The sequence below is a fragment of the Podarcis raffonei genome, chromosome 1 (assembly GCF_027172205.1).
Source record: "Podarcis raffonei isolate rPodRaf1 chromosome 1, rPodRaf1.pri, whole genome shotgun sequence".
NCBI lineage: Eukaryota > Metazoa > Chordata > Lepidosauria > Squamata > Lacertidae > Podarcis > Podarcis raffonei.
The window spans coordinates 34,403,433-34,475,521 of NC_070602.1; the positions used below are offsets into that span (position 1 = coordinate 34,403,433).

Consider the following 72,089-nt stretch of genomic DNA (forward strand, 5'->3'; position numbering starts at 1 on the left):
CCTCTGGAACGAATTAAGTACTTAACCTGAGGTACCACTGTATTTGGAATTCCCCTTACACAGATAAATAGCATGAAGCCCGCAGGTTCCAGTACATGGGAGAAATGGAGTCCCTCCAGCCTGACACGGAATGCGAATTACTGTGCGTTTCTTCATACATCTTAAGAGAATGCAGCCTTCCGCGAGCAATGTGGCAAACTGCCCTCACTGCAGGCCCCTAGGGCAAATACGTATTTGCATTCTCAGACTGTTCTGAAAGTACAATAGAAGACGCTTTGATCTTTCGTGCAAGTTAGGACAGCTGCGGAATAGATGCAAACTCCTCTCGGTTTTCCCAGTTCTCCACCTCGCATCAAGGAAACTGGGAACGGCAGAGGTGAATGTTAAAATAAGCCATGCCAAACGCATTCTAGGGCAGAACCTGTAATCAAGAGCGTATTGGAAGGACTATTGTTCTCAAATGTTCGCTGAGAACAAGTCAAACAGGTCAGGTTATAGTCGTCAAGAATGATCGCAGGAGAAATATGTTCCACATTTTAACGCAAGTGATTAAGGTCTGAACTTCTTGACGAATGGGAGCAGTTCAGTTTAACGAAAGGGGAATTTTAACTAAAGCCAAACAACTTCTCCATCCTGGTCTGGCTGCCCAGACATAGAGGCCTGGCTGAGACATACAAAACCATGGATAGGGATATGCTCTGGGCTCATGTCCAGTCTCCTCTCCTCATGGATGCTACTTCAGTTAGCAAATTCCTTATTTCAATCAAATCGCAGTGAGCTGTTACCAAGCCCCCAATCTACCTTTCATGCTCACCTGCCAAACTAGGATTGCAAGTTACTTTAGAGAGATCGAGGCCTGTTCGCTTTTTTCCAGCTTTCTAAGATGTTGTTTGAGGAGCTGAGGAAGTATTTCAAATTAAATTAAATCTATTTTAATGAATACATCATACCCTACAATATTTCTCTGATGAAAATAGGGACATCCTATTTAACAACAACAACACTTTTATTATTTATACCCCGCCAATCTGACTGGGTTGCCGTAGCCATTCTGGGCAGCTTCCAGCATATATAAAAACATAACAAAACATTAAACATTAAATAACTTCCCTATAGAGAGCTGCCTTCAGATGTCTTCTAAAGGTTGTATAGTTGGCTGGTGGGGTCACATAACTCCATACCCTCCAATATTTCTCTGATGAAAATCGGGAGGTTCTACCATACCCTCCAACATTTATTTGATTAAAATAGGGACGTCTTAAGGAAAAATGGGACATTCCGGGATCAGATCAGAAACTGGGACAGCTTCTGTAAATCCAGGACTGTCCCTGGAAAATAGGGACACTTGGAAGGCCTGATACTTTAAAAAGTGCAAAGTGCATCTAATTTAGACTAAGTCTTGTGACATATGCACCCGCTTCTGAGCGCTGAAAAGTTCCAAGTACATCATTACAGAGCTTTCTTTCCTTTTAGATGAGGAAGCGCTGAAGATCTGGGATGACTGTAACATTTATTTGCAAATAAATAAGCAGAGCATATGCAGAAAAATATTCTCCTGTGAGCAAACAGCATAGTCATTAATCCTGCAGCACGCTTTCAAAGGGAGCAGCTGCATCCCCCCCAATGAGAAAGGCACTCCTCAAGTGCTTCAGCTCTAGGAAAGCCACAGCTTTAAATTTCTAATTGAAAACTTGCTATTTTTCACACATGCACAGACACACACACCGGAAAGGTACACACTTCCCCAATGTGCTTAGATGCCTGCTTTAGGAATTATGTGATCATATTTGGAGCAGAAGTTGCCTTTTTGGAGCATCAGCTGCAAACCTGACCAGCACACTGGTTTCTCTAACTTTATTTATGAATATTTATGAATTTATTACATTTATTTATGAAGAAATGTAAAAGCATGGGGCAGGGGGCTCACTTATTAGATCGCTCCACTGTGAGAGTTGTCCATTTATTCCTAACTCCGGCTTCCTGCCCTTTAACAAGTTATTGATCCATAGGAGGACCTATAATCTTATCCCGTGATTGCTGAGTTTACTCCGGAGCCTTTTTGAGGGACTTTGTTGAGGAAGCTTTCTTCATTTTTTAGAAGACAGAGTATAAAGAAATAGAAACTGGTCCTTATTGTAACTTGTCAACAAGAAGTTATCAAGGTCAAGTTTTGTCTCTTGATAACTTGCATACTGTAAAACTGCAGCTATGAACTGCACATTTTAAAAATTATTTGAGCTAAATTAGTTGTCATTTGAATCAGGCTTATTTCTAACTCAGTAATATCCCAAGGGAGGGCCCTCTCTTGGTCCTGCCACCTTCCCTGGCACACTTGGTGGGGACACAATAAAGGGTCTTCTCAGTGGCTGCTCCCTGACTCTGAAATTCCCTCCCTGGAGAAGCTCAACTGACTCCCTCCTTGTTGTCCTTCCACCAACAGGTGAAGCCTTTCTTGTTCCAACAGGCTTTTGAGAACTGACTGCTTTTAATTAAAGGGCTGGTGACATGCTGTTTTTATTGTAATTATTTGTATTTTTAAAAACAAGTTTTATATATGTATACAGTTTTAATTCTATCAGTGTTTAATTGTTTTTCAATGATTGCTTTTTCTATTTTATTTATTAAAAAAAAATCTGTAAGCTGCCTTGGCTCCTGCCAGGAGAAAAGGTGAAGTATAAATAAATACAGTGGTACCTTGGTTTATGAACTTAATCCGTTCCGGAAGCCCGTTCTTAAACCAAAACCGTTATTAAACCGAGGCGCGCTTTTTCCACCTCGTGAGGACTCCCACTGCCAGGGGCCTTCCACCGTTCAGATTCCGTTCTTAGACCGAGGTAAAGTTCTTAAACCAAGACACTATTTCCTGTTTTGCGAAGTTTGTAAACCAATTTTTTCTTAAACCGAGGTACCACTGTATATAATAATTCTAACATCACTAAGGGATCAATCCTATGCACAAGAAGTTGGCATAAAGCAAGATGGTGTAAATTAAGCCTGAAGAAAGGAATACCAGATTCAAACCCCATTTAGCATCAGACCTGCCGCTGCTCTGCCTGAGCCTGACAGAGGAAAAACAAACATTTAAAACAGTATTTTATGCTAGGTTGCCTGGCCACATGGCAAGCTGAACAGGGTTATCTCGCCTAATTCCCCCCTCTGTGGCCATGCCTCCCTTGGCCCCAGAATAATAATAATAATAATAATAATAATAATAATAATAATAATAATAATAAAAAATTTTATTTATATCCCGCCCTCCCCAGCCGAAGCCGGGCTCAGGGCGGCTAACAACAATCAAATAATCAAACAATCAAATAAACCAACATTCTAAAAATATTTCATTATAAAAATTAATTAAAATCAAGTTGATGGCAACCATTAAGCAAAACTCTGTGCAGGTTGCCAGAGGAGGGAGTCAGGCTACGCCCTGACCAAAGGCCTGGTGGAACAACTCTGTCTTGCAGGCCCTGCGGAAAGATGTCAGGTCCCGCAGGGCCCTAGTCTCTTGTGACAGAGCGTTCCACCAGATTGGAGCCGCAGCCGAGAAGGCCCTGGCTCTAGTTGAGGCCAGCCTAACCTCTCTGAGGCCTGGGACCTTCAGGATGTTTTTATTTGCAGACCGTAGGTTTCTTTGTGGGGCATACCAGGAGAGGCGGTCCCATAGGTACGAATGTGCCTTTTGGGGGATTTACACCAGCATTGGCTCAGCCAGCTAAGCTGGTATGAGCAAGTTATGCTGGTGTGTCTTTGGCTGAGTTGGGGACTTAACGCTGGCTGAGCCGGAGATCTCTTGCATCCTAAGCTGCCCATTTTAGCGAATCTTGCCATTGGAGTGCCACCTAAATAAAAGATAATGATATCAAATCTACTGTATATTTTGGTAAGTTGTTTGCTCATTTGGGGTTATTGTAGCTAAATTTTGCATGATGTTTCTCAAGATCAAGTTGCAGGTTTTCAGCTATGTTTGAATACAACTGGACACCATTTTGAATCAAGAAGACAGACGGATCCTTTCAAAACAGTCCTGATCTCAACCAAATTTTGCATGATAGTTCTTGAGATCAAAGAGTGGGTTTTCATCTTAAGTGTAGATACAGCCAGATGCCAATATGAATCAATAATATTTGAACTTTTCAAAACTGCACTTTTTAAATTATTTTTTAGAATTCCCAAGCAATGTTGGGTATGAGGCTGCTAGTATTATAAAATATCCCTTTATAAAAAAAGAAAATTAAGTTAGTGCTTACTTGAATAAAGGCATAATCAAGTAAATTAGCATAAACTTTCATTTTCCTATAATATGTTTCCTCTTGATATTACTGCTAATTACTTAATGCCATTGTTCTAGAACCTACTGCCCCTTCAAAGGCTCGTTTTCAAACTTCTCCATTGATCCTAAAGTTGTCCCAATTCTTCGTCTGTAGAAGATTCCACTTCCAAGTTTCCTTTATGTTCTTGAAGAATGCAATAAAGAAAGAATTTCATCACTTACCAAAAAATCATGTTGACGGTGACAAATTAAATAAGGAATTAAGTATGTATGGTAATTTCAATAATCCACATTACTAGGAGTGGATTTTTCTGTTGGAACTGCTTTCGAGAGTGGCTCACATGAACCATGGAATTTATTTGAGAGAAGCCAGATTGTGAGTAGCATTGATGGGTGTGCGTGTATATAGATAAATAGATATTTGCAGATACTGCAGCCTACATGCTGAAAGGTGACATCATTTGGAAAGCCAGCAGCCTGTGAACCAAGTCAGAGACTCTTATGCTGTTTCCAAACTGTTTAAACATTAGGATAAGAACTTTGAGGTTTCTTGCTTTGTGAAAGTGTAATATTTGCCCAGCGTGAGTTGAAAGCTGTCTAAGCATGATAGCTACAATGAGTGCTTGCTGCTAACTTTTTACTTATGGTAATTTCCTAATAACCAATTGATTTCTGTTGCTAATGTGGCAATTTGTTAAAGCTCTCAAGACAAGAAAAGATTAAAAGAAGAGGAACGAGCCCATGTGGCTATCCGAAGATCACATTTATGAACAGTGGGGTGGCCAGCAGAAGAATTTTCTGAAGTGCAGAAATGACGCCTCGCTTTCAAGCCAAGGATTGTGGACATGCCACAGAGTACGAACAACTGTCTGAGGCCATCAGGGCTTTTCATTAAGCAGAATTGATGCAGCTTAATTTTTAAACCAGCACTTCTGTCATTCATGCACAGTGAGCTCCATTTACACCGTACGAGATTATTAAGGGCAGCTACTCATACTTAGCATCCATAAATTGGCATCCATTTTCAACACACAATTAAAACAAACAAACAACGAATGGCCTGATGCTAAGAAGAGTTGTCTGAGGCCTGGTCTACACACACCAGAATGAGGTGATTCCACGCTGTGGTGCTAGAAGGGACTGCTTCCCTCACTGAGGATGAGTGGGGAGAGGGTGAGGAGAGGAAATCACAGTTTTAATGTTTTCCTGTGTAAAAACTCCATGCAAGTAAAATAAATCCCTAGAAAATAAAAAAATAGCAGGCAAAGGACCAGAATAGAGGCAAGTAGATAAATAGGTACCACTCTGGTGGGAAGGTAAATGGTGTTTCCGTGCGCTGCTCTGGTTCGCCAGAAGCGGCTTAGTCATGCTGGCCACATGACCCGGAAGCTGTCTGTGGGCAAACGCCGGCTCCCTCAGCTTATAGAGTGAGATGAGCGCACAACCTTAGAGTTGTCCGTGACTGGACCTAACGATCAGGAGTACTTTTACTTTTACCTATATAGTTGTCTATTTGTAGAGAAGATGCATTCATTTTTTAACATTAGGGGCATTCAAAAGTGGTATTCTTGCATTGCAATATGATGTGGTACAGTCCTTTCCAGTGCTATTTTTCAACAAAAGAAGTGCTGGAACTCACCCTGAATGCCTCCCTTGTTCTCTTATAATGGCAATAGGGCCCATCTGAGAGGTGTCAGAACTGAGTTCTGGCGAGTTCTGGTTGAAGAAAAGCCCTAGTCCTTTCTATCATGTCAGCATTCTACCTCTACCACTTTCATTTGCTGCCTGAAGCAGTGGCTCCGAGATTGTCAGTGAGGCAATTGAGGAATTTGTTGGACCCACATTCTTGGCAGAGTTTGAGTTCCAATAGATATCAAATCCCCACTCAGCCATCATGCTCACTGGCTGATCTTGGGCTAGTCACTATCTTATCCTACTTCACAGGGCAGTTGTTGAGATAAAATAGGGTGGGGAAGAACTACATAGACCAGTCTGAACTTATTGAAAGAATGACATGTAATAAGTAAGTAAGCCATTGCTTCCCCCCCCCCCCGTGCCTCTTCAGCCCACCCACAGGCTGTTTATACTACCAGACTCTTACAAAAGGCAGTAACATAATCCATCCAACCACTGTGATAGTGTTGTGATAACAACCCATATCAGTTTCACTCTGCGGTTTTAGAGGATCTGCAACCAGCCAAAAAGAAAAGAAGAAACTCCTGTTGCCATAATGACCTCTTTCCTTTCAGTTCAGACTCCATTCTCTAAAGGGTTGAAGAAACCACAGTACTTCTTTCTTTCTTTTAGTACACTGAAGGAAGTATTTATGACACAACCTTTTTTTTCTTTTTTTCCTTTTCAGAACTCTGTGTGTGCAGAGGAGCACGTATTTGGGTGGCTGCACTGTGTCTTTAATTACTGTGATTAGACATGGTAACAGATCAATTGTGCATGCTGTGATTACGAGGCCAAACAGATCTCAACGTGCACAGAACCACTACGGAATGAAAAAGAGTGTGGCCCTAAAGCAAGTCACTAGCATGCAATATAAAAAGGAGAGCAAAGTCAAAGCATTACTTTGACACTGAGTGCTGAAACGCAGAGTTATCAATCCAGCAGCTCACCCTCTCCTTCCCAAGCTTTCTTTCTGGACTTTAGTAGGCTATTCTCCTTTACTTGCTTGCTTGCCCTTGTCTGCCCCTGGTTCTCATAAGGAGATCATAGACAGATGGCGAAGGACCTCAGAAGTCATGTAGCCTAGCTCATTGCAGGGTTGCATGATGAAGGCCTCTGTGCAGGCAGGCCAGCCAGACCAGACTCTTCTTACTAGTCTGCTATTTTGTGGGTAACACACCTGCATTATTACAGCCTGACCCATGTTTTCCAAATTAACAGAGTTGCTCATTATGCTGGGAGATCGGTGATTGATTGCCTGGCCTTTTCCTGACCTTTCCCAACAAACAAGCACATTCGGGACCAGACACAACATGCCATCACTAAGTAGGGCAATGCCTCTCGCTTAGGCAGCAGATCAGATCTGCCAACAAATCTCAATAGGGACTCAGTTGGAAGTGTGGGGAGCATTTTCATCAGTAACCCACCCGAACCATGAGTGCAATGGCTAAAGGGCGTGGATGGAGCAGGCTGATGGCCTGGTGAGAGGCTCCCTAGAGGGCATTTATGCACAGTGAATTCAAGGAGGGGTGGCAAACTGTTGTGGGCATGTACTGTATGCTCTTTATCTCCAGCTCCAAAAGAAGCTCCTCTCAGAAGTCATCACAGCTGAGGGGGTGCTGCTGGTGCTGGTCAGATGATCAGGGGAGTGGCAGGGATGTCTAGGAAGCTGATCAGACGCTATCGCTTGTCCTTTACAAGCGTTTTTGCAGGAAGGGCGCTTGCACAACACTGAGGGGGATGTCATTTGTGTGGAATCAGCAGCAGCCTCCCCGTAGCAGGCATTCTGAGGGCAAAGGCAGAGAGATGTCCTACGTGGGGAGGAAGTGGTTTCGACACATGTTCTCTGTCCTGAAAACAAATGCCTCAGAATGTGGGGAGCTTGTGTTGAAACCACGTCCGCCACATTTCAGAATATATGCTTGTGTCGTTCAACTGAGTGCCCTAGGAGCAGATTCAGCCATACCCAGATAGTATAAAAAAAACAAAAACAGTTTGAAAGGGAAGGCAGCTGTGTCCTATTTGCCAGTCTCAGCCAGGATGCAGCTTGAGCTGTCGTGTGCATGCTGCTGTTCACACTCTTGAAGCTGAAGTGCAAGCTGCTCCAGGAGGCTGAGACCGTGGGGGATCTCGTTATGAGAAAGCTGGAGAATGTCCGTAATTCAAAGTAAATTAACACATGATGAAAAGTAGTCATCATTTAGGCTTGCTTTTTAGATGGGTTTGTAAAAGCACTGTTCAAAAATCAGCAGGCAATTAATATAAAACAGACGGGATGCGTGAACGTACATGCAAAGACTCAAATAGTCCTATTTAGGCTAGGGTCTTTGGAGTTAAATAAACATGCAAAGGGGGTACTAGCTTTGCCTCTCCATCACTGCCACTACTGCCTGTGGATTGGAAGGCAACAGTCTGCAGCAGAGAACCTGCAGTACTCATGTAGCTCCCCCGAATGCAATGCAGAACTCTGAGTTTCCACCAAGATAATATGTTGCAGGTATGGTTCTACTCTATCAGTTCTTGGTCTCATTTTTAAGAGTTCCAAAGTTTGAAAAGACACCTATCTTTTAACAATGATACCTCAAAATTACAACAATCTGGCTTTAGCACCTGAAGTGGTCTTCCACTCCCATCACACCATCCGTGACACTTATAAATAGAGGCTTTTATTGGTGAAATATGTATGTATCTCACAGCAGAGTGGCTGCATGGCATGCCGTATATCTATCAGTAGGATTTAGTGTTCAGTTTCTGAAACACTAGAGCACAATACGGAAGGAGGTGGGGGGTGTTGAAGAAAAGCATATTTAAAAATAAACCTAGATCTTAACACAATCAAATGTGATTTATAGCAAGTCTCTGTTTCTCTCTTTTCAAATTTAAGCACCGGCGCTGGAAGCTGTTCTTTAAGTTGCCACTATAAATCAAGGAGGACAGGCAAAACCCTTCCAAGACAAGGGAATACACTTATTGAATTTCACTTGCTCAGATTTCAGATTGACACTATTTACATACAAGACGTGATTTATTCATTGCAGATTTCCCCCATTTAATGTGTTGTTACTTTTCAAGCCTGGAACATATCACTGTAAATAAGAGCACTTGTACACTCAGGTGTTAGGAGACAGGTCTGCTGCACGCAACCCTCGGGATAACAGAGCCCTGAAATGTGAGCAGGCCATAGAAGATACAGAATGTACTTGAGAGGAGTAACAGTGTCAAAGGAAATCATCCCTCCAAATACTCAAGTCATATGAGCAAGATCATACACTAAGAACTGTGCAGAAAGCAAATTCTACTGCTGCACCACAGCGGAAACTGTGAAGTTAGAGGCAGGTCCTAGGTGTGCCCCGAGGCCTCCACCTTACTAAAACTAAGCAGGTCTGGGTCTGGTCATTGCCTGAATGGGACCCCCCCCCCCCGAACCACATGTGTACGACCTTGTGTTTCAGGTTGGTAAAAAAAGGAGGGATATAAATGTAATGAAATAAAATATACTTTGCTGTGGACCACACTACAATGATCCTCCAATGTACCATGCTCTGCAGTTAACGGAGGTCCATTCTTAAGCTGAAACGGTTCTTATCCTGAGGCGCGCTTTTGCTAATGGGGCATGTGGTGCGCGATTTCCCTTCGCCTCCTGGGGCAAAGTTTGCAACCAGGAGCAGCTACTTCCAGGTTAGCAGAGCTTGTAACCTGAAGCGTTTGTAGCCAGAAGTATTCGTAACCAGAGGTACCACTGTACAAACACTGGTGTGAAATTTGTTCCATACTAGCTACTAGTTTGCTCCAAAGGAAAGCAGTAATATATGCTGCTTTTTTATTATTAAAGGTTGGTAAAAATTGGCGAGTTCTTGGCACTCCTTTTATTTTGTTCGTTTTGCTTTGGACTTGTACAGTGACTGGCATTCCATAGAATGGGATTAACCACACTGTACTAGACACAGTTGAATTCAAGGCTTGTATCAGAGGCAGATTTAGGGCAGGGAGAGTGGCTCCCTGCCCCCCCCCCCCCCGCCCCAGGCTCTGAACTGAGGAGTGTGCTGCAGTGCATTGCAACTGTACTGCACGTGCAGAAAGGAAGGCGCACTGAATTTTGGCCTCACACAAGGTGCTGCTGAAATTTGAAAGACCCAAGTCTGCCTGTGCTTGTATCCTAACACTATGGGGTTTGGGGTTTGCTTGTTTATTTGTTTGCTCTTGTACTGGGAGGTGTCAGGTTTGTTTCCAGTGCAACAGAATTGCTGTCAAGAGCAATTGTTGCTGCTGGTCTAAGCTTGAAAGCATAGCAGCGAACTCCTAGGGGCTGAGGTCCCTTTGCCCTCCTCCCTCATAAAATATTTGAGGCGGCTGCCCCCTCCCCCGTTGATGGGGTGTGTGCTGCATCTTGTGATTGATTGTGAAGAGCGGGGCTTACCTGAGCCCCCTCAATATTTATTCAAGTTGGCACTCCTGCTGGAAAGCCAAGAAAAGTCCAGGAATCTAATCAGGAGCACAGCTGATGCTACAAGGAAGAGAATGCCTGTGCATGTGCAGAATGCAGTTCCATCTACTAAACTAGAGACACGGTGAGCTCAGACCGTCCAAGTGTCCCTATTTTCCAGGCACAGTGCCGGATTTACAGAAGGTGTCCTGGTTTGATCCTGGACACCTTCTGTAAATTTCCCTGCATTTCCTGAGGACGCCCCTATTTTAATCGGGGAAATGTTGGCGGGTATGTCTTAGCCTGATAACAGTCGCTCACCTTTCTTTTGAGAACCAGTGAGCCAGCCACCTATTTGCACCTGCAGAGTCACAGAGAAGAACCTAACAACCACCAAACACTTCGTCCTTCTTAAGTCCTGCGCTTAAAGTGCACTTTTTGTCCTAACAAACACATGGGGAACGATTCGTTGCAGCAGCAGCGGTGACCCCATTATCTTGATTTCCAGAACGGGACAGGCCAGGACTGGAAAAGCGGAAAAAGTCAGCACCAAGCCCAGGTGAATGAATGGAGCCAGCAGCCGCGGCCAGCGCTTGCGAGCTTCCTTTGTGGCTCCCGCCCCTCGTTCCAAGCCGAAGAGAGGGCACGTAACAATCCCAGATCCCAGTCTCTCCCTGCACGTCCGGCACTGCCCGGGAGCTTTTTCGTGCGCTGCGTTGGATCCCGCGTGTTCCCAGCGCGTGTCCTCGAGGGACGGCTGGATGAGGCGGCGGCGGGAGAGAGAGAGGAAGCCAGGAGGGCGGGAAGGAGGGAGGCGCTGGGCGGGGGCGGAGGCGCCGCTCGCTCCCCGTGGTACGTGTGCACGCTCCCGAGCGGCATGTCCTCGCTTCTCGTATCCGGCGGCGTGTGGCGCGAGCATGGCATTTCCCGCGTGGAGCTCGGGCCCGGCCAGAAGCGGCATGCCGCCGCCGTGGTGAGGCGATGCCGCCCCGCCGGCCGGGAGCGGGACCTGGTCTTGCGCGCAAACCATGGCCTCCTCCGGCGGGGAAGCGGCCCAGCAGCAGCCCCCGGCGGCCGCCCAGCTCCGCGGAGACTCAGTAGAAAGCATGAGGAGAATTTTCATCCGCCACCCGCCCGGGAGCCGCCAGGAGGGGGGCGGAGAGGAGCAGCCTGCCGGGCCGGCCGCAGGCCCCCTCGGAGGCCTCCTGGGCCCCGCTGCGAGCCCGGCGGAGGCCCCGGGCGTCGAGGGCGCTTCGCCCCCCGCCGGCTCTCCGCCTGGCAGCAAAGCTCCTCTCCGGGAGCCCCGTAGAGATGCGCAGAGGCTAGTCTTGCGCTACGTGGTGCCTTGCATGAACGCCTATGGCTTGTGCATAGTCGACCACTTCCTGGGGCACAGGATGGCCGAGAAAATCTTCCAAGAGGTCCTGGCTTTGCACCTGAGTGACAAATTCCAGGACGGCGCCCTGGCGAGCCAGAAGGCGGGTGGCGGCCGAGCCATTCGCGGGGACAAGATTTTGTGGGTTGAGGGCAGTGAGCCGGGCTGTGAAAATATAGGCTACCTCCTGAAAAGAATGGATAAGCTCATCATGTACGCAGATGGCAAGCTGGGGCGCTACAAAATTAGAGGAAGACACAAGGTTAGTAGTTTGCAAGCCCCGACCGAAGTTCACTCCGGGCTCCTCCGGAGTTTCTGATCTCCCTCTCTGCCATTTCATGTACTCTTCCGAGTCTTAACCACGCAATTCCTGGCCGCTCTGCTACCAGCTGCAAACTCGGGCTTGGCATTTGGTCCATCCGCTCAGATCCTAACCCTAGTTCGATCGCTTTGTGAAACAACTATAAACCGTGTAGCGTTCACAGTCTGGCAGCCCACGTGGGATTTCCTATATCCACGAACTGGAGAGGTAGTAGCGGGTGATTGTGTATGGCGGGGGGTAACCTCACTACGCTTAAAGACACAGTTTAATTTTTATTTTTCTTTTGCTTTTCCCGCCTTCATCAAAAGTTCCCTAGAGTTATTAACCAGGATTTGTGAGCTACAGTTTCAAGGAGAACAAATTTTCTGAAACACTCGTGCGTGTATATACATATATATAACCCCGAACATCTTACTTTAACGGCTTTCTCTAACGTTTATACAGTACTGGTAATTTCTGAAACGATAGTTGTCTTGGCAGGCTAGGAGAGTGACATATTTTCCTAGCTTTTAGGAGAAGAGGAATGAGGTTTAGAATCCAGGTGGTGACAAGTCAGTGAGTGCTTTTTAAACACATCATCTGTAACGAGAGGCTTTTGAAAGCCGGGAACTGGTATTCCGCACGCATGATCTTGTTTGCAAAGCGAATTCCAGCTCTGCAATATGTTTTGTCAGCAGATGATCAGGTGTGAAAAGGGGGGAGGATGTCTTGTAGTGGGAGAGGGAGAGAAAGAAAAGAGGGAGATAAGCACTTGTAACCTCGCTCCCCATCCCTATAGCATTAAGTTGCCAAGAGAAACTCAACTGGCACTTAACGCCCTTATACCCCCCCTCCGTTTGTTTACATTGGCTTGTAGTATGTGACCGTAGTAGAAGCGTACATGCTGGGGGAGAATTCCTCAATGGCGGAGACCACACCCACTCCGAGTTGTAGGCGGCGCATGACGAACCATAAGCCGCGCCTCCTCCAGACACGCGGCTTTTCCTCTCCGCCCTCTCCCCCACGCCTTGATTCCAGCCGTGAACCCTACGCCGGTTGGACGCTTCCGGCGAAGCCCCGCCCCGCCTCCCTCCTGATGGGCTGCGGGTAGGCGCGGGGAGAGATTGTCCCCGGGACGGGGCTCCACCCACGTGGCGCTCGCCGCAGAAGTAGGAACACATTCTGCACGTAGCAGACGTATTAATCAGAGAGGGGCCATCTGCTGCCTCGGTGAAATAAATTGAAAGGAGTTTGCAGGACTCGGCACCAAAAAAAAAAAAAAAATTAGGGGGAGTGATCACACCAGCAATTGCGGGGTGTTCACACACTGGTCACCCGGCCTTAAAACTGGTAGAAAAGAGCTGCTTCAGCTTCCTTTTCCAGAAACTGCCTCTCTGCCAAGGCGCTGATCCACGCCCCCCCCGGGTTTGGGTGGAGGTCAGTCCGCGGAAGGCGTGCAGCCACCGTTCACTTCATTAGCAAGCCTTGTGTCGCCCAGGGGTTGGGAGAACCCGAGAAGGTGGCTGCTGACTGCGCTGAAGACAAAAGTACGACTTTAGTGAAACTTTTGGGCACGCCGGTTTCTCTGACTAGCCGGACCCTGATTTGCTCTGCTCGCTTCTCCCAAGAGTTAGGCATCGCTGCTGGCGCGTGTGGCGGATTCAGTGTGTTAGAATCGCTGATAGAAACCAGGTCTCCTGGCGCGCGCTCCGCCGCTTGGCTTGCGGCTCTTGACTTTCTGCTACAAGGGGCGAAATCTGTCGGGTTCATTAAAATGCCACTGGGACATATCATGAGATTAGACCTAGAGAGAATTGCCTTGGACTACATAGTGCCTTGTTTGCATGACATTGGTTTTTGCTACCTGGACAATTTTTTGGGCGACTTGGTAGGAGACTGTGTCCTGGAACGTGTGAAGCAGATGCATTATAACGGGGAGCTGCAGGATGGCCAGCTGGCCGGCAAGCGCAACGGCATCTCCAAAAGACACTTGAGGGGCGACCAGATAAAGTGGATCGCAGGCACTGAGGAGGGATGCGAGGCCATCAACTTTCTCTTGTCACTGATAGACAGACTGGTTATGTACTGTGGAAGTAGACTTGGCAAATACTATGTGAAAGAGAGGTCTAAGGTAAGAAATTAAAATGGGGGGAAATAGCTACTAACACTCCTGATGTAATGGGGACTTTTAATTTAGGAGCCATTCTTGAATGTTTGGATTGTAAGGGGGTTAATATTCTTATTTGCTTTCATACCGATGCTGGGCTTAATCTTTCCATCATAAACTTCAAAACACAGGTAAGCGATACCAGGGATGGTTTTTATGATCCTCCACCCCAAGTTAAAATCCTAAAAAAGTTTATTGTGAATAGGCTCCTTTGGAATCAACTGGATTTACTTACTGGTTTAAGAATTTTTCACTTTTTCAGTGCAGCATGTGAATGACTATAATTCACACTGGGGCAGCCAACTTGGTTTAAGTGAGATTATGACAGTGTAACTGGCCCTCTTGTCTCCTCCTAGAAGTGGAAATGCAGGGTGTTGCATTTGTGAGGAATTTGTTTTTTTAAATATTGCTAATAAGTATTGCAATATAGCATTGATTATACATCTGTAGAAGAGTTTCCTAGAACTACATTGGCAATTCAAAATGATTTTGAATGGTGCCAAAAGTTTGTATAAGTCCATTGCCTAATTAGATTATCCTTGCTTTCCTGTCACTTTCCACTAAGCTCCAGGTTGGTTTCTTGTGGTGGTCATATGCTGAGTGCTTGTCAGCACTCAGCTTGTCTTTAGAAAGGTAATAAAGTTAATCCCTAATTTATGCACATATGTACCAGCAGAGGACACTGCACAGCCGAGTAAATAAACAAAATCCACAGCAATTAATAAATTAATTTATGCTGAAAAGTGACCGAAGTGTGGGCCCATGCATAAACTCCTTTTGGTTTGCGTTGATCAAACTGATTGCACAGCTTCAACCTTCTGTTAGCAATCAGTTTCATACAACTTAAGCCTTTGCATGTCAGAAGTAAATCCTATTGAGCTCAGTGGAATTTCAACTCACTCCCTGGTTAGTGGAGTTAGGATTGCAGCTGTGGAATGCGAAACATATCTGGAAGTGACAACAAAAATCCTGATTAATGGCCATGAGAGGACGTTCTATAACAGTAGTTAGATTGGTTTCCTTCTTCCTTAGTTTCAGTCTTCATTGAAAGCACCAGATAAATTATTTCCTTGCTTTTGCTTCCTTCCCTACCACTCAAGAGGTAAAGAAGTAAAATAATGTCATGCATATGTTCAGTTGAACAAAAGCAGTTTTGGCAAAAGCCAGCACATTAGCTAGTTTTTGAAAAGTTATTCGGGACTTTCTTCCTCTCTTCTGTGTTGCTTATTATTCCAGCATCCTTCATGCTAATGAATGAATAGTTTTACCAGAACTCAACTTTAGGTAGTGACTAAGCTACAGAAGTATATCTGTAACTCTGCTATAGGCTTAATTATTTACGGTGCAATCCAGTGCTTGTCAGAAGTAAGTCTCATTGATTCAAATGAGGCATACTCCCAGGTAAGTGGGTATGGGATTAAAGTCTTTGGGTTGTGTGCAACTAACTTTGAATTAGAGTAGACCCAGTGATCCATTGCTTTTAACATCAATGGGTCTGCTCTGAGTCAAAGTTGACTACAACCCCATGATTCACAAATAGGACTTCAACAAAATATTGCAGTGTGGACTGGGTGTATTCAGAGTTCCAGACAACAATGGCCTTTTGCAAGACACTCCATTCCCTCTGGTTTTGTCTTCCCAGTCAGCCGGTGTAGCATGGCTACCGAGCATGCTCAGTGAGCTAGTTGGAGGTTTTCCCTCCTCTTACTTTTTTGGGGGGGATATTTTACATTTTTGTGTTTCAGCAAACCTTGGGACTCTGCTGAACGTCTTATGTTTTGATGCATTTTGGCTACAGTCTAATGAGTTTGCTATTAGCATATAGAATTCTTAGATTTGCTTATGTTTATCACAGAAGTAGAAGTTAAACTGAGTTAAAAGTGATCAACCATCACGCTGACTGCTAGTAAGTGTAGCCACAATCTGTGTACAGTTTTAGCTATCTACGTAAAGCTGTCTTAAGGTGGTGATTGTAAGCATGCTTACTAGGGAATAAATCCCGGCTGAATTAAATAGGACTTGTAAGCAAAGATGCTTAGAACCGTGGAGCACAGGAGATGGAACTTCATGGGGGAATGAACATGGAAGAGAAATCATAACACACATTGCAGCCATAGGAAGTTACATACTGTATTCATGTTAGAAGCTGATTTAAGCCTCAGTCTTGAAAATAATCTCTGGCCACAATGATTCACACACTTAGCCAAGTCCCATTGAACTCAGTTCGACCCCTTCTGAGAAGATGTGCATAGGATGGCACTGTAAGTTTATTTACTTTATTGTATTTATATTCCACCACCTTCTCCCAAGGAGCTGATGTTGACACACATGGTCCAATCCCTCCTCCTCTAATCCTTGCCAGATCCATGTGAGGTGGGTTAGGCTGAGAGGCAGTGACTGGCCCAAGGTCACCCAGTGAGCTTCATGGCCAAGTGGGAATTTGAACCCTGGACTCCCGGGTCTTAGCCTGACACTAACCAATATAACACACAGGCTCTCAGTATAAGATTGTTGCTTTAGGCTGTAAGCTGATAACATACTTGGTGTAAGTCCCATTGAACTCAAATGAGGAAGGGTTATAGCTGTACCTAGGGGTTGATGAAACCCCTCCAGGGTCACAGACCCCAGTGTGTGTGTGTGTGTGTGTGTGTGTGTGTGTATACATACAATATTCAACTATCTGGTGTTTGAATTCTACCACACTACCTGGAGTGCCACTCCCCAGCTCAGCACCTCCTTTTCCTGCAGAAGGAATCTGCCGGGATCTCCAGCATAAAAAGCTGCTGCAGCAGGAGGGACAGAATAATGCTAATATTATCTTCGTTTCCTTTCCGAAGTTTTCTCACGTCAACTTGGTTTATAAAGTCTGAACTGACTCTTCTGTATAGGGAGCAGTGCAAGCCTAGTCGTGCCTACTCTGAAGTACCGTATTTTTCGTCCCATAGGACGCACCGGCCCATAGGACACATCTAGTTTTTTGGGGGGGAAATAAAGGAAAACATTTTTCGTCCCATAGGACGCACCTAGTTTTTTTGGGGGGAAATAAAGGGGGGGATTTCCCTTTATTTCCCCTCCAAAACCAGGTTGGGGAATCCAAACCAGGTCGGGGAACAGCGGGATGGCGGTGCTGCGCCTCCCCGCTGTCCCCCGAGCTTGTGGGGCTGCCCGATGTCTGTCCGAAGCGCGGGGCACTGTGCTTCAGTGCTCCCCACGCTCCGTGCAACAGGCTGCGGATGTCTGCCCGAAGCATGGGGTGCTCTGCTTCAGCGCGCTCCGTGCAGGAGGCTGCGGATGTCTGCCCGAAGCACGGGGCGCTCTGCTTCAGCGCGCCCCGCGCTCCGGGCAGCAGGCTGATAGCTTCCTGAAGCCTGGAGAGCGAGAGGGGTCGGTGCGCCCCGACCCCTCTTGCTCTCCAAGCTTCAGCGAAAGCCTGCATTCGCCCCATAGGACACACACAAATTTCCCCTTCATTTTTGGAGGGGGAAAAGTGCGTCCTATAGGGCAAAAAATACGGTATGTCCCAAGGAATATAGGAAGTGGCCCATCTAGCTCACTATTATTTGACTAACAACAGCTCTCCAAGATTTCAGGCAGGAGTCTCCCCCACCACTACCTGAAGATGCTGACATATGCATTAGTTTTCAGTAAGGTTGATATCAACTTTCCCAGTTGCATTATGCGTCAGCATTTTGCATGTCACACAAAGTCTTAGTAGAAGTGAAGAGGAAATCCCAGTCTGGTTGAAGGGAAGTCCTCTTGGCTGCTTGAAATCTTGACAAATCAAAGTGAGGTGTTTATATAAAACTAGGGCTAGCAACTAATCCTTATGGTAAATGTCTGCTACTCCCAAGTATTCAGGCCAAAGAAATATTTGCATGCAGGCATCATTTCAGTCAGCAATTACATATGAAAGGCAGACAGTTTGAAACATTGTGCTGCTAAAAGTAAATACTACTGTAGTTCAGGGCTGCAGCCTAAAATGCGCAGTACCTCACAAGGTGGTAATTTCCACAAGCAGACTATCTAAAGTAGAATTTAACATGTGCGTGAATGTTTAATCTCCTGTTCTCACCAGTCACACAGTGGTCCTGCCTTCCAATGTGTGCTCCATGCTATCTATATCACAGTTAGGTTTTCCTTCACACCCCCTCCCCGGCACTACCATGCAATTTGTCATTGTTACTTTGAACTTTCAAAAACTCTGGACAATAATCGAAACAAGGCTTGGATACTCCTCCCTGTCTCACCCCTTTCCTTCTCATGCTCTCATTCTTTATTTATTTATTTATTTATTTATTTATTTAATTTCTATGCCACTCTTCATCCAGGGAACACTGGGCAGTTTACAATATAAAAACACAAAAACGCATAACATAGTAACAAAAAAAATAACACACACACGTTTAAAGGGTCATAGGTGGTTTAATTCAGGCATAGGCAAACTCGGCCCTCCAGATATTTTGGGGCTAAAACTCCCATCATCCCAAGCTAACAGGACTAGTCATCAGGGATGATGGGAACTGTAGTCTCAAAACATCTGGAGGGCCGAGTTTGCCTATGCCTGGTTTAATTATATGAAGAAGGGCTTCAGATGATGATTGCAGGGTCTGGGTCAGTTCATATCGGTTACTCTAACCATAGTTTGCCATGATATTCATATTGGAGAAATGATGGTTTATGTATTGTTTTATTTATCTATGACATTTAGAGTCTGATCTTTGCTGAATGGCCGCAGGGTGAAAATATATATCAAAAACACAATACAACAGTAGAAAATCCACAGCTACTGCAAAAGTCTTTGGTTGTCAGCAGAGTGTCAGTAGTATTGGTGTCGATGCTAAGCACCAAACTATGGTTTGAAGTCATGGTTTGAAGCAGGTTTGCAAACCATGGTTTGTTGGTTGATGCCATAGCTAAACATACTTGCCATATCTCAGTGGTGGAGCATCTGCTTTGCATGCAGAAGGTCCCAGGTTGTGTCTCTGGTTAAAGGTTTTCAGGTTGCAGGGCTGGGGAAGATCCCAAAGAGCTGCTGCTAGGCAAAGTATTGAGCTCAATGAGCCAGTGCTCTGAATCAGTACATGTCGCTTTTATGTGTTATGTGTCCATTATCCCATCATTACCATCAATTTACGTGGAGCTGCTTTGGAAAACCTGTTGGTTGATCCATAGTGGTTTATGTTCATGTCCACAAGTGTGTCTAAGGCTTGACCTGATAAGAAAACAGTCTTATTCAAGACTGTAGCTTACTCCTTATCATTGTTGAGTATTGGGAGCTTAGCTTTGGTGAGCTATATCTGTGCCTTTTCTAATTCTCAAGGCTTACTAACCCATTTTACAAACCTTTGCATTGCTCTTTTGGCATATTACAGCAGGAAAAACCTCACTACACCTGTGGTACTGCAACGGTCTTTGACACTATACTGTGCAGCTGTTGCAGTACCCCAGCACATGTGTGTGTAGGTCCAGAGGTTGTCTCCAGTGATGTTTCTCCATTGACAGAAGGTATTTGAATCCAGCAGAGGCTTCCCTCAGCTGTAGGTGGAGGATGGTGATTTTCTCTAATTCCCCTAAACATTGCCCCTGTTCCAAAACCATGGGATGCTTCAGAACAGCATGGGAGGTGGTGCTAGGGATTGTAGGAGAGCAGGGAATCTGCAAAAGTCACCTCCTTCTTCACTGGTGTGAGGGGCACCATTGAATGCATACCTTGGAAATAGGCACTTAAGCACTTGTTTATTGCAAGTTTTTTTTTGTACTGCCTTTCACTATAAACGTCCAAAGCAAAGGCAAGTCCTAGAGCTAAATGATCAGTGCATATTTCTGTGGACATAAAGATATTTTGTTCAAAATCCGAGGTCAAAGCTTTCTCTAAATGGAAAGCACTTCCACCAAAATGAGATAATGAGGATATAGAAAGGTAGAAAGTTTCCACCCCAGAGAATATTGAGCAGCAGTTTGTCTTCGTGCAAAACAGCCACAGATTTTTACTCAAAAACAGAGTGAGTTTGTTGGCACAGAGTGATGCCCTTGTGTAAGAGACAAAAAAGGGGGGGGGGCTGGCATGACTGAAAAGCAGGGTGTAAACTGTTGCCAAGACCATTGATTTAATCACTTTGTATGTATTGTGCTCATTTTTAGTCTAGTTATTTTTACCTTAGGACAGAATTGTTAAGTTGTTATTCATTGGACCTCTTCATGTGGCTTTACAATTTTTGTATACATTTTTAATCTGTTTATTTCTATCATTTCGTTTGTTGCTTGGGGATCAAACATATTAAATGAAGAGCAGGCTATGAATACTGTCCAGTAAATAAATAAAGGTGATTGTCTCAAACAAGCAATCCTTCAATTCATATCTGAAGGGGTACTGGATGCTTCAAATGCCCTGCCGAACATTTGAATGAATTCTCAAGCGACATCTGTGTTACAAAGGCCTGCTTTGTTGGCAGTGCAGATGGACTTGAGGTGAGCATGATGCACACATTAGATCTGTATTGGCATGTACCTGAAATGACTCTGGCATGTGAGAAACAACTAATTCAACATTAAGTCCTGAAAGATCCCATAGCCTCTTTGTGGTAGTCTACTTCTAGTACTGCTCTTAATATTGTCTTGAAATGGTTCCTCTGCTATCAAGGTACAGGAAAAGTAATGAATATGCATAGGGCTGCATCTGAGAAACCTGGCTGCCTAGCATCACGTGATGAAGCAGCACAGCCTCTGCCTCTTGCACAGCTAAGCTGGAAGGTCGGAGGGGAGGCAAAACCTTGCTCCATACTATACTGCAATAATTTTGTCTGCCTGCACTTTCAGCTGGTAGAGTAGGAAGGTCCACAGTGGAGAAGTGATGCTGGCCTCAATCCATGGAGGTGATTTAATTTAGTTAGAGGAGGATCTGCCCCATCACATTGTGGGTTTAGACTGCTGTTAGTTGCACTTGGGTCCCATTGAAATCAGTGAGACTTCACTTGCACATGACTAACTTTTCACGTTTGATGGTATTTAAGTGCAACTAAAGTGCACTTTAAAGACGCGAGTGGCGCTGTGGGTAAAACCTCAGCGCCTAGGACTTGCCGATTGCATGGTCGGTGGTTCGAATCCCCACGGCGGGGTGTGCTCCCGTCGTTCGGTCCCAGCGCCTGCCAACCTAGCAGTTCGAAAGCACCTCCGGGTGCAAGTAGATAAATAGGGACCGCTTACCAGTGGGAAGGTAAATGGCGTTCTGTGTGCTGTGCTGGCTCGCCAGATGCAGCTTGTCACGCTGGCCACGTGACCCGGAAGTGTCTGCGGACAGCGCTGGCTCCCGGCCTCCAGAGTGAGATGAGCGCACAACCCTAGAGTCTGGCAAGACTGGCCCGTACGGGCAGGGGTACCTTTACCTTTACTTAAAGTGCATCTAAAGCTATGGTTTTCCCAGTAGTGATGTATGGAAGTGATGTATGGAAGTGAAAGCTGGACCATAAAGAAGGCTGATCACCAAAGAATTAATGCTCTTGAATTATGGTGCTGGAGGAGACTCTTGAGAGTCCCATGGACTGCAATAAGATCAAACCTATCCATTCTTAAGGGGATCAGCCCTGAGTGCTCACTGGAAGGACAGATCCTGAAGCTGAAGCTCCAATACTTTGGCCACCTCATGAGAAGAGAAGACTCTCTGGAAAAGACCCTGATGTTGGGAAAGATTGAGGGCACAAGGAAAAGGGGATGACAGAGAACAAGATGGTTGGACAATGCTCTCGAAGCTACTAACATGAGTTTGACCAAACTGCAGGAGGCAGTTGAAGACAGGAGTAACTGGCATTCTCTGGTCCATGGGGTCACAAAGAGTTGGGCACGACTAAATGACTAAACAACAGCAAGTGCGACTAGCTTAGCCTGGTTCCAATACATAATGACTCTGTCTCACTGTTGCAGCTGTATTTATCTCAGTTAAGGAAGTCAGGAACTACTATTACTATACATGAAGTCACATAAAAAACATGAGTTCCAGAAGTGCAAACTTATTCCTGTTCTGGGCCTGAAGCATAAGAAGCAGCATGATTTATTACTGGGTTGTTGAAGAGTACCGCCTTTGGAACTATAATTGTTTATTATAGGTTACAAAGGATTTTGATGATACTTGCATAGCAGCATGCTTTGCAATTAGTTTACAATGGAACGTCTGATGAAGACTGCCATCCTGGAGAAATATGCATAATTTGTCTTTCTTTTTTTCTAATGAAATGCACATGTTCTGACATAATGGCTGGGCTCAAATCTGTTCTCCTGGCTAACTGTCAGCATGCCCAGTGTTCATCAGACTGAGTCGAGAGCCACTGGAATTGTAAATACAACAGACAAGTCATTTTATGATATCGGACAGAGGAATTCAGCTTTGGCAGAGATCCTGGAGCAGTTGCCATAGCTGTGTGTCAGAGCTTATCTTTAGATCTATGTTTATCAAGCAAGATTAGTTAGCCTGGTTGATTATATACGGGAATAGGGTTTTTGTCGTCGTCTTCTTCTCCTTCTTCTCCAAATATTTGAGGCATTAAAACTCTCTGCAGTTTGACACAGCTTTATTTTTCCTCACTCCAACTGCATTCTCAATTCTTTTATGCAACAGCACTCCTTTTATACAACTGTATTCCAAATACAGCTTTCCAAAGTAGGTCTTGGGTTTCCATAAGGTGATTTAGAAGGCAGGGCTGGGCTTACCATTAGGCTGGCCCTTCTCAGGGGCAGATGCTGAGGAGAGGTGCTGGAGGACTGGGTTGTGTGTGCCACAGGGCTTGCCTTTCCCCCATAGCTAGCCTGTTGCTTTCAGGTGTGGTGGAGGATGCTGTCCCATTGCCAATGTTGGAATAAGATTCTGCTGGTCCCATTGGTTTCTATACGTAGAATGTGGGAGGAAGGCATCTTTGGGAAGCAAAATGCCTTTAGCCAGTTTTGAAAGACTGTTTGATTTGGATACAGGAAACATATATACAAAATTTTGAACTGTTATGAAGTTGTGTTCAGCACAATGCCAGTATGCATGGTATTTAATGTACATTGCATACGCAGGTTTCCTGCTCCATAGGCTGGACAGATAAAAAGAAAATGGGAAGAGAAGGCAGGACAGTGAGAATAGCTCAGTTCGTAGAGCATGAGACTCTTAATCTCAGGGCTGTGGGTTTGAGCCCCACATTGGGCAAAAGATTCCTGCATTGCAGGGGGTTGTGCTAGATGACCCTCATGGTCACTTCAAATTCTACAATTCTATGATTCTAAGGGTAGCAGGAAAATATGTGCAAATCCACTTCGATGTACCCAGACTTGATTTCTGTGGGAGGCAAGGACTAAAAGGACTAAGCCACAGGTTTCACAGAAAAGACAAGTTTTGAAGAGAAAGAGTGAGGTTGAGTCTATACCAGGCTTCCTCAACCTCAGCCCTCCAGATGTTTTGAGACTACAATTCCCATCATCCCAGACCACTGGTCCTGCTAGCTAGGGATCATGGGAGTTGTAGGCCAGAAACATCTGGAGGGCCGAGGTTGAGGAAGCCTGTTCTATATTCATGACCTAGGAGTGAATTTCCATCATAAGAATGAGTCTTGAACAAATGTGCTCCTCTCAGCTTGGCCTTTCTCACAGGTTATTGTGGAAGATGTATTCAATTATAATTGTACAAGGATCTGTACATTTGCAATAGAAACGACGAATGGATATAATCCACATACGTAGTCTGTATATTAATTTTAAGGATAATTTGTTCTCTTTAGATTTTGTTCCATGGGCACAGAACTGCTTGGAGGGCACACAGTGAAGTTGTTGTTGATTATTGAATTTAGTTAGTATCCGAACAATCAGATTTGGTTAATGAAGAATGCTGTTCCAGAAACATTTGTGTGAACCATGATGGTACATGAGCCTGTCACCCACTTAATGTGAATGAATGAGGGCAGTGGTGTAGAAGAATTACATTGCCCAAATAAAACCATCTAATTTCAGGGTGTGGCCTCTCCAACTTGCTCCATTCCTACCAGAATGTTCCTTGAGGATAACTAAGTCACCAAGAGTCGGACATGACTAAACGACTTGAGGATAACTAAGTCACGAAGAGTCGGAAACGACGACAACAAGTCACCAATTGTCCCAGCATTCTTGGTGCCTACTCCCACCAAACCATGCATGGACCTTTTATTACCATTCCATCTTATTCTACTCAAGAACATATGCCCCCCCTCCGCTATGATCTAGGATATGGAACAGTTTAAACATACTCACTGCTCTTTCTTTCTGTTCCTATTGGGTCCAAGCTATAGGTTGCCTAGGTTGCTTCAGCTGAAGCATGAAGTCACTGGACTATTTCTATCTGCTTCACTGCTTTGTTTTAAAATCAGGTTGTTAATCAGGTCCCCTAATCGGTCACATTGTCATTGACGTTGCCAAGTCTTCTTTTCTGCTTCCTGTAAAAAAGGTATTGTGTAAATTGCTTAAACTGTATGTGACCTTTTCCTGTGAACTAAACAGAGAATATGCCTTTTGCTCTTAGTCATCATAGACTCCTGAATACTTGCAGGAACTGAATTTTCATATGTCCAGGAGAACTTCATTATGAAAATATAATGACAGTATGTTTCTAAATCCACAAGGAAATGCAATGCAAGGGGGTAGATTTGCAGGGCAGAATTTTCAGGGTGAGTGCATCTGCATTTCTTCCTTCACTCCCTTTCCCCAAGCCATTCCCTTAGCCACGGTCTTGGTAGTCTTGTTTCTAGTTTTGGAGCTCAGCTGGTGGGGGGCTAGTTCTTCCAAGATCTGTGTTTGATACACCACACAGCCCTTCCCAACAGTCATTGGCGGAAGGAGGTTGTGGACTCTCATTCACTGGAGGTTTTTAAGCAGAGGTTGGATGGCCATCTGTCATGGATGCTTTAGTTGAGATTCCTGCATTGCAGGGGGTTGGACTAGATGATGGTTTGGGTCCCTTCCAACTCTACAATTCTATGAAGGGCTATCAAGTATTTATTTTCATGCAAACTGTCCCAGGTATTCAGTCTTGTCAACTCCAGACAGACCCGGGAGAAGTTCATTGTCTGAAACCTTGGACAGTTTCCGAGTGTACAGAGTAGCACACTTACATGTTAGTAGAATATGATTGTCATGCACTTTTACCCTCAACCATGACATTGCTCCTATCTGTGTCACGCACTGTGTCTGCAAAGAAACCCTGATGTGTGTGAGCTGCTTCTCAGTTGAGGCTCCACACCACTGGGGCATCTTCACAACCAGGTGCTCTGATCATGTGGAGCCCCCTATTCCTAGGGAGCTCATATTTTGGTTTCTGGTTGTTGCAGGAAGCAGGGCTGATGTCAGGGGTGTGGCTAAAATGTGGCTCTGCTCCAAGTCAACATGCCATTGAAATCCACACAAGCAATGTGTGGATAGGTCTAATATTGCTCTAGGTGGACTAGTGGCCTGATTTGGTATAAGCCAACTCCCTATCCCTGTGTTCCAAAACCAGTATAATTTGCTTATATGTTTTAATGCAATTATTTTCACCTCCAGAAGTGTGTGTTTTTTAAAAAAATGAATAATGCATTAAAAATGTCCCTAATGAATGGAAAGGCACGGATGTTCATTACACTGATTGATGCAGGCAAGTGCGTCTGCTGAAAGGCAAACCTGTTTGTTTGCAGAAGGAATTCCAGGTGTCTAATTGAGTTAACAATTTACTTTGGTATCTTTATTTCCTTCTAGAATCAGCTGCTTCAGTAAATGTCATTCTTCAAAAGCTTATGGGCAAGAGGGAATGAAAACGCCGGTCTTGCTGGGGGCTCCAGTTTATGCATAGATCTTCCATCTTGGGTCAGACAGAAAATTAATCGTATGTTAGCAGGAAGTTAAATTAATGAATAGTTCTGCTATTATAGGTTCTGATTTTGCAGTCTGTGTTAAAAGTATGGATGCTGTTGGCAGCTTGAATGGAAAGCTGTGCCAACCCTGCTTGCATTGCTTTGCATTGGTGATCCTGTGCCTATTGCCTGTATTTTGCTTCCTAAGCTCTCTGTCCCTGATCAGCAACCCACAGCCACTTCTTGTTCTGGAACCCCTGCATAAAACAACCACTCCCTGTCTGAGACCCTGGAGAGCTACTGCCAGTCAGTGTCAGCAGTACAGTGGTACCTTGGTTCTCAAACTTAAACCGTTCCGGAATTCCTTTGCAAAACCAAAATGTTCCGAAACCAAGGCGCGCTTTCCCATAGAAAGTAATGCAAAATGGATTAATCCGTTCCAGACATTTAAAAACAACCCCTAAAACAGTAATTCAACATGAAATTTTCTATCTAACAAGACCATTGATCCATAAAATGAAAGCAATAATTAATGTACTGCAGTCACACAATAATCAATCAGTCAGTCATTGCCTGAACTGGGTTCCACACAGTCACAAAAACAAAAGAGACTCAAAAACGCAAAATAAATAGCAAAACCAGACAGACCTCATCGTAACACTCAAAACGGAAGTTTGGAACTCAAAACGGAAGCATAGCACTCAAAATGGAGCACATTCGGCTTCTGCAAAAAGTTCGCCAACCGGAACGCTTACTTCCAGGTTCCAAGTTGTTTGAGTACTAAGGCGCTTGAGAACCAAGGTACCACTGTACTGAACTAAATGGACTAATAGTCTGACTTAGCTTCCTATGACAACTTTTTTTTTTGGCAACAAAAATCTTTAGTTTCGTTAAATAAAATTAGATATTATACAAACTAGTAGTGAACATGCATGCATTGTAGTTTGCATAAGTGGATGTAGGCACACCCTTAGCTCACTGACTTTGATCCAGAGAAATGCGCTATTTGGTTCCCCATTACTTTTGCCTTTGTTTTTCAAACAGTGATATCTTATTGGCGGTGCTGCTGCTGCTGTTTGGAAAACAAAATCTGCACCCCCTTCCCATTTGGGCCAACTCCTCTTCTTGCTCTCACGGACGTGCTGGAACACAGGCATTATTTCGTAACAGGTTTCGTTGAAACTGCTGCGACTTCCTCCCATGTAAATGGGACTTAATTCCACTTAATATGTGCTGGATCAAGGTCTGGTGCAAGCACTCATTTGTAGCAACGAAAGCAATTTTTTGGCTATAAAAACCGATTACTGCCAGCTAATATTTTCATCAAAATAATCGCTTCGCTGATTGCAGTGTTTAGTTATGACTGTGTGCTTGGCGGCATTCGACTTAAGACTGCTTTATTGCCTGAGATACGTATAGGTAATGCTGCTAAATGTATTTGCAATAGCGCCCGGGATGTAGTATAGATGAAGGACTGCAATGTACGAAGCACTTCACAAAGAGATTGGGAGATAGATAGGCAAGCCGGCATGCTTTGTGCTCACGGTCTGATTCTGTGAGCATTTAAACAATTGTCAGACACTTAAGTATGAAGCAAGGCCTTGATGTGATAAGCTCTACCTCGCCTGGGGGGGAACTTCTGCTTGTTGAGACCTTGGCTGATAGCAGAGCTTCTTGAAAATTCCTGTAGGCCTTCAGGGGACTCTCCTGTGAAGTGTGGGCTTACGTGGCCCATGGAAACAAAAGATGAATGTCGTAAGTAGGAGCTTCATTCCTTCTTACCCACATAGTGTAGTCTAGTCCATTTTGAAGGTTCAGTTTGCTTGGGAGGATGAGGCATATTAGTGCTTTTGGTGCCATCGTGAAAACCCACCCCCAATGTACAGGCCAAGAAGCAATGGTTCAGAAGAAGCAACAATGAGCACAGAGTGTGCTGTTCTAAAGCAGACTTAGTGCAGGCTCCAGAGTTCAGTGAGCTATAATAACTGCTGGCAGTTTCTACCGTGCTTCTTGTACCAGCACCCAACCAGCACTATTTCAGAGCAATTGGCTTCTTTAAAAGAGGATTAGACAAAAGGATAAGGCTATTAATGGCTGCTAGACACAATGTTCAGCTTCCATTGTCAGAAGCAGGATGTTTCTTCTGAATGGTAGTTCCTGGGAATCACAAGTGCGGAGAGCACTGTTGCAGGCAGCATTCAAAATTCACCAGGTGCCAGGCACATTTTGCACTTGGCTGCTGGCCACTTGTGACCAAGTGAAGATGCCCAGACACCAAGGATGATGCCATATGGAGGTGCGTGCCTGGGGATCCTTGGATCTTGACTATTTTCACACACTAGCAACACCTCCTGTATAATTATATCTGCACACTCAGAATGAATTTCAGGAGCCCCAAAGTCTTATTGAAGAATACATACAACTTTCAAGCCATCAGGCTCAAAAATGGCAACGAGGCATTCCATTTTGGCAATTGTAACCCTGGTTGGCTGTTGTGAGAACAGGATACTGGAGTTAATGGGCCATTGGCCTGATTCAGCAGGCTCTTATGGTGTTTCTTCAGACTTATCTCCCTTTGCATCCCATATCACGGGTCAGTCAAGCTGGCCTTGGGCACTCATTTGAATTGCCACAGTTCCATTTTCTTCCGAACTCAAAGGGGAGAATGGGAGCCTTTTCCACTAGACTCACCTTATCATATTAGGAATGTGTGGGAGAGATGTTCTCTCCACCCAAAAGAAGAGCTGCTGGATCAGGCCACTGGCCCCTCTGGTCTAGCATCCTGTGGGAAGTCTTGCGGATGCTTTGCTTGACTGCTGCTTGTTCTAATGCGATATCTCTCTTTTTAACCTGAGGTATGGCCTGTTCTCAAGTGCACATGTAGCGTGAGCACATAAAACATAGTCGTCTTTGCTGTCAGATGGTGGCAGCATCTCTCCAGGGTCACTGTCCAAAGGACAAAATGTGTGTGTGTGTGTGTCCATTGGCAGGGGGAAACTATGTTCCTTCTTGGGTTGAGAGATTAATCCTCTTGCTTTCTTCGTGTAGCAGTTTCCAGCGTGATCGATGAACTAGGAAATAATCAGGATTCCTCCATGGTAGGTTATACATCTTAAGACATTTATTTCCCATTGATTACACAGGTAACACCAATGTGCCATTGATATAAATCTCATTGCATTAGCAACAGACTTGACCCCCTATCTAGTCTAGAGCTGGATTTTATAGCATGGCTTGAACACAATCACTTTTCAAGTGAGGTAGGAGAGGTTTATTATTAACAACAAGCAATATGCCCGTCATTATGACGTGTAAAAAGGTCTTGTTTAGTTCACAGAGGTGACTTTCACCCATTTGCATTGTTTTTTCCCTTTATAGGGGAGAAAGTAAAGGGGTTCCCTTGAGAATGATCCTAAGCCTGCTTCTAACTGCATAGCCACAAACATACCTTTATTCTAGGTTCTGTTTTGTGGACACTAGACTATAATAAGCCTCATGATAGAGACCAGTATCACACTCTAGAGACTAGACAGTAATGCTTGGGCTCTTGATAGTCCTCTGTTTAACCTAACCTACCTCACAGGGTTGGTGTAAGATAAAATGGATTGGGGGGAGAACCATGTATTCCTTCTTAAGTTCCTTGAAGGTGGGATATAAATGTAATTGATGACGATGATAGGTGGCTTGTATATCATTTTTGTTCTTTCTAACATTCATGGAGCTGCAGAAATGTGCAGTGTGTGTCATACAGAGATCAGATGTTATTTGGGTCCTTCCCATGTAAAGACATAACTGGTAAAGTAAATCCCATTGAAATCAGTATGACGTATTTTCAAAAGAGGCTTATGGTTGGACATTAAGAACATGGGTGGAAGAAAGGCACATAACGATGTCGGGGCTGGAATATATGAGGGCTGTGGAACCTGTGGTCTTTCAGGTAATTTTAGACTCCCCAAGTGTCATCAGCTCCAGCAAGGGATGGTGGGAGGCAGTCCAACAGTGCCTGGAAGGCTGCAGGTTCCCTATTTTTGACTGTTTGGAAGACTAGCAAGAATGAGAAGGCGGTGGCAGAAAGTACTAGATGGACCAATATACGACTCTCAAAAACCAGATGGGTTTTTGTGGAAGAAACTGAATTTTAAGGAAAGAAACTTTTGAGGAAAGTGAGTTAGAGTTGATTAATGCTTGTTTATGTAAACTCTCGTACTTTTTGTACCTAAGCTTAGAAAGAAAAAATCACACATCACATCCATTGTGCCCATTGCCTGTACAATAAAACAGTCTGATTTCTTTACTTTACACAGAGAAGGGAGGCCCAGTCCTTTCCCAGCAACTTCTACTGTGGTTAATTATGAGTGTGGCCATTCTCAATTGCACAGGTACATACATTTTGCCATTTAAAGCTCAGGAACTTGGATCCACCTTTAAAAATAAAATACAAATTAACTGTTAGCCAAGTGCATCATGCAGTTGTTGGATGGAGCATTTTCCTAGAATAATTGTGAAGGCTGTGGAAATATGAACTTCTGTGGTTTCTTGTGTGCACTTTACTATGTGCAGAATTTGGTGTCGGATTTTGGTATGTTCAGTAATCTTGGCCTGTGGCTAAAGTACTGTTTCAGGCATCATCCAATCTTGATTTGCTTTTGAACTCTTGCCACTAGCTTGTTGAAAAATCGCTTACTTTCCCTGGGTTTTCACCTCTGAAGTGATTAATGATAATCAATCACAAGAAGCCCTTGGGAATTACTTTGTACTTATATTGCTTCCTGAATCTGAATATTTCAAAGTCGAGCAATTGGATTGTCATTTTGTTCTTGCAGGTTTGTTTTTTCCCCTTTGCATTTTTGTATTTTTCCCCTCCGAGTTTCTGCTTTGCTGAATTAAGACTCTGTGCATGTTCCATGATCCTACACATCTGGAGAGTGATTGGCATGGGGTCAACAGAGACCTCCTTTTCTCTCTCTCTTCACCTGGCTGTTAACTGTGTGCTCTGAGCCTTCTAGTGATTCACTTCCATGGCATCCACAGGTGTATCAGGCATGACTTCATTTCCTAAAACAAAACATAAGAAATCTTTGATAATTTGTATTAACTGGGGAATATTCAGTAACAAAAAAACATTGCCATCATTTAGGCACATTCAGACCAATTGTCCCCACTCACCCCATATATTAATCTGTACTGTTACCTGGGAGCATCTGTCTCATATGGAGAACTACGTGGTGGAGTTCTCCTATGGAAAATAACCAAATGGAAGATACTCTAGTGATGTTTCAATGACATCTGGACATGGGCCCCTTCCAGGCCTGCAGTTCTACTCAAAAGCAGATTGAAGCAATGACTATCCCCTTCCTCCTAAGTAGAAATGCTGCCAGGGAATGGACCAGACATCACAAAGCATCTTCTTCCTCCTTCTCTTGCGTGCACCTGCTGGTGGGAATGGACCCAGCTACAGTCTGCCAGTGAAGCTATACCTCTGACCTACCTACTTGCAAAGAAGCACTGTTGCTATAGTATCCCCAGGTAGGGCTGGGAGACGGTCCTGTCTGGCTATAGCAGCAGCTCTCCAGGATTCCAGCGTAGGCTACACTGATGAGCTATTGATCTGACTCAGTATAAGGCAGATTCTTAGGTTCCTGTGACTGGAGCTGCAAATGAAATAATTGGCTGGGACCCTCCCCAGGGTAGCACTTAAACGCAAACAATTCCTGTGCTGGTTTTTGTTTGTTTGTTTGTTTGTTTGTTTGTTTCGCATTTGTGGATTGCATACATTCAAAGAGTTGCAGGAAAGCTTATAGGATCAAAGGGAGACAGGGCATACTTACCCTGTTTAAGACCAGACTGAAAATCTCTGAAGCTTTAGTTTCAGTTTGGTGATATTGCTGATAAAACACACTTTTCCAACTTCTTATGGACATATAGCACCATCTTCTATGTGCCTTACATTTTACAAAAAACAGGCAGGACAGGTCATTGTCAAGTGGGACTTTTATCAATAAATTACTGTATTAATGTTACTAGAACCAGATCAGGGCCAGTGGTTTTTAAACATAGAACCTCATGTTGACATCTCTAGGTATGCATATTTACTTTAAATGGCACCCCAGAAGGCATTAATTAATTGATACATCAGCTGTGCCAGGATTCTGTTGGGTGATTAATAAAACAGAATTATAAAGTTTTAAATGCTTGCAGGGACTGCTGAAAAATTCAGCAACCACACATTTCCCTGCTGCTGCTGTATAGATATAACTTACACATATATAGATATACTTAAAATAACCTGAAGCAGATTCCTTTTAAGGTTATGACTCTATTCCGTGTTGAAACAGGGAGAAGATCACATACCTTTAAAGCTTTCTTATACCACCTTAACAGCCACGGCTTCCCTCAGAGAATTCTGGGCAATATAAATTTTTAAGGGTGTTGAGAGTTGTTAAGAAATGCCCTCACAGAGCTACTGTTCCCAGCACCCTTAAACTACAGCTCCCAGGATTCTTTGAGGGAAGCCATGACTGTGGGTGATATAAGAATGCCTTTTAGATGTTTGGTGAGGATATGACTCTTGGAAGTGAGGAACTGGCAAACAGTCCTTAGAGAAACACCAACCCCCACTTAAATAGACTGCTTCCTGGTACAGTGGTACCACAGGTTACAGACGCTTCAGGTTACAGTCTCTGCTAACCCAGAAATAGTACCTTGGATTAAGAACTTTGCTTCAGGATGAGAACAGAAATTGTGCTCCAGTGGCAGTGGGAGACCCCATTAGCTAAAGTGGTACCTCAGGTTAAGAACAGCTTCAGGTTAAGAACGGATCTCCGGAACGAATTAAGTTCTTAACCCAAGGGACCACTGTATTAGGGAAGGCCCGTCACAAGTTTTCCTTACACAGTGAATATTCTTTCCAAACCCACAAAGCACTGCAAACAAGGCGTAATGCACTATGGTGTCTTCAGAGCAGATGACTCAAGCAAGTGAATGTGTTGCAACTCAGAAGGCCATCATTCTGGGGTCGCTAGTTGATCTTGTTGGCTCAGGGGCAGGATAGAAGCACTATTCATACAAGACACCATTCTCTCAACCTCAACCAGCCACCTGTGCCGTTAGGAAAACGACACTGGTCAACACCACAAGGTTGTTGTAAGCACTGCTGAGGTTAAGGGGTTCCACAGAGGATGCTCTGAGGGCAGTCCAAATGCCGTTGCTGGATTTATCTTTTAAACCAGGACTGAGGAAACTGTGGCATTTCAGCTCTTACTGGACTCTCATCCACCCCAGTTAACATGGCCACTGGTCAGAATTCTGCCTACTCTCTGGGCCACCCTTCCATGTGCTGTTCATGATGTAGAATGAATGGAAAGCTTTAAACACCTCCTGAAGACCAATCCATCTCTTTATGCAGGTGTTTTCTGGCTCATAAGATTCTTCACACTGTTCTGTTTTAGTATTTATTGACATTGAACTGAATGTTTTCTTGATGGCTTTTCTGGATTCATTGATTGGTTGAATTTATATACCGCCTTATACCTGGGGGTCTTAGGGCTGTTCACAGAATAAAATCAAGATATAAAACCACAAAATACATAATAAAAATAAAAATAACAACCCAATAGCCCCCCCTACAAAAACACATTTTAAAAGGGCATAGGATGTTTTTACCCATGCATTTCTTTGTATTTTGAGTTTTAAGTGTTGTGCATCAATTTTTCTTTTCTGTTTAATTGTCTTACTTTGTTGTATGTTAACCGCTTTGGGATTTTGCATATTAAGTGGTATATAAATTAATAATAATAAAAAACTATATCAACTCACTGTATGTATCCCCTTGTATTCAGCTCCAGAAGAATGCGAGAGGCAAGGGAATGAAAGGGTTTTTTGTGTGTACGTTCTTGTCTGGGGATAGTAGGGTGGGGAGGGGGGAGCTTTCAGCAAGAATCAGAACTGAGAAGCGCTGTATGTTTTCTATGTGCTTTCCCTTCCCTCGACCGCTTCTCTGTGAAGTGTACTCTAGAGTGAAGTTTGTGTTTGATTGCTGATAGCCTCACGCTCTGCACGTAGCACTGTCATTAAGCCATCATCTAGCTGGCAAGGAGCCAGATCACACACACAGCAGTTTGAGGAAGTCTCCCTGAACCAAAAGAACTTCCACTGAAACATGTGTGTGTATATAGACATACATATATATTATATATCTATATACATTGATGCACCCAGAGTGTTTGCTCTTGCTAATTGGAGGCTGGCTCCTGACTCCCCTCCCTCCCGCACCCTGCGCAGGAAAATAATTAGTTTTCAACAGCCTCTTGCATTGTCGGCTTGTGATGGCATGGCTGCTTTCTGTGTCCAGTTGATCAGTTCTTAAATTATGGGCACTTCGGGGGGGGGCAGAAAATGGGAACATCTGCTGCATGCGATTTAAAAAGGGAAAACAAGAAGTTTGAATGTTCAGGAACCTAGGAAGGAGCCTAATGAGAGGACAGGAGGAGTTAGGAGGCTTGCAGATAAATATCCATCACAATATAAGTTGAAGGGTGGAGGGGCAGGAAGGGGCTAAAGAGTAAGACAACACCCTTCTCACAAAAGAAAGATTAATTATTTTGATAATTAAAGCAGACTGTGAGCAAAAATCACAATTCTGTGGCCTGAGCGTTTCTCTCAGCCTTTATCTCCCCCCCCCCCCCAAAAAAGCCTTGAGACTTTTGCTCTGTGATGAAAATGCAAAGTGAGAATACACAGCCAGCTTAAGGGGGCAAACTTTTTTTTTTAATCCATTTATTTTATTCATTTCTAACCCCTGAAATTACATCCCACCCACTCCCAAGCTTGGGACAGGATCCTGTCACCAAGTTAAGAGATGGAGAAGATCTCTGCCCCCCCCCTTTGCCCTCAAATTCACCTGGAAATGAGCCAACTTTTCTCAAGAAAGCAAGTGAGAAAACAGTCAATCCACGGGGCTCAAAAACAGGGAGGGGCATTCTTCTAACAACTGGGGACCCACAAGTAGAGAGAGGCTGTTTTAGCCCATCCTGGTTTAAACAAAAGCAAAAGGGGAAAGTGGAGGACGTGCTTGGGGGATTTTTTTTTTGGGGGGGGGAGCTTTCTCAGACGCAGATGAGCTTACATTGTTCCATTAACTTTTGTGGTGTTCTATCAGCCTTGAAATGTGTCTTCTGAGGAACGGACGCCCTAGAAAGTGGAGGACTCTCCTTCATTGGAGGTTTTATAACACAGGCTGGATGGCCCTTTTGTCATGGATACATGAGATTTCTGCATTGCAGGGGGTTGGACTAGATGACCCTCTGGGTTCCTTCCAACTATACAATTCTATGATTGTTTAAGCCTTCATCTAGGGGTTGGTGGAAAGTATATAATGTTTCAGCCCTTCTCCACTCACATTGTGCTGCCTGAGCTGTCACTTTTTAACATAAGGATTTTTTGGGGTGCGTTATTCTAATCATTTATTCATATACATTTATATATTTAAATATATAGCCTGCCTCTTGGTTTTGGATCAGAAAATAGTTATAGTTTCCCATTAAAGTCCCATTGCAAATTCAACAGAAAGCTGTTGTTTTTTTAAAACCCATTGTAGTAGATGCAAAACCCTACCCCTTAATGACATAAATCCAAAGCCTTTTGGAAATAGTTTCTTGCAACATTTCGCTAGCTGTGCTGATACAAACGATTGATAACTCCTAGTAAAAACAGGAAATGTGTGCTTCCCTCTTAATATCTTGGGGTAGGATGCATGTCCCCTCCAATTTTATTCCTACAACAACCCTGTGAGGTAAATTAAGCTGAAGAGATAGTGATTGGACCAAAGTTACCCACTGAACTACATAAACTTCACAAATATATTTATGGCATAAGCTTTTGAACGCTAGAGTTTGTGTCTATGGCTTAGTAAGGTTTTGAACCTGTGTCTCTCAAGTTTCTAGCCTGGCACTCTAACCACTACACCACCTTAACTCTGTGAGGTTTCCAGCTGCTCATCATTAGCTGGACTGCATGCATTATTATTATTATTATTAAAAAGAACCTGATCTCTTGAGAGCAAACAACATGCAAACCATAATCCAGTAAGGCTAATCCATGCCTCTCAACAGACTCTCACGCATGTATTGCCTTCCTGATTGGCTCCTACACAGGGTTAAAAATTGTTCACACACTTTACGATGATCCTTGCAGATTTGGATCTCAGTGTGCAATCGCCACACCAGCTGGTTCACTTTGAATGCACCTGTCATCTGTTCGGGGGAACTGAACTTGAGGCCCTCCTCCAATGTGTAATCAGCACAGCCAAGGTTTAGAGTGCCAAACATCTGTTCAGCTAGCAACCTATGCAGAAACATGTGAACTGGATTTATTATAAACCTATAATTGCTGGTGATTTTATTTTGCTTTTGATTAAAAGCAACATACTGTCTGTTCCATGTTGCAAAACGTCCAGTGTTTCTGTTTTTATGTATATGTGTCTAGAACAAATAAAGCAAGGCATCCACTATCAATTAATTGCCAATATCTTTTTTATCATTATTTTGCTTTGCTCTGTGTTGCAAGCACTCTTTGATGAATTTCAACCAGAATTGGAGAGAGAGGCTTGTGTAACTAAACCACCAATTGAGTTTTTATGTGGCGGTGGGGACGAAAGGAAGGGTGGAAGAGATGTTTTGCCTGCTGTTTCCTTTCTTGTGTTCTAAATCCAAGGGTTTAGAATATGAATCCAATAATATCTCTCTGGGCAGGACTGTATGAAGTATCGTTGAATGGACATGGCACTATGCCAAGACCGTTTCCTTTGTATAGCCGGTGAGCTGTATGCTGCCCTATATTGGCCCAAGATATCCAATGGTACATATATTAATTTATTCATATTTTCACCAATCAGTACAAGTAGATGAAAACCATGTTTGATGCACTACTGTATTTTAATATTTTGTTGGAAGCCACCCAGAGTGGCTGGAGAAACCCCGCCAGATGGGCGGGGTATTAATAATAATAATAATAATAATAATAATAATATTACCGTAATAATACTTTTTTAACCTGCTACCAAACTACTGGCAATCAAGTCCTCCTCTCTATAAATTATATTATCTAGTGAGAGAACATTTGTGGTAATGGAAATATTATGTGTTTGAAGAAGATAGAGAATACATATCAAGTTGCCTTACACCAGGTCAGGTTAATTGCATACTAACTCAGGTGGAGGTCTTTCACATCACCTGCCACCTCAGTCTTTTAACTGCAGATGCAAGGCATATCATAGAGCTGGAAGGTGTCCCAAGGGTCATTTAGCCCAACCACCTGCAATGCAGGAATCTCAACTAAAGCATCCATGACAGATGGCCATCCAACCTCTGCTTAAAAACCTCTAAGGAAGGAGAGTCCACCACCTTCAACTGTTCCTCATATGACTAGGTTTCCAGATCCTTGATCATCTTGGTTGCCTTCCTCTGCACACATTCCAGCTAGTCAATATCCTTCTTAAATGGCGGCACCCTGAACTGGGCATGGTATTCCAGGTGTGGTCTGACTGAGGCAGAATAGAGCAGAACTATAGAACCTGGGAGCATCTTCATGGAGTGCATGCACTCTTCCACTGATCTATGGTTATTCCCATTGCATCTTACTTCAAAGCTTCCTCACCAGGTTGTGGCACCACCTGCCTCCGACCCAGGGGCTTCCAGGTGAGCAGCGGTGCCCATTCCCCCACAGAGAGGTGAGGTGAGAATTTCCCCTTGTAACTATGGACACCTGCCTCTCCAGATTAGAAGACACTTGGCCTCCAGCAAGTGGTGGTAATTAAGATAATCAGGAATGACAGCCTCCGGCCTCCGATATTGTTCCAGTTGTAAAAGCAGACTGAATGAGTACGTGCCGTGAAGAACCACCTTTTCCTGCCCACCTGGAATGCAACATTCATTCTACCTTGTTGTCTTCACTTGCGCTTTATGGTGGGTGTTTCAAATTTGTTGGTCTGGTAAACTAAACAAAATGAGGACTAACGGTGTATTGAAAATATTCAGAACAAGAAGTGTAATACAGTATGTTTTGGCCAGTTCTGCAGCTCAGCCTCAGACAGCAGACACATAGACCATGTCAGCGCAATCTGATAGATTTGGAAAGCTCAGCAAAAGAGCCAAGAGCAACCTCAGGCTGTGGAGTTTTGCTCCCTTCAAGGCGTTTATATATAAAGCATCCTGAAAGAAGGAAACTATATCACTTGAGCACTCTAGAGTATATGAGAGAACAGTATGTGATTATGGTACCTGAAATAAGTGGCTATGGGAAAGCATTTAGAAATGCTCCTTCAGAAAAGGGACATATGGCAAACTCAGGAGCAGATAATGAAAATGGAGATAATCTTTAGAGCATCACCATTACAGCCTGTTTCCCCACAAGAAAACATGGTCTGTTGTTATCCAGACCTGGCCAACTCTCAGTCCTGTACTCTGAAACCACAAGCTGAAAGTTCTCAACTTGAAAGTTCTCCTTGGAAAGTCCCAGTAAAATGAAAGTGAGCTATGCAAGTGCTTCTGCACACCTGCTATTCATTTCAATGGGATTTGCTCAGGAGAACTTCCTAGTGGATTGTGCCGTTTGAAAATCACTTGAATAACTTAGGGCTGAGAACTAGACATTACACAGAAATATATATACCAAACCCTCTAGTTCCTGTTGTCACCAGTAAAAGCAGCTTTGGAGGAATTTTTGGAGGATAGAGCTATTGGCAGTTATTAGCCTTGAGGGTTGCATTCTGTCTCCACTGTGGAGGCAGCCTGCCTCTGAATTGCTGGGAATCTCAAGTGGGGAGAGTACTGTTGGACATGAGTCCTGCTTTTGGGCTTCCCATAGGCCTCTAGTTAGCCACTGTGAGAACAAGAAGCTAGACCAGATTGGTCCTTGGCCTGGTCCAGCAGGACTCTTTATTATATTCTAATGTGAGTAAGAAAAACTGTGTGCATGATAGGTTTCTGGTTCACATTGCCCCTTCATGCCACTTCCCTCCTCTTGGTCTGCTTCAAATGCATCACGATTTTGGCGGTGATGGAAAGGTAGTTGCCACTGTCAGTACAAGCATTTTCATGGCATGTCTAGTTTGGCCCCTTGAACCCTAGCACTGTAGCACCAGAATGGACTAGAAAGTGACCATACACCAACAACCTGTGCTTACATGGTGCTTGCTCGAATTTCGGGTGGGGTGAGTGTGCATGTGCAGACGGGACAACTTCATGTATGATTGGACCAACCATTCCTACACTAATGCTGCAGAATTTTTAAAATGTATTTTTAAGTTCTCTGCCAGCACTTGATTGACTATTCCTCAGTTTCACCTGCTTCTTATCTCCAGCTTAAAATTATTTACGAATCAGTTGAAATGAGGATGAGTTTCACATTCTTCATCCAGGAGCATTGCTTCTTAAAAGCATTGATTTTACAGGAGAATGGGGTGTGTGCGAATAATCTTGTTAGCACCTACAGAAATCAGTCTGTGATCAGTGGCATTGAAAAGCTTGGCATTGTTTGGGTCATGGCAAAAAAGAGTAAATAGAAAGTTTAAGAAAAAAGTGGAAACATTATTTGGGGGGTTTGTTTATTCATTTTTTAATTTAAAAAATCTTCACTTAATTCTATTGGTATCTGCAAATATTTTATCCATTTCTCTTCTACATTATCCCCTTATTGCCATTTTATCTCGTTCATATTGGTTTTCTCATCTCAGTTTGGTATCCTCTTGATTTCAGTTTGTGTTACGCGCTTTGCTTGCTTCAGTGTCAATTATCATTGATTCCCAGGGTGGGGTATATGTTTCTCTCAACAGTTTTACTGTGAGCGTTCCATTGATGTTTGCTGTTTATGCATTTTAAGTATTTTCTTCAAAAAACAAACTATAAAACATCCATGAAGAAAAATCTAACCAATGTTCATTCTCTTTGCATTTCATCGCTTAGGCAATGGTAGCCTGCTACCCTGGAAATGGAACTGGCTATGTACGTCATGTAGACAATCCCAATGGCGATGGGCGCTGTATCACCTGTATTTACTACCTGAACAAGAACTGGGATTCGAAGGTAGGAAGACGGTGATATTTTGAGAGGCACTCAAAGCTTGCCTTCTGCATTGTACTGCTTTCTTACTCTTTAACACTGTATTGAACTGTGTAGAATGTCTTCAGCCAGGAGTAGCAGGTGAGATGGACAGTGCTGTGGACAGCATTTTTGTTGCCAGGTGGACTCTGTGGTGCAACTTAAGTGCTCTGACATCACTGACGCACTGCTCTACCCCGCCCCAGAATGTGGCAGTGCCACCATTGCCATGAGGTGATGCCAGCTGTGATGCTTCCCCTGCCATCCGCTCCTGGCCTAAGCCAGACTTCCCCAATCTAGCACATCCAGATGTTTCAGATGACAACTTCTCTCAGCCTCGTCTGGCAAACCTAATGGGAGTTGTAGTCAAAAACACCAGGAGGGCACTAGGTTGGGAAGCAACTGAACCATAACACCATTTTGTTACTGGATACATAACCACTGTTTACAGTGAGCACAGGGAAAACGTGAAGCTAAAATTCATTTCCTTGTTGCATTATTTTTATTTCCATTTGACACACAATTTTTGGAAGGCAAGTAGCTATTTGGAGGTTCTGGGCTGAGGGTTTAAAGAGATGGATAATGAAGGTTTTAGCCTAATGAAAACAAAACAAGACCGCAAAGAAACAAATGTACTTTTGACAGCTGAAGCAGATTACATAAAGAATCACAGGATAGTTTGTAGTCCTCTCATCCTTTGAACTATCCCTCCCTCCCATGAAACAGCCTTTAAAGAATGCTAAAGGAACAATTGTGCTTATGAGGGATTTTTTTCCCTCTTGCGTTATGCAGAAGGAGGTTGTGCAAACTTGTATTTTTTCATTATCGGGTAAGCCTCGGGCTCCATGCCTTAGCCCAAACCTCATAAATAGCAGTGTATTTGCTAACATACCTGTTCAGGGCTTGGAAGCAGTTTGCCATGATGTACCTGAAGAGAAATGAGTTGGCATTGTACCTTTAGGATCTGTCAAAAACATCAATTTTCAAAGCCCTGAATCGGGTGGGGGGGAGTCTTCTACAGTCAATAGCAGTGCCCAGCCCTCGTGACTGACAAGGAAATATTGACAGAATGGCCCAGCTTGCACATCGTGGTAAAACATTGCTCACTTCTATTCTCTTGTCCTGGGAAGAAGCAAAGCACAATCCCTGGCTTAGCTTTGCAGCTGAACTGGGGATTGTGATTTGTTTGCTGCAAAACTCCAGCTCAGTAATCCAAGAACAAACTCAGCTACTGATTGTGGTTTCTTGGGAACAAAACAAGCCATGATCCCTGATTCGGACAGGCATTCGTGGCTTCAAGGAGCGAAATAGACCATAAAGGTGTGATCGTGGTAAACCATTGATATGCAAACCAAGTCAGTAAGATCCCAAACCCTCTGAGTAGGGAATAGAAGAATCTGGACTACATTTTCTTAGAACTCTTTTCTGCTTAAGAGTTTTGTTTAAATATAAGTAGTATATAAATTGCCCGAGCGAATGAAATGAGTTGCTGCCTCCTGGGGGACTCATTATAACTTGCAAGCTACCATATTATTAGGACCAATTTCCTAAAATGTTTTTTTTTTTAAGTATAAACAAAAGTGTCTACAAGTGGCAAACACAAGTATCATATATGTAGCTCATCAGGAGCTATAATTGGATGCAATCCCCTATTGAAATGTGTCAACCTGGACTTATTCTGGGAGCTCAGAGGTGGCTGGAAAATGCTTCTAAACTCCACCATGTTTTTAAAAGGCCTTAAGGCAGCACAGGTTGCTGCTGCCTCTCCACTTGGTTGGCTGGCAGATTGTGGGACCAGAGACGGCTTGGATGTCTGCGTGGTTAGACTCTTCATCCAAGTGTTGGCATTTCCCAGGAGGAAAGTGTACCTGCCGTTTCCACTGATGCTTCCCACGCTCCTCGTGAAGTAAAACTCTCAACCAAAGTGACAGTCCTGTGGGTGTGCCCCATGGCTTGCAGTTGGGCTGCTGTGTAAGTGCCAGTAACAAGCCTGAGAGCAATAAATAAACAGAGAGGAGTGGGGTAAATAAAGCCCCCGGGTTTGGCGTGCCAGAGACAAAACAGTGAGGAAACTCTTGCCCCACCTGTGCTATGCATTTAAAGCTGTGTCATATCACTTCAAGGAGCCATGGCTCCCCCTGGAGAAAACTGGGAAATGTACTTTGTTAAGGGTGCTGAGGGTTGTAGGAGATGTTGCTTCCCCTCAGAGAGCTACAGTTAGCAGAGTGGTTTTGCAACCAATCTCTCTTCTCAGGGAACTCTGTGAATTGTTGCTCTGTGAGGGTCATAGGAGCCTCCTTGGCGCTTTTAACAAACTAGATTTTACTTTTACAACAGTGTCCCATGTGGAAGTTTATGGGGAGGGGCGGGATCCGAAGAGAAACAACCGTATATGCAAGTGTACACTTTGAAATATTCTCAAGAATCAAGCCTCGCTTGCAAGTTACAACGAACCCGCCAGGAAGCAGCAACATTTTTAAAAAAAGAAAAGAAAACCAGACACCACCACAATTGCTAAGACAAGCATTCTATAAAAAGTAAGAATAAATAAAGCTGTTTCTTTTCTATCATGTGCCTAAACAGAGGTATACTTCTGTATTTATCCTGTTGACAGTCAGTCATCATTATTAGTCCATTAACGGTGCTTCTCCTCCCAGTAATATTTTTCCTTTTACTTTACATTAAATCTCCCCTTCTGTTTCTCAAACACTTATGATTCACAACCCTATCTTAAATTTTCTTATGTTTAAAAGTGAATGCTCTTCCTTTCTCTCTCTCTCAAGCTACATGGTGGAATTCTACGAATATTCCCGGAGGGCAAGTCCTACGTAGCAGATGTTGAACCTCTGTTCGACAGATTACTTTTTTTCTGGTCAGATCGAAGGAACCCACATGAAGTGCAGCCCTCCTATGCAACAAGGTAAAGAAGATGTGAGTTAAAAAAAAAAACAACCATTGGATGATGCCCAGTTGTGGCATCTGTGAGTGGAATGGACTTCAATTCTGGCACCCAAGCCTCTCCCCATTTCCTGTGTGCTCCCCAAATCTGCCCTGGAGGATTGAGGACCCTCCAGAGCAGATTTGGACACAACATGGAAGAGGAGGAATAGGAAGAGAACATTTGCTCATGTGACAGTGGATTTCATCCATGGATATTTTGCATTTTTATGTCCTTGCTCCCAAGATAGACAGCAATTGATGGGTTTCAGTTGTTGGATGGGTGCTCTGTTGATAGTCAACTGGTTGCCCCACTCTGTTGATTTTATGACTGAATTGTGGTTCAGTGGGCTTTATTGGTTTTGTTTATTTCGAATATTGTTTTAATTGTGTATTCTTTTGCACATCACCTAGAGAAACATTGTTATTCCAGAAATAAATAGTAAATGGGTTCATCTAATGAGTCATCAGAGGAAGCCCTGCATAAGGACTTCCTCTTGCACAACAGGGCTTCCTCACTTCTCTCTCTCCCCCCACCTGCAGATGAGATCAGGCCAGGAGGAGGAGAGGAATCATTACATCGGGCAAGCCAAAATGCTTGCCCTAACACAACAACAACAACAATGCCTTAGTGCAACACTGAGCTCCTCCCAATGGGTCCAGTGTGATAGGCTGCATTATTTACATGCAGAAGACCATCTCCAGGCATCTCTAGTTAAATGATGTAAAGTAGCAGATCTCAGAAGGACCTTTCTTGCACTGCCTTAGACCTGGAGAGTTGCTTCCACTCAGGCTAGAGGAAACTGCGCTATATGCACCAAAATTCTAGCTTAGCCATTAAAGCTGAATTTTGCTGAAGAAATTAGCAGGGACAAAAATCTGTATCGTTTGCCTGCTTGTTTATTTATTACTATGAGCATTTGTATGTCACCCTACAATCCCAAATTCTCTGGGTGGCATATAGTAAATAAGTGTACAGACAACTTAAATACAACATAAAACATCAAATCAAAAGCAACATAAATTTTAAAAAAGAGCAAAATCTACCAGAATCCCAAAATCAAAATAGATTTTTAAAAACCCCTGATGGGGTTATACTGTGAGTTATTTAAAAACCATCAAGAAACTGCCTATGAACTATCATAAACACAGTTTTGATTCATTATCTTTATTTTTAACCATAGCTTCTTCTAATGCCATATTTTATGTTTTTGAGGAAATGACTTAATGATTTTTCACATTTAGAGTAAATAAAAGCCCTGAATGACAGTGATTTGCATATGCATGGTTTTGTGTAAAGCACTATGCAAATTAATGTTGACCTATTGGCTCAACATATGATTCCTATTGTGCTTCTGGATGCTGAACATGTTGTCCAACCCTGTTCAAAAAAGAACCTCCAGCTGGCAGATTTTTCTAACCCACCTAGGGCTGGTGCATGTAAGCAAGCACTTCTTTCAAAACAGCCCCATAAAGGTTGAGGTATATAGCAAATGCTTTGTTGACAGTGGCTTTCCATGTAAATCCTGGCTTGGAGGATTGAGACTTACCGTATTTATCGCCCTATAAGACACACTTTTCCCCCGCCAAAAATGAAGGGGAAATCTGTGTGCGTCCTATGGGGCGAATACAGGCTTTCGCTGAAGCTTGGAGAGCGAGAGGGGTCGGTGCGCACCAACCCCTCTCGCTCTGCAGGCTTCAGGAAGCTATCAGCAAGCCTGGGGAGCCGGCGGGAGTTCCCGCAGGGCTCCCTAGGCTGCGGATAGCAGCCTGCTGCACAGAGCGCGGGGCGCGCTGAAGCAGAGTGCCCCGTGCTTTGGGCAGACATCGGCCAGCCCCACAAGCTCAGGGGACAGCGGGGAGGCGCAGCCGCCATCCCGCTGTTCCTCGACCTGGTTTTTTTTTGGGGGGGAAATAAAGGGAAATTTTTTTCCCTTTATTTCCCCCCCCCAAAAAAAACTAGGTGCATCCTATGGGACGGAGCGTCCTATGGGACGAAAAATACGGTAAGTTTAATGAGCCAAAATAAGCACAAACTTCAGGCACCTGCATACACCTGTTTTGCTCCCCACTTTGTGCAAGCAAGCAAGCAAACCAACCAACCAACCAACCAACCAACCAAGAGCCACAATTTGCTGTAGTTTCTGGTTCTGCCGAAACCAGGAAACTCTGGTTAATAGTTTTCATACAAGCCAGGATCTGGGAGCCAACTTTAGACCATATGACTTCATATTCTAGCTTATTCGGAAGCTATAAACCATAGTTTCCTGGTTCCAACATAAAAGGAAACTATGGCTAGCTGTGGTCCCTGGCTCATTTCATCACTTGTGCAAAAGGAGGGGTGAAGTGGCTGCAGCTAGTTGTCTGAAGCTCCTGCTGACTTGAACCTTGTCTGCCACCATTATTTCCCACATCCCTTTGCCACTGTTTATGCTGCTGCTGCCATGATTGCTCTCACTGATCTGGGCATGTGTAAAATATTTTTGCTCATGTGGTTCTTTCTGATGGCATTTTTACGTTAGTGACACCTGGTGATCTTTGCTTTAGACAATGTACTAGGTAGCTATAGTCAATTATTTTCATGTTTCATAATATTGCCATACAGAACTTAGAGACAACTTAGGTTACCTGTTGTATGTTGTGTTACTCTCTAGATGTGTCTATAACTGGATAGAGATGAAGGCATAAAAAACAGCTGTATTTGCCTGCCTATTTATATCTGTGTGCCTTGCATGCAAATGAACAGAGTTGTGATGTGCATGCCTAGACTGTCACCTGCTGACCAATTTGGCTGCTTATTAATATATTTCTAACATTGAAGTGAATCACTGTTTCTGTATTATTTATATGAGAGAAAAGTGTAGTTTTCTCCTCTCTCAGGGTAGCATTTAGAGACTTAAATCGATTTCCTCTCCTTTACAGGTATGCCATGACTGTGTGGTATTTTGATGCTGAAGAAAGAGCAGAAGCCAAAAAGAAATTCAGGAATTTAGTTGGTATGTTCATTTATTTACGACATCATCAAATCTGCCACCCATCATATTGTGATATTACAAGCTCCCTAGAATTAATTACATGGAACTCACCTTAGGCCTGATCCAGGAATTCAATTCATATGTGAAAATAGGTTTCTGCCAGAAGATGTACTGTATAGTATGCAGCAGCCTGTCTTCATTCCACAATTTGGGCAATGCATTCAGAGTATTTATGCCCCATGCAGAAGCGTCTCTGAAACTGTTGCATCTTCAGAATGAGCAGTTTGCTCACAATCTTCGACCGTGGCTGCCTTTCCCTTGATTGGCCACTGGACTTTAAATCAGATAATATCAGTTCTTTATAAGTGAGCTCCAAAATATGTAATGGCCCAGTTCACACATCACACCAGTCCATAGTTTAGAACAAACTATGGTTTAGTGTGAGCAAGCCACATCTGGCTCCTGCCTTACTCCTGCTGCCACAGCTAGACCACACAGAGTTTGGCTTGTCATGTTGCCAGAACTGGGGGTTGCTGGTTTGTTTCCTCCAAACAAACCATGAGTGGAAAGCCAAGAAACTTTGGTTACCACTTGTGGTTTGTTTGGAGAAAACAACCCATGAGCCAAGTTCAGATGACATCAACCAATCTGGTTTGTTTCCTCTCTAGCAAGGCAGAAGCAGGAGTATGGGAAGGAATGGCTCTGGTATGTTTGAGCAAGGTGCACCAGGATGCCACTCCTTCACTTTAAACCATGGGTAGGCAACCTAAGGCCCGGGGCCTGGATCCGGCCCAATCGCCTTCTAAATCTGGCCTACGGACGGTCCAGGAATCAGCGTGTTTTTACATGAGTAGAAGGTGTGCTTTTATTTAAAATGTATCTCTGGGTTATTTGTGCGGCATAGGAATTTGTTCATATTTTTTTCCAAAATATAGTCCGGCCCCCCACAACGTCTGAGGGACAGTGGACCAGCCCCCTGCTGAAAACGTTTGCTGACCCCTGCTTTAAACCATAGTTTGTTTTAAAATATGGCTTGATATGATTCAGGAACCAGACCAAGATAAGGAAAGCGTAGCTGCTGCTGCTGTTCTGGATGATGTGATCTCATTGTGCCAATGATGTGGAGGGTGGGTGGGAAAATTTGAACCACAATGACATCACAAATCATCTTAGAATGAAACATTTGCTGTGAAGGTAGGAAAGAGATGCAGAGAGGTGGCAACCATATGTACCCCAAAACATTTAGTTTCAGGCTACTCGGATTTCTTGAGTTCTCATTGCTGATTTAGCATTTGAGAGATCTTTTTTTTAAAAAAAAATAGTACAGTTGTGATAAGCAGCAAGACCAGGGTTTGGTTTTCAAGCATGTGGTGGTGTAGTTAAGACCACGAAAATCTGGGTTCAGATTCCTGCTACTACAAACCCGAACAGTAAGAATGTTGCCGTTTTCTCTGGAAAAGATATATAAACTCAGATATTCAATATGAGTACTGTGTTGGCCTGCCTGCAACATGTATTCTAGCATTTAATCATATATTTGATCTTTCATTGTAGATGCAGGGAAGACAGAAGCAGTTCTCAACGAAGACTGAACAGAGGGATACCCAGCGTAATTCCTTTTAATGATGATTATGGGACTGTTTTGCAAGCAATAAGATCCAAAGATGTGGTCTGTTTCCGGTGATTACTGGACTCTCTTCTTGCAGAAATGCACTAATTTTTTGGGCACTGTCTAGCATTTGCATATTACAGTGATGGTACTCCTGGCAGCTTCCTACCACATCCATTTGGCATAAAGCACCCCTCTTTTCTACCTGCCTTTTAAGTGAAGAACACCACCAGGTGTTGTTTTTTAGAAAGTGAAGAATATCGCCAAGCCTGGTGCTAATGACAAGACCAAGTTGGCAATACTGGTAATAAAGATCCTAAGCATTCGAAACTGTTGGGGAAACCTGAGTCTTGATTTGCACTTTATGTACGTTTTTCTAGTTCAATGGGAAGGATCCCTCTCTGGCAGACTGCAGATGGGCAGCAACAGAAGCAATCAGGGATGCAAAACGGAACTACAGTACACGTCTGTCAGGAGCCAACTTCATTATGTTCAACGTGGGGCCTTTGATGGGCCGCCTTGTCACTTTGCTGCACAGGCTATTGGCTTCACCAGCCTATATTGTTAATCCCCCCCTAAAAGGATAAGCCTCCCATTTCCCATAAAATTGCCTGGATTTTATTCATGTTGCTAAAGCCAAGCAGCAGCAGCAGCAGCAGCAGCGTTCCATTGCTCTGCCTTTTAGAGCCCCAGGACAGAGGTGGAAGCGGTTGAGCAGCTGTCCACTGTTTCCTTTTTTTCCTCTTCTTTTTCTGAAGTATGAATGATCTGTCTATACACATTTTACGAAGCAGCCACCTCCTACCCAAATTTGTAAACCTTTTTTAAATAAAAAAAAGTTGATGATAAACTGAATGCATATATGCCAAGAATTCACCTAGTCAAGCTTTATTTTTATTCTTTTAAAACTGATCTTCCAACTGCCACAATTTGAATGATGGAAATGTAACTCTGCCTGTTTCTTTTGACCTGGCAATTGCATGGCAGGATAGCTGTGGTCAGATACAGAATGCCATCCTAAGTCACTTTACATCTCTGATTTAATTTCTCCTCTGACGTTAATGGAGCTCGGATTGTACAATTGAATCTCAGACCTAATCTCTGTTGTTTGTGAGTCTATGAGGAAGTGTGTTCAATACTTCAACCTTTACAGCTCAATCCTAAAATTTGTTGTGCCAGCAAAAAGTGTTAGATGGGACGTACGATACTGTCTGTACCTACGCAATATCATAGCACATTACCTTGCAGGCAGACATGCTATAAAAACGTTTTGGACTAAGGTTCATAGTCTCTGTGGTGCCAAGTCATATCCCCACTGCAGGTCAGATGTTTGTGTATTTTTATTTCAGGGTATGTGTGATTTGTGTGGGGAGAAATTACTTGGTCCCAGGTTTTACATTACTGCAGGAAAATATTTCCTTCCTGCATTTGAGCCATGAATTGTGCTGAGACAGGATTAGTAATTACCAAGCACAAGTTTTCTTACCCTAGTTTCACTTTTTTAAAGGAGAGAGAAAAGAACACTTTTTTATTCTCAGTAGCAGAAACCTAGACATTGAGCACTTACCATAGATCATGCGTAGAATGGGAGCAATACAATGGTTATTTCCCTCAAAATTGTATTGTTTTCACCAAAGTATGTAACACAAACAACACATGAGTATAAATTCACTCATTTCATTGATACCTATAGCAATGATGTGAACTTTGCTTTGTTCTTCCATATGTATATATTTTCTTCCATGTTCCATATATTTCCACAGACTTAATTGACACAGGCAGTTTGCTTTTTTCTTGTTCATACAAACCAACATTTTCTTCAGTGTTTTCATTTTGTGCTATTACTCTTTATACATTTAAATAAGGAATGACCGTTATCATATTCCCAGACAAGCACAATGCTCTCCCAGAACTAAAGCCCATGAACAAGACTAATATTTAAGCATTGCTTAGTCTTAGCACATACCTGTGTGTGTGTGATAAATATTAAGCCACTTAACAACACAGCATGTAAAGGCAATATGTTTTGTAGCAAATTAACAGTTGTTTCTTTAAGGGAAAAAAGGACTCTCTTGCTGCCATATTTGAAGTCTGAATTTTAAGATGCTTCTGAACGAGTCCATGTCCTCAGCTTCCTGTGTGATCAAGATGGTTTTACGCATTTTGGTGGGATTGCTGTGTGACTTCAACACAAAGAGCCTGCTTAATTTCCGAAAGAATTGATCAGCTCAAATTAGACTTCAACAGATAAAGCATAGAAGCTGATTCATCCCATCTGTGCTAGTGAGTGATAAAACCTCCCCCCTCACAGATAACATAAATAGCTCACATCAGTTGAAAAAGAACTATATTACCACACACTTTTATAAAGCTACTGTCAGTTTCGTTCTGTATGGGACAATGACAATAAAGATTATTGTATTGTCCTCACCACTCATAGATAAGTAACAGCCTGTGTGCTCATCTTTCTTAACTCCTAAGCATCTAAAAACTTGAAAATGCAGGAATACTCAGAACTATGGTTGTAAGCGTGGTAAAGTATTTGAATGTTTTAGTGACGTTATATTTATGCAAAATTTTGGATACTTTTCAGATTATTACAAAAATGGGTGAACTGTTTTGAATGGTTCTGAATTCTGTTTCAGCAAACAGTCTAAGTGGTCTATTAAGAAATGGTGGCAGCAGATCAATGAAATAATTGGATCAGGCTAAAAAGTATTGATGGTTGAGTTTTATATGAGTGAAATATTCACTGCTGGTATCTCAACCAAACGGCGCCAATTGGGCATGGGAACTGGAAGGGGTGTGAAATAATTCCAGTGCCTTTAGTAGTAATGAAGTATGATTACTAGACATTTGAGTTTCACCTCAGATGCTCTTACCTGAGGTCAAATACTGCAATTCAGCATTGCGTGGAGTGACAGCATAATACTCCCTATATGAATACATAGTGCGTGCACCATTAAGAGCACAGGATTGCAGCCTTCATTGATTAGTCTAATGGCTGACTCAATTAAAAGCATGCAGCCCAATAATTACCTTTCCAAATCTGTTTCCTTTGCACATCAAACACACCAGGCAAAGTTGCTGTTCAAAGCAATTGTGTTTGCTGTGGAATAAACATTGGGCAAAAATGCCAACTTTCTTAAAAAACAAAAGAACTATTCCTATGAGTAGGCTATTTGTATTTTAAACCTGGATGCCCATTTGTAGACTTCCTGTGCCGAAAGACTTGTGGTAATCTCATATTCCTCCAGTGTTTCCTTTGCTCCTACGAGGCAGCAACTTCAGGGGAGTGGGGTGGAAAGTCCAGAAATTGTAGTCTTTAATTTGCATATTGTACGAATGTTTTGTTCCATACCCACTGATTAGGTAATTTTTGGTATTTTCATAATAATTGATTCCTAATTTTGCTTGCATGAAAATTGTATCCATTTGCTGGCAAATCTCTCTCTCTCTGGTTTTCGCTTTTTACACCTGTGACTCACTCCCCAACAATCTCTGGGAGTGCATTTTGGACATACCTTTTGCCAGGCTACATGCTGGTCATCGTTGCTGGCAGGTGGGCCGATTACTGAAACATTCTGTGATATTTTGCTGTTCTCCCCACATTTTGTGTTCATGTTAATTTAAAAAAGAAAAATGTGGAAAAAAAGTGTTTCAGGAGTCAATAAACACTGGGTCATACCATCATACTCTGTACTGACTCAATAATTCATTTCCATATATTCTTATTTTTTACCGAAAAGCAGGGAGCATACCTTGGTTTATAATGCTGCAGATTTTACCAGTGTGTGAAGTCTATTATGAATCGTTGTGGCTGGACTTGGGTGCTGAGTCAATAGGGGGCTGCAACAATGATGTAGAATGGAAGGCGAGAGGCCGGAGTGAGAGAGTGTGTGTGTGTGTGTGTGTGTGCGCGCCAGTTTTTAATGTTGCACAGGGTGAGACCCCAAGGTCTGCTGCTGGTCCCATCTTGCCATTATTAATTCTTTCCAACACATTATCAGGCTCTGGCTCCTTTCATTCTGCAATTCAACTACACGTCTCCTCCGTTCAAAAATAAAAATACAAACTCCACTTCATAGAATCAAAGACTTGTAGGATTGGAGGGAACCATGAGGATCATTCTAGTCCAGGCTTCCTCAACCTCTGCCCTCCAGATGTTTTTGGCCTACAACTCCCATAATCCCTAGCTAGCAGGAACAGTGGTCAGGGATGATGGGAATTGTAGTCTCAAAACATCTGGAGGGCCGAGGTTGAGGAAGCCTGTTCTAGTCCAACCACCTGCAATGCAGGAATCTGTCACCCAACATGAGACTCAAACCCATGACTTGGATTAGGAGTCTCATGCTCCACTGACTGAGCTATCCCTTGAACCATTGATTTATGGGCAGTACAATCCAAAAGGGTAGATGAGGCAGTGAAACTACTAAATCCAAGGCCTTGCCTCACTTGCTCCAGTGGAGAAGAAGATGGGGAAAAGGTTTTCCTTCTAAATGGTCTGTTGGAAAAGTAAATATGCATGTCATCAATAAGGCCAGCATATTCCTCCCCGCCATCTGGTTACGTTTGGGAGGCACAGCAGGGCTTTGGAGCTAGCAGATTCAAAGCGTTTTGCAATTTGTTCACAGAATGCCACCTTTTTGCCATTCACTGTCAAAGCACTGAGGGTGGAGGCACAGCGCAATGAGGAAATCTCCACAGATGGATCTGCTCTGCCCACAAAGAGGGCAGGGGCCCCAGGATCTCCTCCCTGGGACAATAGGCTTGCACCCTCACAACAACAACAAATCTCCTTGGATGCACTCCTGCTGTTGCTGCAATTTCTGTAATCACCGTGTGCAAATCGGGGGTGTGCCTACACTTTTCTGTGCATCTCCTGTATTTAGCAATGATTGCAAGAGATCGACTGGAGACTGTTCTGAAGCAAAACACTCCCCACTGTAAATATTTGCACTTCCTCAGTATTAAGTGTTGGATTAAGAAGTTCTGAATATGCTCAGGGAAGTCCTCTGTGCTTTTCAATATTGATTACCATTTCCCATTCACTCAAGTTTTAAACCAGGTTGGGCATTTTCCATGTAAGCATCTAAGCTTTGGGGCAGCTCCACACCTTAAATTGCTTTTAGGTTGTCTTGTCTTGCCTGTTTGTATGACAAACATCACAATAGTAAACTGTGGCTTCATACCTCTTTTCTGGTGCTTCCCCCTAAAGGCTGCAGAGAAGACAACAGAACTGGCCTCCAATGAGTTGGTGGCAGCAGTAGGCAATGTATTTCTTGGAGGCCAGATCTGCGGATCCTGACGCCCAAGGTGGTCACCTCACATTGCCTCATGGGCTGGCCAGCCCTGTGTATACAGGAACATAGTACTCACCTTATACAGTACTGCTTCAGCTGATTGGCCCATCTAGTTCAGTGTTGGCTATGGCAGGCAACAGCAACTCTCCAGTTTTTAGATGGAGCACTTTGGATAGCTAAAAAAAAGAGGTTACATTCATGCCATACATTTAAAGCACTATGATACTACTTAAAATAGCCACACCTTCTCCCAAGGAATCTTGGGAGTCATAGTTTGTTAAGGATACTGAACCTTGTTGGGAGACCCCTATTCCCCTCACAGAGCTATGCTTTGCAGATTTGTTTAACAGGGAGCTCTGGAAATTGACTATTTAAAGCTGTATCATAGCGCGGTGAAAGAGAGGCTACTCCCTGGTGCAGGGAAAGAAAGAGAAGTTGGAATTGGAGAGAAAGAACAGAGTCTGTGCTGTGGGGTTCAAAGAGAGGAGACAGTGTAATGGAGTGCAGATGGAAAATGAGAAGGATTGGGGGGGGTTGGGCGGTTGGGGGAGGTGTCAGATGGCAGCCTGTGGTGCTGCATTGTGAAGGAGGGGTATATTCTGCCCCTGGATCACAAAGAGGGAAAAGGGTCAACAAAGAATAGACTAAAAAGAGCACACTGAGTGACAGAAAAGCTCTTCTGTGGTTGATCTAGAATTATGGTCCTGCTGAGTTAGTTTAAAATATATATAAAAGTGGTCATCTGGCGGACTTGAGTTGTACACTCCTGTAGGAAAGAATGCCTTTCACTGCTCTCTTGTAGAAACACTCTGTGAAAAGACCAAACATGACTTCTTTTAAAAAGTAGGCACTATATAAAAAAAATACTATAGGAGCCGAACTAAGGATCTCAGCGCAGCAATTCTCTCATGCTGACAACCCTGGTTAATGCTAACATCTTATTCAATTCCTCTGCTGGACTCCCACAGCGGTAAATCCTCCCACTACAGCGAAAAGATAAGAGAGTTTGGTCCTTGATCTCAGCCAAGGGGCCTTTACACAGTGGAATCTGATTTCTCTGGAGGGGAATGAGACATGAGAGAGCGAATGGTTTGTCTCAGAGCTGCTGTGGTGGCAAGAAGTTGCATCTGGAACGATCGACGTGCGGCTCACGATTAAGGATGGAGATCCTCAGCCGGTGGAGAGGATTAGCCCAGGCTGAAGCAGCATTTCAACAACCACTGAAATATTGCTCTTGTGGTCTGGTGCTAGGCCACAGACACACCACCCACTCTTATACCATTTTAGCAGTCATGGCTTCCCCCGAATAATTATGGGAACTATTCTTTGTTAAGGGTGCTGAGACCTCTATTCCCCTTGCAGAGATACAGTTCCCAGAGTTCCCTCGGAAAAGGGATTTATCAGCAAACCACTATTCTTGAGATCTTTGGCTCTGAAAATTCCTAGGGGGTGTGGGGCTAGCCCTCCAGCTACAACACCACACCCACATGAAATGGGACCCTGCACATGTACCGATTCAAGGAGGGTCTAGATAAGGCCAGGCATTCCCCTCAAAGGAAGGAGACCTACATTGGTAGGCCCATGGAGCCCCTTGTGATGCATGTTAAATGCAGGAGAGCTAGCCTGTGCAATCTCAAGAGGGAGGGAGCTGTCTTTTTGTTCTCTTCCCAATGCAGCAATTGCCAAATTGGTGGCATGGTGAGGGGAAGGGGGATTAAAAAGGCTGCCTACCCGCTAGCTTAGGATAGCCACATGGCTGAGAAACAAACCCAACTAACAGCGAAAATCCCAACTTTTTATGACCCCGCAGTGCCCCTGATGTATCATTGCTATGTTGGGAACAAGTGCTGCATTAACAAATAGCTTGCTCACTATAGCCACCTCTGAGCTCTCTTGCCGCCGCCGCTTGTTACGCCCTGTTGCCAAGTAAGTTGAGCAAGACCCACACATATGGGGATGGGGCACTGAGCCCAGAGTCCCCTCTGACCTGGAACCGGCCCAATAGTTCTGTGGGAAATTGGTTTCACCTATTAAGTTGAGCAAGAAACTCCACTGCCTCTGTTTAGGAATTGCTGCCAGGCAGTACTGAGATAAAAGGGTCCAAGGATGTGACAGCATCAGAAGGTCCGTCCCCCCACCCCCCCGACGTCTGCGTGGGAGTTTCACAGTGTAGCAAGAGAGAAGAATGCTCTCCTGTGGGAATTCATTTCAGAATGATGAACTCCCCTTCCTCTGTTTTCGGAGAGGAATGCTAATGGTAAAAAACGCTGCCACCACAAAAGCTGTTTTCTTTCACAACAACCACGTTTTCTAGGCAGGGCTGAGATGGCTACAATAGTACGGAACACAAAGGCTTTCTCTAGGCATGGTCTTTTTGCAGGCTGAATATTCAGTGCTAAGAATGAATCCTGCACTGATCCTCCAATTACATTCATTCATTCATTCATTCATTGCGTTTATATCCCACCTTTTGCCAATGGAGCTCAAGACCGCAATTCCCAGGTTATCTTCCATTCAGACCTAAGCAAGGTTGCTGCATCCTATGCCATCAGACCATGAGAACACTCCCCCCCACCTGAACTTTTTGCCCTCCACCACCTTGTCCACATTAAGATAGGGGGATTTGTTGCATTTATATCCCAGCTTTTCCCCCAAGGAGCTCAAGCTGGTGTGCACAGTTGTGCTGTTCCTCATTTAATCCCCACAACAACCCTTTGAGGTAGGTTAGTCTGAGAGGAAGTAACCAATCAGCCAATGAGCTTCATGGCCAAAGGGGGACTTCAACCCTGGTCTCCCAACTCCGAGTCCAACCACTAACTCCATACCAGAAAAATTAGTTTTGAACACTCATCTCTGGACTCACCCTGAGCGTTAATTATCACTGAACAATCACCCTGATTTGCTTGCACAAAGCTGATGCTGAGATTAGACTCTATGCCATCTTTATTGAGCATTTGCTCTGATTTTTTTTTTGCAGGGAGCTGATACACCAATGAGCATCCATCCTGATTTGCATGTGCCATGTTTACAACTCTTACCTTTAATCATTTTGTTCTTCCCACACTTTTCAGTGCATTTTCCCATCGCTTTCCTAACTGCAAAAAGTCCAGGTGTTTTTTTTAATGGATTCGTGGTACCAAAGCTTTAATCCACTTTAATTGCACAAACATAAAGATGTGGTATGCAACTGAATCCCTCCAGCAAGATATTGACAGACAAGCCACCTCTGATTGGTTTCATCATCATCATCATCATTATTGTTCTTTTGCCACGTCCTTCCCTGCCTTTCAAGTTTACAAGGAACAGTGAAATCCCGCGCAAGTTGCTTCTGGGGAGCATTGACATGCGTGCATAGCACAGCAAAGGAAGAAAGCAGAAAATAGATAATAATGCATGCAAGGCATAAACAAATACTTCCTTATGTAATCAGCCTTGAAATGTGATATGTACAGACTTGCCCATTCCACCTGATGCCGTTTTTCCATGGCAATAGCATTATGTTATAGTGTGTCACTGGATAGAGATTAAGAAGTAAATTGCTCACATTTCAGAGGCACCAGCAGCTTCTATCATAATTTTTTAAAAGACAGTTCAAAAGCTGTCTAATTGGCAAAGGGAAAGGCTTAACTGACTTAAGCTCCTCAGTCTTTAGAGAGTTTTCCAAAGCTCACTGCAAACACTTCTGCTTCAAAGCTTATGCTGCTTTATCTATGAGAAGCTAAACATTGGATAATTCTTTAATTAGTTCCCAACAAGATGCTTTCTCTGCAGCACAGGCTTGCAACAGGGTAATTATGTCCTTAGTTTTAAAACAAGTGTCAATACAAATGGTTTTCTGGCTTTCTTGTCTCTCCTCGCCTACTTCCCGCCCAACATCTTATTTCTACCGTTTGATTTAACTATTGCACTGCCAGCCAGGAAACTGCAGCAGCGCCTTAGGGCTTGATACACCTTATGGGTGAGTGAGTGTGCAAAGGAAACAAGCACAAGACGGCTCCTTCCTGGAAAGCATTTGTGTGTGTACTGGGAAACCTGCAGGCAGGAAGGTGAATATCAGAGGGGAAATTGCAGGGGTGGAGAGAGTGCCACTTCTTCATGGCAAACTGCCACATCCCAATGTGCTGAGAAGTTTTCATTATGCACATCAGCACAACACATGCGGCTAGATGCTTAGGCTCAGTTCCTATATAATGGGAAAACATTGTTTTCCACTGCAAGAACGGGTTACAAGCGAGCCTCAGAGTCAATACACTCCCTCCCCTCTTCCTTTGTGCCAGCGAGGTAGAAATTTAAAGCTTCTCTTTTTGTTTTAAAACTAACAGTAGTTGTCTGTGATGTCAGAACCTGGGAAACTGTGGTTTGTTTAATCCAGGGATGAAGCATTAGATCTGGCTGGAGGGTGGTTTGCTTAAACCATAGGTGGGGAATTAGATGCTTGTGGGCCAAATCTGACAAATCTGACACCTGTGGGCCAAATCTGACAAGAGGGCAGGCCTGCCCACCTGTCATCCACCTGACTATCAATCAATATAAGTTTATTGTTCTAGCCAAGTACCGTGACAAACCTGCACCAACAGTACCAGGAAAACAACACAGATCATGCATCCATAATATTCATGATGTAAGGGAAAGGTTATCAGAGAAACCAGCAAGCTCAAAACTAGCTTGATTTCAAATTAAATCTTTGAATCAACACAACAATTTATAGTGATTTTATCTAAGTCCTTTTTACTGATTTATTTATTTATTTAAGCCAGTGCATAGAGGGCCACTCTGGGTGTTACAAAGCTATTATTGTCACTCAAAAGAAACCGGACCATTTCTGCTGGAGTGTACCTATTTGCTTGCGTGAACAAAGGTTTTGGAAAACAATCTTATATAAAGGGGCAGGATAACATATTACGAGTGATGTCTTCCACCTCAAGTTGACCACTAATACAAAGTCTGTCTATGTATGGGACCTTGTTGCAGCAGCCATTCAATGGGCATCACTTGGAAATGCAGCTCAATTAAGGCATTTCTTAAGGAAGCTGGTGAGAGTTTGGTCGGATAACTAGCTATAAAATGTTCTGTTCTCAAAAGTGGATTCCAAGGGGGAAATTTGGTGTTTCTGATTAGTTGCAGGTCCCTTCTGGATTTCATCCAGAAGAGCCATTCCCTTAGTTGACACCTACTCAAAGCAGAGGTCAGTTCTGGAAAATAATACTGTAATAGTCTACTACATATTGACAAACTACTTTCCAGAGTTGGTTATCATTCAGTTCCATATAGCACAGAGCAGGAAAACACTCAATCTTTCCTCCCAGAAGTCCACCCATTGGCATTTCTAAGTCGTGTACATAACAACAAACCATGCAGAAAATGGAATGCTAAAACAATAAAGTATCTAGCATGAAACACTACCATAAAATCTCTGCCAAAAGAGGGCAGTCTTAGTCACTGTGGTTCAGCAAGGAAGGTGCTTATCTAATCTCAATTGGGAGGGAGTTCCACAGACTTAGGCCCACTACACCATATGCATAGCATCTACTATGTAATTTGACGCAGTGTTTCACAAATGAAGTCATCAGCAATGCTAAAACATGACCTAAATTAGGAGCACAAGTTATGCTGCTGTTGATGGCAAAGAGAATAGAGATCAATATTAGCTTAGGAGGGGAAACACAGAGGAGCAAAGCTGCTTTAGAGAAATGCTCCTGCTCAAACTTGTGACTGGATATGTAGGAAATACAACTAAAGGTGTTGTACAGCAGTTCTTCCAACACATTGCTTTGTGAACAATCCCATGCAAAGTTTGCAGCGTTTGAAAATCTAGATCATGTATTAAGTTATTCAGCAGTTTTACTTGGTTGCAGTGTGTGTCCTGAGAAAGAAATTAAATTCACTGAAAATATTTTCGGGATCCTATTTATGATGAGATGACAGCGTAACAAGCCTTTTAATGATGCTTCTGTGGCATGTAAAAATTCTTATTAAAATACTCCAGGCAGCATAGCATTAAAACACATTATTTATTGCTCTTGGTGAATGGGGGGTGGGTAAGCCTTATGGTTCAAGTGGGGGGGGGGGATACTGGTAGTGGTGATGGGATTGATATCTGCTATAATTAGTTGTACAGTATTCTGGTCTAGGGACCACACTTATTTTTTCAATTATCAGAACAGCAGCAATACTGACAAGATTCAATAAATCATATATGGAAGTGTTGCCACCAAGTGGTGCAAGATGGGTTAGTCGCTTTTAATTTAGTGATTAAAAACATCTTTGGGGAGAAAAAAAACCCATCACAATTCCTTTAGTTGCTAGACAGGCATTTCTTTGTACATCTTGCTTTATGCTGGTACCAGTGCCAGCATCTACATATTCAAACGCTGCCAATTTTAAAGTGCTCTTTCAGCTGCAAAGAAAGGCAGAAATAGTGCATTCCACCCCCGAAATGTCTATGGCAGCCCCCAAATGGGTGTGTAGGAGGGAAGAAATTGTTTTCTGTTAATGTTATATGGATGGTGGGAAGAAAGCGGGAAGCTATCCTTTCCCTGAGTTCTGAAGCCACTGATGAGGAGGATGAAGCTGTTGAGTTAGTCATACCATTCTGCAGGGTCTATGTCAACACTGGTTCTGTGTCAATTGTGTGTGTGACTAAGATAAAGACCATCTCCTATGGTCTATGTGTGAATTAAAAAAAACGAAACCCACAAAATCTGGTAGTTTTTCTTAAATTTACTTAAATTTTACTATACAATTGTATAGTATTTTTGGCAGAAGGTAACTGAAACCATCAAAAGAAGTGTACGGAACAACCTTACATTTACAGAGCAAAATATCCTCTTGAATTATATACCCAGCACATAGAACCTTACAAAAGGACAATATGAGTGGACTGTCCGTGCCCTTAATGCAGCAAAAAGACTGATACTGATGAATGGGAAAAATAAAAATGCGGCTCCCTTCTATGATTGGATTGAAGACTTATACAAACTCGCAACATATTAACAACTTGCACATAAACACAGACTTGCCATGGACAAATTCAACGATATTTGGAATCCATTCTTCCAAATACTGTAATAGGTTAAGATCTGGTGAAGTACAATAGCAATCTTGTAAAATATACCGTTTTGGGGTCTTTCCCCCTCCTCGCCTTTGTTTTCCCTTCTGCACCTTTTTTTCTTTTTCTTTTTCTCCTTTTTGTTTGCGTCTCACCATGTTTGGTGCACATATAAGTATGTACTTTTTGAACTTTTAATAAAGATTTTTTTTTTAAAAAAGTACTTAATTTTTACAAATTTTACTGAGGGGGTGACTTTCAACCTTAACTCCCCCCCAGACTCTAGTCACTTGACAACTGTCACACACTTTGCAAATCAGTCTACAAAAGCCCCTGTAAAGATGGAATGGGATGACATTCTGTTCCTCCCTCAAACTTTGTACAGAAAAAAAATTGCTGCCCCTTGTACCCATTTGAGACAGCCGTCTTTTTCACCATTCAGTAGATGCCTGCATTTTTTAAACTCTCTTTGGAGGTGGCACTAGGGACTTGGCCGTGTGTGACTGAGGTACCTCCTTCGAGGGATGACCTCATGCACCTCAACAAGTTCCACTGGCTTGGAGAGGCTTCACACACAGGCCTGTTTGGGACTGTGAGAGCCTAATTAGGCACAACCTGTGCACAGGTAAGTGGGGAGGTGGCCAAAGGCAGCCTTGAAGTCATTTTGCTGTTCCTTCTTCTTCCTCACCATGCCTCCCCCTGCCCCATCATTTTTGCAATGGTTTCCCTTTAAATTCCTCAGGTGGTTCAGCCACAGAACCACCTCCATATCCAGTTAATAGGTGTGCTGGTAGCTCTCTGGAATGGGCATATATTCAATTTAATGTGACTGGGGAGTATGTCACAGTTGCAATATTCTTGTTCACATGCTGTTCTTAAACTAAGAAAATGCCAAAGGGAAGTTTATACTGAAATTTTTACCGCATGTCTGGTCCAGAAAGTTAAAATGATTTTGGGGGGATATTGGTTGCTAATTTAGCAAAGTCTTAAACTTCAGATAATCAAGCAAAACAGTTCATCTACTCTCAACCCTCAATTTGAAAATAGATTAAAGGATTATGAAACAAATATCATGATTAAAATGACATGGAATGAACTTAAGTATAAATACTTGCTGCACCTCTCTTTGTGCACCTGGAATGAGCCCTTCTCATCTTAAGCACTCATCATTCACGCCTTTGGACTCTCATGTCAAAACTAGTACGCCACACATCACAAAGGTTGATGACCATTTGAAAGCTGCAGAATTCAACCATCTGCCTCCTTACAGAGCAGGAGCTCACTCATTACACCAGATGCCCAATCTGCCATGTCACAGTTGACTCCTAGCGTTCAAACCCTAACTAATTACACCTCCAAAAGCCTCATACTGCTCCCAAATTTGCTTGTCTATAATTATATCATAGCATCATTCCATTTAAATTGTGTTTTTGGGGCAGTGAGAGGTGAGCATGTCACTTACTTTGAAAGACGAGGCAGCAATGCAGAAGAAATGGGCTGGGACCTAAGGGGTTTGGACACAGAGCAGACCCTCCCCGTTGTGCGCAGTGTTGCCAAGCAGCTCATCAGAGTGTGTAAATGAGAACCTGAAGTAGATAGCTGCTTCTCTCTTTCCCTGGCCAGGAGATGGAAGGAGCAATGAATGAAAAGGTGGAGAAAGATTTGAGGTGTTTTTTGTTTATTTTGTTTTGTTTTGTTTTTTGGAAGAGGGAATCTGGGACTCTGCAGGATACAGTGAGAAGCCATGATGGCTTAAGGTTTTTCATGACAGTCCTGGCATTTTGTGGGCAGTTGGAGACTATGGAGTACACCAGTATATGGTTCCCGGACCCTTCTTTATGGAGTATTGGGCCTCTACGCCTGGATGCAGTCTCCCTGACATAGCATAACTTTTGTGTTCCTGATACAGAAGATTTGCCTGGTAAAACTTCTTGCCATAGATTGCAATTGCTGAATTTGGATGTGCTTATTCTGGACACATACATATTTTGTATTGCTCCTTATATAAAAGTTTGCTGCGGTGCATGGATACATGCATGAACTAGGCGAAACATTCTGACATCCTGACTAATTTTTAATCAAAGAACATGGAATGTCACTGAGTATTCCAGAAATTCTTTGTAAGGTGCTCCATGAGATAACACACTGCAGCTTTTGCCCCCGAGAGATGACTCCCATATTGACAAGTATAAAATTATGTGATTCCTGCTTTTCATTTGCACTAATCAATTTCCTTGTTCTCTCTTTGCCTAAGAATTTTCTCTTTGGGAGGAGGGGGAGGAAGACACGTACATCATTAGCTGAGATGTTTAAAGTCTTACTACCAGAGATTCTATTTTTCCTTTCCTCCAGTAATGTAGCAGTATATTTGAAATGTCTTCAGGGTTTAGTACTAATCAGCTTTGCAGATGATCTGGCTAACTGCATCACAAGACTGCTTCTTGTAAGACGAATCGCTATGAGCACTAACTGACCTTGGCTGGAAGTCTTTCAGAGACAGCATCCCCCTAATGTTATACAAGGAGGCGGAGGGAATGATGAACAAATCTAACCACAAATTCAATGACCTCTCAATTCAGATTAAAGTGGAGAGACAAGCCTTAAGACACTTACACGATCTTCAAAAAATATGTAATACTTCCTCACCATTTGCAAGTCACATAATCCATCCCTGGGGACAAAAGCGGGCACCTAGTTTCTTAGCTAATGCCGTACCAGGATGACTAGGGGGTATTCCCAATTAAATTTCTCCTTGATACTTCGAAGCATTTTCCATAATATGTGTAAAGTTGGAATACTGTGAAACAACGCAAAAGAGCCCCCCCCCAATGTATCCTCCTCTCTCTATTAAATCTATAAAATAAAAGGTGACTAATGCCTCCCAAGTAAAACTGTTAACATTTCTAGGTGTGCCCTTATGCCGAGTTTGTGCATCGGTTCATATAGCTCAATATTATCTGCACCTTTTGTATGCAGGGATTGAATTCTGCATGCAAGGCAAACGCTCTACCACCAAGCTATGGATTTTACCACTCCTAAACTCTTCCTGCCTACTTCCTGCCACTGTCCAACCCCATCAGTGCAGGCTGCTTTCAACCCCTTCATATTCTACAGTTCCAACTACCATTCTCTTTGAAACAAGACTACTTCTTGAACTCCTCGAGGCATACAGGAGAGGCTAGCAAACACATTGTTATAAGGCTGATTGCTGCAAAGGAGCCTGGAGTTCTGACAGGAGAGAGTTAATGGGCCCAGAATGACTGGAAGTGTTCCTTATTGGTCAGCAGGCCAAGCTGCCAGGTGCAACTGTAGTTTATGTAATTGTAGGTCAGTAGCCTACAAGGAATGGTAAACAGCTGGAGTCACCTCTTGAAGGTAAGAGACATTTTGGCAAAAGGCATAGATTTCTCTCTCACCAGCTCACCAAGGGTCATGTAAGCCAAGATCTCTAGTCGTTTCGGAGGGAATGGGAAACAGACTGAGATAGCTTTGAGCTCTGGAAAAGGCCTTTTAGTGAGCTACCTTTCTCTGAAGATCTGAGGTGGGGCAAATCTATTTCTCAGCCTGGAAAAACTGTGGTGTGGTGACAAATCCCATGCACATAAATAGCGAGAGTTGTGTGTGCTGGTGGTCTACATCAGTATATGAACTGATGAGGAAGACCAACACTTGAGAGAAGTTTTTATTCCACAGAAAGAAAGACACAGGTGAAAGACATGATTTTTCCACTAGGTGGCTGAAGCAGAGGGTCACATGACTCCATCTCAAGAGAAGACTCCTCTCAGCTTTGCTGAGGGGTTCATCTTCCATTCTTATTGCCAGCTACCATGAGGAGACACGGCTTACACAAGAGGGGAAAGAGGGAGCCCGAGAGGTGAGGATAGGATGAAGTCACTTAGTACATAACTAAGTTGAGGGAGTTGGGTATGTTTTGCTGTAAATAGAAATGCCCTCTTCCATGGCGCTTTAGCACCGCCACCCTCTATGATATCTTATTTCTCTCCCCCTGCCTTAGCTCTGCAGTGACTTTGACACTAGCAGGCAGAGGCACTTGGCGCTGCACAGCTGCCTTCTTCTCCTCAGAAGTTTTGTGAGAAAAGGGGGGTGCGAGGCCGAATGCCACCACTGTGGAGCTAGGGCTGTCTCACAGGCCTCTGTTGCTTCAGGGAAATGGGGCGGGGGGAGCCACAGCCACAGCCCTTGCTGGCCACCATCCATCCACCATGAGGGTGAAGCTGAGTGGCAGAACCTCTCACAGCTGCTCTCACAAGGCTTCATTTTCCTCCTTTACCTGAGGTGATGGAGCGGCTGGACCGGAGGCCATGGAGGTCCCTCTCTCACACTCCTCTTTCTCCTCTACAGGTGGCCAGTCTGGCTACTTGCCTTCCTCTTCCTGGTGGGTGAGGGGACAGAGAAGTGACCCCTGAGGAGGGGGGAGGGAGGAGTTTGTCACCAAAAGATGCACGAGTCAGCCAGCTCATGTGGCACCACTGCAAACACTGGCTCATCCCCCAAGCTTGGTGGCAGTATTGAAGGAGGAAAATGGGAATCCTGGGATCAAATCAGAAAGTGGGATGGCTTCTGCGATTCTGGGATGTCCTGCAAAATGGGGACAGTTAGAAGGTAGGCAACAGGCTGGCAGAGGGTGAGCTACACGCCACACATCTGCCGCCTGATGTGGCTGCCACACTCTGCCTAGCGACAGGGCCTTCCCCATGATGCACCGAGAACACAGCCAAGGGCTGCCAAATCATTGTCACCCTCTTTTTCTCTAGGAAAAACAACAACTTTCTCCTTCAACCCCCTCATGCCCCATGCGCTCCACAAAGTTAAGAGCCAGAGAAGGAAAGAATGTGTGTTTGTGTGCGTACAGGGGGCAGGGGAGCAATGAAAAGTAACACGGAGGACTCAAGTCATTTGTACATTCAAATTTGAAGATGACTTAGATTTCAAGATACCGTCTGTCGCAAGGATTATGCTGCTAATCATCTAAATTTGACTCCCCTTTCCCCCTCCCTCCCCCTCAGACACTACCTGCAAAGCCTCTCTCAAAATTATCTGGTAAGCCCTTCTCATGAAAGGCTTTCCTGCGAGGTTTCTTTTGGAAGGCTCCGGAAAAGGTAAATAAAAACGAATTAATACAGCATTTCCCTTTTGTAGGGAAAATATGCAAATAGCGGCTTGACAGAGCTTTAGCAGCATTAAAGGCTTTCCTGTTGTATCCTCAGAGGCTTTGCTCCCAGAATCAGAAGCCTTTAGGCAACCTTTAGCTTCATTTATGTGTAATACACCCTCTCTGGCTAATGTCCTTCTGGCCCAATTCCCCACAGCACTGTTTCCTCTCTCTCTTTTGGCTTCACACTTCATGAATTTTATTTGCAATCAATAAATAAGCCCATTAACATCAAGGTTTTGTATTTTTATCATATATCATAATTTCTCATAAACGGTTTCACTGTACAGGTCAGGTTCACTGAGCATGGCCCACTCATCTTTATTTCTCGGCAGATAACACGGAAACACACAGGAAATATGCACAGGAGAAATTATGCACAAGAGATGGAAGTCCTTATTACACAACAAAATTCCTCACCTTAATATCATTTTCCCTTTGGCGGGCCTGTGAAAATGATGCCCAACACTGCATTTGGCTTACAAAAGCTCTTTGCAATTTCCCTAACCAGATTGGGAAAAATCCTTTTGATACCCAAAGGGCGGGGGGGGGCGGCGCTATTCTGAAAAAGAAAAGCGAGGGGATACTAAGAAGTATCCACAAAATTAATGGTCTTATAGGAAAATGGAACTTTTAGTCAAGAAATTAGGAGGTCTGCCTTTTTCCTCAACATGTTTGAGCAAGGACAAATTAGCAGTCTGTATAAAACAGTTCCTTTTTATTAAAAAATTGTGAAGGGAAGGTATAATTTGTTAACAGTTGATCCTCTTTGTGCCTCTAATTAGGAAGCGGTAAGCTGATTTTTAATGTGCTTGCTGAGTTTATGTGTTCATCCCAAGCCAAAGATTCTGTCTATCTCTCATCCATTTTCTCACATTAGCTACATGGAAAAATAATACATGACTGAGGAGGGGGTGGGGTAGGCATCTTGCTGCCCCTCCTGAGAAGCTGGTTGTAGTTATGTAGGTGTTGGGATCTTTAATAACACAGGACTCCTGAGTACATAAAGAAGCCTCCACAAGTGTGTGTATGTGTGTGTGTGTGTGTGTGCGTGCGTGCGCGCGCACACACACGCACACACACACACACACACACACATATATACACACACAGTGCTACCTCGGTTTAAAAACAGTCCTGTTTAAGAATTATTCGGTTTACGAACTCCGCAAAACCGGAAGTAGTGTCCTGGTTAGTGAACTTTACCTCGGTCTAAGAATGGAATCCGAATGGTGGAAGGGCACCGGCGGCGGGAGGCCTCTTTAGGGAAAGCGCACCCTGGTTTAAGAACGGTTTTGGTTTAAGAATGGACTTCCGGAATGGATTAAGTTCATAAACTGAGGTACCACTGTACACACACACACACACACACACTTGTTGTTTATACATTTTCTGATAGAAATCTTGCTTGCATTTTCCAATTTATCAACAGTCTTACAATACTTCCCAACCTACCCTTCCCTGACTTCCTAGATCTTTTCTTTATTAGCTGTATCTCCGTTGTCCATCCACCCTATTTTCATCCTAGGTTTCGCTTAGCTTGTCTACTGCTGGTCATAAATTTATCAATGCTTGAAAGCTGACCTCAACACCACCTCTCTTCAAGTACTGTTCTAAAAAGGTCCCACTCACTCCTTGGGTCCCCCCCCCCAATTTCTGATTTTAGCTGTCATACTTGCCAATTCTACAAATTCTATTAATTTGTGTAACCATTCTTCTTTTGTTGGAGTTGTTTTCTCTTTCCAATATTTTGCACACACTATTCTTGTAGCGGTTATTGCATACAAGAATACAGTTTGATTTTTCCTAGGTATCTCTTTTCCTGTAATTGTTAATAAGAAAGCTTCTGGTTTCTTTGGAAAGTTGAGCTTAAATATTTTTTTGAGTTCATTATATACCATCTCTCCACCCCCCTTTGGTGTATTTACAGAACCACCACATATGAATTAGTGAACATTTTGTTTCTGAACACTTCCAACACAGATTAGATCATTTCTTGTACATACTAGCAATTTTACTGGGCATCAGATACCATGTGTAGATCATTTTTTTTGGATAACCCAGCTCCCCCTACATGATCATCTTGGCTATGAGTTCTGGAAGACCTGCTCCTTGCCTTGCAGGCCTTTTTTCACCAGGCCTGGAAGCTTGGACTGACTCCAGCTACAAAAGCTGAGGTAGACCAGAGACCATCTTGGCTGCGAGTCCTGGGGGACCCGTACGATGCCTTGCAGGGATTGGTTCCAGGGCGGTTGTCTACCAGCTCCATCTGGTACACCAGCTGAAACCTTACCTGCTTGCACATTGTTTCACCAAAGCGGAACATGCTCTGGTTATCTCCCATTTGGACTACTGCAATGCACTCTACATGAGGCTACCTTTGAAGGTGATTCTGAAACTTAAAATTAATCCATGCTGCAGCTGCCTGACTGGTGACTGGAAACAGCCTTTGGGACCATATAACATCAGTCCTAAAAGACCTACATTGGCTCCTAGTATGTTTCCAAGCACAATTCAAAGTGTTGGTGTTGATCTTTAAGGCCCTGAATGACTTAGGCCCTGTATACCTGAAGGAGAGTCTCCACCCCCATTGTTCAGCCTGGACACTGAGGTCCAGTTCCAAAGTCCTTCTGGGGTTCCATCACTGTGAGAAGTGAAGTTACAAGGGAACAGGCAGAGGGCCTTCTTGGAAGTGGCGCCCACCCTGTGGAATGCCCTCCCAACATAAAGTGAGAACCAATTATGCAACCTTCCATAGAAATCTAAAGGCAGCCTTGTATCGGGATGCTTTTAATGTGTGATGTTCTGCTGTTGTTGTTGTTTTTGTTGTTGTATACCCTGTAGGAAACCACCCAGAGTGTCTGGGGAAGAATTATTATTATTATTATTATTATTATTATTATTATTATTATTATTCCACCAGGCATGGGAGGGCCAGGCTCTGACTGGCTCCAGCTACAAAAGCTGAGACTTCTGAAGAGGTCAGAGGCCATCTGGCTGTCTCTTAGTGCAGACCAAGGTCACTGAGTCTGAGTTTCCACAGCCACCACCTACCATGAACCATCTTTGGCAGCAATGGCAACAACAATGGCAGATAAGTTCTATGCTTATGATAATATTTTATCCTCTTGCTTCTGCTATTTTAAACATGCATTTGACTTCCTTTAGTAATATTTTATTTTAAAATGGTTAAGGGAATTTTGGTTAACTTTGCTGTGCTAAATGTGCATTCTGTAGTTGACCTTTGTAATGTTTTATTTTGATATCTTTACGATAATACTTTCCTGTTAAGTACATTGCTTTGAATGTATACTTTATATTTGACTTTCTTCGGTAATGTTCAGTAATATTCCGGATGGTTTGATGTTTTAATGTGTTGCAAACTGCTTTGAGATCTTTCCCCCCTTAAAAACATAAAGCAGTATTGAAATGAAATTAATAATAACAATAATATGTAGGCTGCCCCAGTTATTTCAATGTAAGGACCCAACCTGTCTGGACACTCCGCTGCTCCTAGAATCCATTTGTTGAAATTAGCAAGAAGATCTGGTGGGTTGGAGAGCTCTCTGTATGCACACCAGGGACTGTGTGCCGCTAACTAATTGCGGGAGGGAAGATTATGTTCAGAAATTTCATATCAAAACTGATTCAAGCCATGTGGCAGCTCCACCAGTGGGCATTCCTATAGATTAAATAACTGGATGAAGTACATCAACTGGATCTGCCCATGTTCCTGGTTATACATGATTGCTGTGTTTCTGTTTCCTCCAAAATGTTTTGCTGCAGTTGTGTGCTCCTGGGTACAGAGACACTTCTCGGCTTCACGTTCAACTTCTTTTCTTAGCCAGATGTCAGACATCACAAAATTGACAACCACATTCTAAGCGGACGTGAAACCATTTGATTCTTACTAAATGGGAATTGTCATCTTGCTGAGTACGGAGCAGATCTCCTGTTGTGATTTCTCAAGGAACGTTTTAAACATCACAGATTTAGTCCAACTAGGAGAGCCCATAATTTTCCTTATGACTGTTCACAGAAAGGGATATATGTTCTTGACAATGGTGTTGAAGGCAACAGTGTAAGAAGCTTCGTATCAATATATGTTACATATTCCTTTAATGGTCTCTCTCAGTGGGTCTGTGCTTTTTTTCTGATTCATTGGTTTTCTTTGTGTAATTGATTAATGCATCCATGTTAGGCTAACCAAACCTCCACATTTCCATTTCACTATTTAAAAAAGATACTGAGATCAATACACAATAAGGCAGGCTTATGGGTTTTTGTATCCTTATTCAACTTAAATTATGCATTTCTAGGCTCATCTATTGTTTTTCATTTTATTTTCTGGGCACATAATTGCTGCTCGTCAAAAGGTTCAGATCCTTGCATTCAGGTCAAACTGATCTGGGACCTCTTTAAATTGTTCCAGTGGGTCATTTCCTGTTTTCCAGTGGCTGTGATGGCAGACTCATTAAAACGGCCAGCTCGTCTGATTTCGTTATCTTTCAAAGCAACATATGTCAGGAATACATTCACTTCTTTATTTCTGAATACAAAACAGAAGGGAAATTTAAACTTTGATTCTTGCAGTAAGCCACAACAGCTTGGCCATTAGTAAGCTCCCGGTGTGCATTGAGAGCGTACCGTGAACTGTGAGGTCAAAGGCTGTTATTGCCCAAAGAATTCTTGAACTACTCTGTGTCTCAGATAACTCAATTTATATGTCACAGAAGAAGGTGAAGATAGCATATTTTGGATAAATTATATTCCACTTGCACTTAGAGAGTTCTTGACGATGCTTAAAAGAGAAAAGGGTTACACCCCAATCACAAATGTCAAGAAGCTAGCTAGCAGAGTACTACAACCGACTGCAGAACAAAACCATTACTGCAAGAGAGAAAGCTTCCAGACAGAACTTCTGCAATGCTGCTTTGTCTCCTGGGAACTAGGCTAAATTTTCAGGCAAGAATACAGGGCAACTTGGCCACAACAATGCAAGCCCATCCACATCTATCTCATTTGTGGTTCTCTTAGCCGGGCCGGGTTTGTCCATGAAACTAAATTGTTCAAAGTCATTAAAACAAAAAAGAGGTGGTGAAGAGTTTCAAAAGGACCTCTCCAAACTGAGTGAAATGGCAGATGCAATTCAACGTAAGCAAGTGTGAAGTGATGCACGTTGGGGCAAAAAAGAAGTAGTTAATTTCACGTATACGTTCATGGGGTCTGAACTGGAGGTGGCTAATGGGGAACGAGACCTTGGAGTCCTAGTAGATAGCTCAGTGAAGATATGGACCATTCCATGCTAGGGATCATTGGGAAAGGAATTGAAAATAAAACTGCCCGTATCATAATGCTGTTATACAAATGTGTGGTTGTGACCACATTTGGAATACAGTGGTACCTTGGGTTAAGTACTTAATTCGTTCCGGAGGTCCGTACTTAACCTGAAACTGTTCTTAACCTGAAGCACCACTTTAGCTAATGGGGCCTCCTGCTGCCGCTGCACCGCCAGAGCACGATTTCTGTTCTCATCCTGAAGCAAAGTTCTTAACCTGAAGCACTATTTCTGGGTTAGTGGAGTCTGTAACCTGAAGCATATGTAACCTGAGGTACCAGTGTACTGTGTACTGTTCTGGTTGCTTGACCTCAGAATGGATATTATAGATTTGGAAAAGGTTCAGAAAAAGGCAACCAAAAAATGTTCATGGGGATGGAGTGATTCCCCTGTGAAGAATGGTTGCAGCATTTGGGACTTTTTAGCTTAGAGAAAGAGCAAGGAAGAGGTGGCATGATAGAAGTTTATAAAATTATGCATGACATGGAGAAAGTGGAGAGGAAAGTTTCTCTCTCTCTCATGACACTAGAACTCATGGACGCCCAATGAAGCCAAGTGCTGGAAGATTCAGGACAGAGAAAAGAAGGTACTTATTCACACAACACATAGTTAACCTATGGATCTCGCTCCCACAGGACGCAATGTTAGCCACCAACCTACATGGCTTTCAAAGGGGATTAGACAAATTCACCACAATGTAAGGAACCGAAAGTCTCAAATGTTATCAATTGCTCTTATAGATGGGAAAGTTTTACATTTAATGTTTTCTTTTTCATCCCCCAACACAGCGACACACCACCAACAAAACAGCTTTTTAAAAATGCAACGCACCCTTAACTTTGTGCCCCACTGGTGGAAATTGGCCCCATAAGCTATGGTTGATTAATCTACCAGTCAAACTGATTGAAGCTTACAACCCTAGATAGTATAAAAGGTTACCGAGAGCCAAACTCGGATGGTTTTGGCTGTGTTTCACATGTTCCAGCTGCTTGTGAAGCATCCTCAGGACACATTTATGTAGCAAGTCCCCTCTGAGCCTAGACTTAATACCAATCTAATAGAGATTGGTTAGAGGTAGTCAGCATGGATTTACCAAAGAGATGTCATGCTTAACAAACTTGATTCACTTCTTTGAGGAAGTAGCAATGAGAGTGGACAAGAGTGAAGAACTAGACATAATTCACTTGGACTTGAAAGGGCTTTCAATATGGTACCATATAACAGATTCATTTATAAGGTTAGCAGGTAGAGCATTGATGGTGAAATAGTCAATTGGATATCAAATTGACTCAGTAACAAGCATTGGAGATGGTGGTAATGGTGACAGATCACACTGGAGTGTGTAAATATGCACCATGGGGTGCACAAGTGAAGATTTCATGAATTTAGTATTGATAGGCAATCATTGACCAAAGAGAATCAGAAGAAAATTAAAAACGCTTTAGAAAAGCATATAAGGGAAAAGAAAACACACACCCCCCCCTCTTATTTGAAGCCCTACCAAATGAAGAGCTATGTAATTCATCATATAGTGTTAAGGGTCTGTGATGTACTTCACCAAAATTACTCCTTCAACCTTCA

At 43.3% G+C, this 72,089-nt stretch overlaps 1 protein-coding gene across 3 annotated transcripts; it reads left to right on the forward strand.

Moving 5' to 3' along the window:
* Window positions 1-11,254: 11,254 nt before the first annotated feature.
* On the forward strand, window positions 11,255-51,339 carry EGLN3 (egl-9 family hypoxia inducible factor 3). 3 transcript variants are annotated; one of them, XM_053380547.1, is made up of 5 exons: window positions 11,262-12,004; window positions 39,991-40,110; window positions 42,909-43,045; window positions 45,985-46,058; window positions 47,592-51,339. In XM_053380547.1, the coding sequence occupies exons 1-5, from the start codon at window positions 11,396-11,398 to the stop codon at window positions 47,627-47,629; spliced, it is 978 nt and encodes a 325-aa protein (XP_053236522.1). In that variant the 5' UTR covers window positions 11,262-11,395; the 3' UTR covers window positions 47,630-51,339. The 3 variants fall into 3 exon arrangements, with proteins under 3 accessions (XP_053236531.1, XP_053236522.1, XP_053236541.1); XM_053380566.1 differs by lacking the exon at window positions 11,262-12,004 and adding an exon at window positions 13,162-14,174; XM_053380556.1 differs by lacking the exons at window positions 45,985-46,058; window positions 47,592-51,339 and having other exon boundaries at window positions 11,255-12,004; window positions 42,909-43,049.
* Window positions 51,340-72,089: the final 20,750 nt, after the last annotated feature.

What these genes read in the sequence shown, in the direction of transcription:
- EGLN3 (XM_053380547.1), top strand. Translation starts at nt 11,396, where the DNA reads ATGGCCTCCTCCGGCGGGGAAGCGGCCCAGCAGCAGCCCCCGGCGGCC. An exon ending in AAATTAGAGGAAGACACAAG is followed by an intron (nt 12,005 to 39,990) that starts GTTAGTAGTTTG and finishes TTCATCGCTTAG; the next exon opens with GCAATGGTAGCCTGCTACCC. An exon ending in ACAAGAACTGGGATTCGAAG is followed by an intron (nt 40,111 to 42,908) that starts GTAGGAAGACGG and finishes CTCTCTCTCAAG; the next exon opens with CTACATGGTGGAATTCTACG.